The sequence below is a fragment of the Narcine bancroftii genome, chromosome 1 (genome assembly GCF_036971445.1).
Source record: "Narcine bancroftii isolate sNarBan1 chromosome 1, sNarBan1.hap1, whole genome shotgun sequence".
In the NCBI taxonomy this organism is placed as follows: Eukaryota; Metazoa; Chordata; class Chondrichthyes; order Torpediniformes; family Narcinidae; genus Narcine; species Narcine bancroftii.
In genome coordinates this window covers 113,668,415-113,740,503 of record NC_091469.1, presented here as the reverse complement: position 1 = coordinate 113,740,503, position 72,089 = coordinate 113,668,415, and the positions used below count along the sequence as shown (strand labels likewise).

At 42.1% G+C, this 72,089-nt stretch overlaps 1 protein-coding gene across 4 annotated transcripts; it reads right to left on the bottom strand.

The window, feature by feature from the left end:
• Nucleotides 1-26,558: 26,558 nt before the first annotated feature.
• On the bottom strand, nucleotides 26,559-57,009 carry zcchc9 (zinc finger, CCHC domain containing 9). Of its 4 annotated transcripts, none has more exons than XM_069936372.1 (6): nucleotides 56,956-57,009; nucleotides 49,135-49,531; nucleotides 47,256-47,406; nucleotides 43,118-43,210; nucleotides 34,374-34,442; nucleotides 26,559-26,882 (listed from the first exon to the last, which is right to left on the bottom strand). In XM_069936372.1, exons 2-6 carry the CDS (start codon nucleotides 49,516-49,518, stop codon nucleotides 26,761-26,763), a joined length of 819 nt encoding a protein of 272 aa, XP_069792473.1. In that variant the 5' UTR covers nucleotides 49,519-49,531; nucleotides 56,956-57,009; the 3' UTR covers nucleotides 26,559-26,760. The 4 variants fall into 4 exon arrangements, with proteins under 4 accessions (XP_069792473.1, XP_069792477.1, XP_069792474.1 ...); XM_069936376.1 differs by lacking the exon at nucleotides 56,956-57,009 and adding an exon at nucleotides 55,718-55,790; XM_069936373.1 differs by lacking the exon at nucleotides 56,956-57,009 and adding an exon at nucleotides 55,689-55,760.
• Nucleotides 57,010-72,089: the final 15,080 nt, after the last annotated feature.

Below are 72,089 nucleotides of genomic sequence, written 5' to 3'. Positions count from 1 at the left end.
TTTAATTTCTTCAGATTTGTGTTTTAGGTATGGACAAGTAATAGGTACTTTTTTCATTCGACTTGGACTTGTTCTAAGGTTAAAGATTTTTGGTTACAAGTTAATTTGGTTTTGGAGCAAGTATTAAAAGTAAATTTACCATTTGATCCAATGTTGTTTTTATTAGGTGATGTTAAATCGATAATTTTAGGATTGAGATTGATTATGTACCAAATTGAATTTTTGGCTGTTTCTAAAATATATTTGGCTATTACTTGGAAATTTGATTTAGTTTTAGGAATGCAAAGATGGCACGTTAAAATAAAATCCTGTATTCCTCGAGAAAAGATAATGTATAATTTGAGGGATAAATATAATTTTTTTGTAAAAGTATTTAAAAACTCTTGGTATGAACATTTAATCTTTTGGTCACTCCGGTGGATGTCTCGGTCTCTGTGGCCAAAAATTGATTATTTGTTGTTTTTAGTGATCATCTCCTTTCTTCTTTCTTTGTAGGTGGAAGGGGGAGGAGGGAGGGTGTTAGTTGTGAGGTTGGGGAATTTTATTCAATTAGATAATGTTTGTATCAATATGTTATAATTAATGTTCAGTAATTTAAAATTATAAATGAAATATGAAAGAAAAGGCAGGCAATAAAGTGCTACAAAAATTATTAGAGTACATGACACTGGCTGTAATGTACAGGCACGGATGGATTTTGATTAAAAGGACAGAAAACAAAGTAAAACAAGAGGGTTATCATCAGGTTGGGAGCCTGCAACTCGTACTGCTGTGGTCAATGCAGTATGAGTCACGGTGATGTGGATGAGGCGCCCAGTGTAGTAGTACATCAAAGTTATCTTTAAGTTGCGGAGAAGGTAACTTAGTCCGCCACAGATATTCTAGTTGCCCTATCCATTCCTCATCCTTCTCTGCAACCTAAAATTAACTCATCTTTTCTCATTTTTCTACTTCTGACATAAGGTCTTTGACTTGAAGTGTTGGTTATATTATTTCTTTCCACAGATACTAAGTTACTGTTTGCAACAGCTGCAGGTTTAAAAAAAAATCAAGCACCAAATTTGCGGGTGAATAAAATCCAGTCTGATTTGCCCTGTTTCCGTACTGTAATGGTTATGGTTGTGAGAGCAAAGCAGAGAGACTTCAGGGAAGATGCACAGATGAGGTGAATGGGCAAGAATATAGCAGGTGGAATATAATAAGAAAAAATATGAGGTCATCTGGTAAACTCGAACTTGATTCCAGAATAAGGATATAAGAAATAGAACTGGGAGGAGACAAAAAATATGGAAAAATTGGGTATTTATAAAATGGAATTGTACTTGATAAGAAGTTGTTGGCATTTAAAACATCCTGGGCCTCAAGCATAAGACTCTCGAAAAGTTAACAGGCAGATACAATTAGAAATATAAATTCTGCATTGGTCTTTATTTTGAGAGAAATTGATTACAAGAAGAGGGATCCCTTGCACCAATTACATCTGGTTCTGATGAGACTGTCTGGAATACTATGTGCAGACAGCCTACTTAACTAACGTGATTGAGGAAATAAGGCAAAAGCTCATTAGGCCAATTTTCGAGAGGCTTGTCATTTGAGAAATGGCTTAGCAATCTCGGTGAAATGTATAAAATTATGGTGGGGCTTGACAGTGTAGATAAGGGGATGAGACTTCATTAGCCTGGGGTGTCTAATATCAGGTTTCACAATCTAATGATCTAGGGGTGGGATTCATGACAGAAATGACAAGTTCCTTCACTGGAGTGTGGAGAATCTTTTGAATTCTCTACCCAAGAAAATTGAGAAAGTTCAGTCAATAAAATATGAAATGTAAGAATTTTAGATATTAAGGGAAAGAAAGAAAGCAGCATCGAAGTAAGATGTTACTTACCTGGCTTCCACCTCAGTGGGCTCTGTCTTCCTCCAATATCACTGGACAGCAATATTTTTCAAAAGATTTACTTCTTGGAAGAAAATTTGGAATGATGTTGAACAACTCCGAATTGAACTCAAAGATTATTTCAGATGTACTGCATTATGTAAGAAGTTGGAGAAACATTAAATTAACTTTTATTGAATTTAGCCTGTTTAATCGCATAACATTGCATTAGTTCAACTGACTTAAAAATGTCTTTCCATTGATTTTTGTTTGTACTCAGTATCTGATGCCTCTCGTGTTAGTGTCCAACAATAGTAGGCCAGCATTGATAGATGCCAGTTGCCCTGATATCACTTTTCTATGGTCGTGACGTTCATGAAACCTTTCATCATATTCTTCACTGGCTGCACTAGGATCAGCCGGGAAAAAGTCCAAGTGTGAATTCTTAAAAATGAATTTCCAATTATATGTTTCACTTCATGGCTCTGTCGGCTTGAAATAGACTTAAAATATGATAGGAAATCGCAAAAATAGGTTATATCTAAAAAAACAGTACATGATTTTCACGATCAGCAGCCTCAAGTCCATAAAATAAACCCAAAAGTGTTCAGGAAGCAAAATCTCCATTGTCCAATGTAATCAAGGCTGATCATGACCCTCTACTTTTAATCCGTTGCCTATTATGTCTTACTTCAAGACCACTCCTTCACATATTCCCCCTTCACCCCTCTCTGCCTTCCATAGGAGCTGCTCCATCCGTGACTCCTTCGTCCACTCAGTGCTTCCCACTAACCTCCCCCTTGGCACCTTCCTGTGACCGCAGGAAGTGCTACACTTGTGCCCACTCCTCCCCCCTCAGCACCATTCTGGGCCCCAAACAGTCGTTCCATGTCATCTATTGCATGCTGTGCCCTCCCTCGTTTATCTACCTCTTGCCTGTGGGTCTGTGGTCATACCCACCATTTTATTCAAGCACCTGCCTACATTTTGTTCATACCTTGATGGGTTAAGGCCCGAAATGATGGTTATGTATCTTCATCTTTGGTATATAAAGTATGCTGTTTGACCTGCTGAGTTTCTCCAGCATTGTGTTTTTACTCCAAGTTTACTATTATTGGACCTACACTCTTACAGGAAAACAAGGAGTGTGGCTGATAATCCAGCCCAACAATCTCCAATAAAATCTATGGCAGATTCTGCAGCAAGGTGAATTGATGGATTTGGCCTTCGGATTCTGTCAGAGCTTCTGATATTTGTCAGTGAGATTCTTAATTTTCAAATTTCTTTGATATTCTGCCCCCTAAAGCCTCTTCCACTGGTCTGTCTAGTGCATGAATGTGTGCATGGGGTTGCCAATCCCTTCAGACACTGTGTCACCAAAAAATGATGTGTGGCTTTTATCTTCTCTTTTTATTTTTTGAGACAAATAGGATTAAGGTTAGTTATAATGATAATTCCCATTTGAAAAGGAATATGGATTAACTGTTCTGTATTATTTTTCTTAAAGTTTTAATTAATTATGATGTGAGAAGCAAAAATACTGCATTTATATAGCATCTTTCATGCCCTCAGGATTGCCAAGAGAGCACTGAATCAATGTTCAACAGAAATGTCTTTACATTTGTAATGCATATGCAGAAGGCCTGATCTTGCTTCCAATTTATCAGGTTAACCCTAACCCTAATGTTCAATTCTCCTTTTGAAGGTAATGACCAATTCTGTTTTGACCACCCTTACAGGCAGTAAATTCCAGACCACAAATAAGTTCTTATGTCCTCCTTGCACCTTTTCCCCAAAACTTTATATCAGTGCGCCCCCCCCCCCCACCACCAAGCCATTCTCTAACAGCAGCAACTTCCTTACCGAAAACAGACATGGTCTTTTAAACTTCTATTAAGTCTCTTCCCAAACCTCTTTGCTCCAAGGTCCCCAGTCTAATCTCACAACTGAAATCTTCATCCATGGAACAGCTTCAATTCTTTTGCACCTTTCCTTTCAATAGGCACTGGAGATGATGGATAGGACTTCAGTTAAACATCTCTTCTGAAAAAATAGCTACTTTGATCTTAGCAACTACTTCTCAATGCATTGAGGGCCACTTGATGAGTTTCTCAAGACAGATGCGGGTTTGAAGCTAAATCATAAAAAAATGTTCAATTACTGAGATTTTGTAAAGGTTCTGAATCAACTCGAATTGGTGAGAGAATTTTCTTGAATGCTTTATTTAATATGCAAACCACAGCAAACTGTGTCAACTTTAAAATGATAATATGATTCAAAGTTTACAATTACCCGAGCAGATTCGACAGCTTCAACTAGCTCGTTGTTGATTCTTTCCTTTCTCTGAAAATAACTGATTTTTATTGTGCTACCTACAAGAATGTCGGGCCACTGTTCCTCCATTGAATCTCATTATACTTTGAATTAATTTCAGATTCATTTGTCTTTAGAGTTGACTGATATTATAAACTAAACGTATCTTGGCAAAAAAACTAGTATCCTTTATTCCTCTACAAGTTTGCTCCAACGTGTTGACTTTACATTCCAACTGCTATGTAAAAGCGTTTAAATCATCCAGTTACAAACAACACAGCTCTCCTGAAAATCTTCACTGTTGGCACTTTACAATCATTTAATTGCCATCTCTAAGCAACATATTCCAAGCAGTTTGCTCTCAGCAATCCTTCCATTTGGTAACTCATGGATTATTGCTTTCTCTTTTTGACAGATTTTTTAAAAGTTACTATATTGCAAGGAATGTTTTTTTTTGTCTCTTAGATCTTTCTCTTGACGCAGTAGAACAATGTTCTTTCCCTCACCTTTTATCTTGAGGGACAGTTTAAAAACCCAGTTTCATGTGTCCTTGCATTTGAAAACAATTTCTTCTCATGTTTAGCTTGACTTCTTTTTTAATGTGATTTTCTTGGCCTAAATTCAGGTGCATTCAATAATTACACCTCGATCCTTGATGTACTGCACAATATTATTTTCCCAAGAATACCATTACTGCCTTTACTCACTTTCATATGGCCTTAGTTTTTGATGATACAATAGCTGAGAAAATAGATCCAGTGGCATCCCCTTTTTGACCATGACCATCAGACATGAGGTGGGGGGTGGGGGGAGGAAGGGAAATTAGGCCATTTGGCCTACCAAGTCATGGTTGAATTTTTTACACCTCCATTCTCCTGACTTCTCCCCATAACCCTTGTTTCCCTTCCAAATCAAGGACTTGCCTGCATCTATCTTAAATATATGCAATGATTTGGCCTCCTCAGCCATCTGTGGCAACAAATTCCATAGATTCACTACCTTGATATCTGCTACTTAGTCTAATTTCATCATTACCCAGAGTAATCCACATTAGAGATGGTGAAACAGCCCCTGACTGCAAATTGGTCCATCTATCTAACACCCTCTCAGCAGTTCCAAGTTGCAGTAGCATGAGAAAAAGGTAGGGTGTTACAGGTGCCTGACACAGCACCACCCAACACACAGACTGGATGGAAGTTTAAATGAAAATATGGGGGGAACATTCCTGGACTATGAAAGCTATAAACAAACAATATTCCTGCAGTTAGTGCTGAAGCAGGGTATTGGTATAAATGTCAACTATCTCAGTGGCCACAGCCTTGGAAACCCTGAAACTGCAAAGAGATACCAGTGGGGTATGGTATCTCTGAAGACTTTTCACAGATGAAGAAAAGTGCCTCCCTGATCCAACTTAAGTAGCCAGCCAAGGCCATAACAAAACCACCTGTAATGAAAGGCTGTAGATGATATCATTGCTGAGAACATATTGAATGAAAATCCAGATACTGCATTTACTGTTAATTGTAGACCAGGTGTCATCATTAATATGGTCCATTCTGAAGAGCTTATCTCCCGATGCAGGGAGCATCTCTTCAGGTAGACAAACCTTGTACAATCTTGTGGTGTGAAGCCTTCCACTCTAATTCATATCAATATGAAAAGAAACATTCTTTTAACATGCTGCTGTGATCATATAGTCTCTCTCATTAAACTGTCAACACATGGAACATGGCCTGTTTCCACTCCGTAAATGATTATATGGTTATATGGTTATATGGTTATGGAGGAGTTCACTAGGCATTGGCCATGACTGCAATGACTGTGATGGCCAACCCTGAGCTCCAGACTGGCCATAATACCTGCCCCAGACTCATCAGCATAACATCCATGGCTGGCATCAAGCACAGGGGAGAGCATGGGTTCAGACCAAGTTCCCAGCACAGTAGTGTTCAGCAATAGGGAGGGCAGGTGCTCTTTTAAGGTTCCTGGCACAGAGGTACTGTCAGAAAAACGTCTCTTAGAACCTAATTCCCAAATGACCTATTATTAACACTCCACAGGTGTTCTCATTCCTTGGAATGCATTCTGAGTGATAGGGTCACAGAGTCTTAGAGCCATGAAACAGACCTTTCAGATTGTCCATACAAACAAAACCTATCCCATTTGACAACATTTGGCCCATATCCTCCTAAAATGTCCCTATCCATGCACCAGTCTAAATATTTTTTAACCATTGCAATGGCACCCACCTCTACAACTTTATTGGCAGCTTGAATCAATTACCCACCACCTTTTCTGTGAAGAAGGGACCTCTCCGTTTCCTTTTGAATCTTTCTCCTCTCGAGTTAAACATGTGTCCTCTACCTTTACACTCACTTAAACTGTGAGAAAGGACTGCAACCAAAAAACCCTCAGCTTCCAAAATGGCGAGGTCAAAAAGTCTCTTCTTCTAACCCAAGTTCTTTGCTCCCAGTAATATCCTCATAAATCTTTTCTGCAATCTTTCCAGGTTAATGATATCATTCTCATAGCTGGATGACCAGAACCATTCATAATCCTTAAAGAGCATTCTCAATCATAAAAGTCTACAGTCATTATGACTGTAGTAAATACATATCAAAACGCTGGAGGAACGCAGCCGGTCTTTCAGCATCCATAAAAGACAAAGATATATTGCCGATATTTCAAGCCTCAGGCCTCAGGCTGAAAACGTCGACAAAATATCTTTGTCTTTTATGCATGCTGAAAGACCGGCTGAGTCCATCGAGCAGTTCAAAATGCAGACTAATGATTTGTGCAGCAGTAACATGATATGCTAAGTGAGGAACCAGTGTATATTGATTCCAGTTAAAAAAAAAGGTGGCACATTATGCTTGGGGATTTGCCAGCATTTTGGTGTCCCATAAGCACAGACAGTCATTGATTACTCTCAGATGCTCAGAAGTCAGTCAAGGTTGGACTCCAGTCACTAATTAGTGCACACCTTGTCGTTGGCTAATTAAAATCACTCAGCGTCACTATTGGCTAGACACACAGATTAGAGCTGTATTTAGCACCAGCACAGAACATATTACACTCTCTTTGCCTAGTGGTTCGAGCCCCGGACACCGCCCAATGCCAGGTCACTACTGTGGACATCGTTTGGAAGGGTCATGGATAAGGTGTGCACTGCACTGAATCTGAGCCAGAGTATTGTTGTAGATCAATTTGCAACCGATAATACTTGCAGTAGAGCCACAACTCCTGATGATCAGGGGTCTGGGAGTTTGTGTACACCCCTGCGTACAATGTGCACTAGAGCCACCTCCCAATGATCAGGGGTTCAGGTGAGTGTGTAAAACTCCTGCTTATAGTGTGCAAATGTCTGCATCACCTGCGTGAATTAGTAATTGTGCACTATTTAACATTTTCCCATGCTCTTTCAGAAATTGTTGTGTTTTAATAACAGTTATGTGTGATTTTAATCCTTTGTGCCCAGACTCATCTCTCTGTGAACCCACTAAACCTGGTACTCATTCTCAACACAACAATTGGCATTGTGAACAGAGTTCAAAGTGTTATGACTGGGCACCCATGGAGTTTTAACAATGTGGGAGTGGGAGACTGTTTCAACCGTGCGGGAGATTGTATTGATAACTGTGTGTGTTGGTGTCCTATCAGGTGCATGGTTTATTATGTACCTGCTTACCAGCGGGAGGAACAGGAGGTGACCCATAAATAAATAAATAATTAGGAAAAGGACCCTGAGTTCAAAATCCCCAGGTGGACCGATGCCGTCATCCTGCTGGTGACTTATGGAGACGTGCTCACTGGAGGGAGCATTGCAGGGTGAAGCTTCCCATGCGCTGTCCACTCTGACTTCGACTAGCCTCCCCTCTGGTCTTCCCCCACCAGAGGTGACTCCCGACTAATCTTTCTTTTGAGTTCTCCCACTCACCCCTGCCTCCACTCCCATGTACACACAGGAGAAGGGTGCAAACAATTCCTCTTCTCATTGTGAGGGTCTATGAAATGTTCCATTCAACAGACTGCTGTGATCAAATCACTGATTTCAGCTACCAAGTGTGAGACCAAGGCATTGGATGCGTAAGACAAGAGAGGGCTCTGGCATCTAATGGATGAACTTGCACTGTCTGCTCGCATATGTCGGTGGTAAGGGTGCTCACATTTGCCAGCCAAGCCAGGGAAACCAGGCATACAAGACAGTGAGCAGTCTGTGCTCTCCCCTCCCACAGCACCCTGCTCCATCGGTAACACAGTGACCTTGTTTTGTTGAGGGGAGGGGGGGATCTGATGAGGTGCATGTCATTGAATTTGATTAAGTGCCTTATCCAGCGTTCAGAAGGCATTTGTGTGTATAATGATAGCTTGATTCGTATCATAGTTTTTAACATGTCTCTTTGTTTTTTTTATTACATGTATATAAAAGTCATCATAATAATTCCAGAGTGATGTTGCTTCCAAGGGGTGAAATGTTGTGTATGGAGGAAAAGTAACCCCCCCCCCCCCCCACCTGTCTGGAATGTGTGTATTGCAGGTGTTCACGTCTCCTCCCTGTCTGGAACTTATTTGGAAGTCACATCACCAGTCAGTCCAGGTTGGACTCTGGCTACTAATTAGTGTACACCTTACTGTTGGCTAATTCAAATCCCTCAGCTATTTGCTAGACACACAGATTAGCACTCTATTTAGCACCAGCACAGAGAACATTTTACTTTCTGCCTTGTGGTTCAAGTCCCGGGCAATGGACCATGCCAGGTTGCTACTGTGAACGTTGTTTGGAAGGTGTGCACTGCACTGAAGCTGAGCAATAAGGATTGCTATAGACCAATTTGCTATAGATCAATACTTGCAGTCGAGCTACACCTCCCGATGATCAAGCATCCAGGAGTGTGTGTATACCCCTGCATACGGTGCGTACCAGAGCTGCCTCCCAACGATCAGGTATCCAGGAAGGTGTGTAGAACCTTTGCTTATAGTGTGCGAATGTCTGCATCACCTGTATGAATTATTAATTGTGCACTGTTTAACGTTTTCCCTCGCTCTTTTATAAATGGTGTGCGTGTGCTTTATTCCTGTTACGATTTTCCAACGCTCTTCCATAAATTGTTGTGTGTTAATAAAAGTTTTGCATGATTACAAACCCTTGTCTCAAGACTCGTTTCTCTGTGAACCCACCGAATCTGATACTCTTTCTCAACACAACACCACCCTAAGTTTCTTTTCCTATAGGTAAGGAGGAATTACCACTTAATGATAGTGGAAAAAAAAACGGACTCAATGTACATTGTAAACAATTAAAGAAATGTAAACAAGCTGACTGTGCAATACAACGAGGAAAAAAATCATTAAGACACAAAAAAGTAAGACTCATTAAATAAGTCCCTTATTGAGTTTGTTGTTGAGGAGTCTGATGGTGGAGGGGTAGCAGCTGTTCCTGAAGCCTGGTGATATGAGTGTTGTGGCACCAAAACATGTTGTGGCAAGAACAGACCATGTGCTGGGTGATATGGATCCATGATGATTGCTGCTGCTCTCCACTGGAAGCATTTCCTGTAGATGTTTTCGATGGTGAGCAGGGTTTCACCATGATGTCCTGAACCGTGTCCACTACCTTATGCAGGGCTTTATGCTCAGGGATATTGGTGTCCCTATACTAGACTGTAATGCAGCCAGTCAGCACACTTTCCACCACACATCTTTAAAGATTTGTAGGGTTTCCAATATCATATCAAAGCTCTGCAAACTCCTGAGGAAGTAGAGGCATTGACATGCTTTCCTCAAGATGCCATTTGTGTGTGGGGTCGAGGAAAGATCCTCCACAAGTAACTCCTAAGAACTTAAATTTGCTCACCCTCTCCACTTCTGATCCCCCAAAGATCTCTGGATCGTACACCTCTGGTTTTCCCTTCTTGAAGTTAACAATCAGCTCCTTGGTTTTGGTGACTTTGTGTATGAATTTGTTGTTGATGCACCATTCAGCCAAGTTTACAATCTCCTTCCTGTATGCTAACTCATCGCCCCTTCTTTTAAAAATCCACTACCATAGAATCGTCAGCAAATTTGTAGATGGTGTTGTTGTCGTACTGAACAACTCAGTCATAGGTGTATAACGAGTAGAGTTCATCTTATGAACTGGAAAAGCTTGCACTCTGTCCTACCCTCATCTGATTTGACAATATTTTCACCTCTTCTTTACCTACTCCTGGACTTAGTTTTTTCTATCTCTAACTTTTCCCCATCTCCCTTCCTAATGTTTTTTCCCTCCACCTGCCTATCCATCTCCCATGCCTTCTGTCTGTACTCTATCATCTCTGGGTCTCTCTCAGGCTTCTTTCCTTAGTCATGATAAAGCAGGGGTATCAAACTCAAATTCACGGAGGGCCAAAATTAAAAACTTGGACTAAGTTGAGGGCCAAACTAAATATTTATTGAAAATTTTCAACAACATCTGCATGTTTTCTCTTCTTTCAACATATGTAATGTTAAACTTTAGGATATAACTTTAGGAGGATAATGTTACAGGTCAGGAGTAGGTAGCTCAAGTTCACCCTTTGCTTGATCTGAGGGAAACATATTTGGTCCCTGTGGAGATGTAGTCAGCATTCACAGGCTGTGTCCATTTTGGCCTGCATCAGGACTCAGCATTTCCTGCTCACTCCTCAGGCTCCAGGCCTCTATTCACCCTCGACCCACCATCCCCCTACCTGACCAGTCCTTTACCCAACCTCTACTCACCCCTCACTCCACTCGCTCTGCCCCTACCCACCCCATCCTATACACACCCCTCTACTGCCTCTCCCCTCAACCTGTTCCTCCCTCTACCCGTCTCTCACCCTCTAATCACCCCTCCCCTACTCGCCCTGCCCCTCCCCTTTTACCTCTTCCCTATCCACCCCTCCTTCTACTCATCCCTCCCTCTAACTGCCCCTCGCACCACCATAACTTCCCCTGCCCATTACTCCTCACCTACACCCTCTGCCCACCCATGCTTACCCACCCACTCAGGCCCAGCGCGCTGTCGATCAGCCTTTGCGGACAGCCACCATCTCTCTCTTCACGTGCAGGGCCGAACCAGCCATACCTGGGGTCCGCGCGGGTGCAAGCGCTGAAGGCCGTGGCGACCGGGAGAAGTGCGCTCGCGCTGTGGAAGGGCCGTCCGGTGCCAGTCACGTGGGGCTCGCGCTGCCCGGGGGCCGTGCGCAGTCTGCCATGCCCGTCGCGCCGACAGGAAATCACAGGCGCTCGCCAATCCGCCGCACCGCTCGACAGGTGGGAGAAGTGACTGGTTGTGCCGGGAGCCTCCCAACTGGCTTGCTGGCTGATGACATTGACAGACTTCTCGTGTTACAATTTCTCGTGTTACAATGGGGAAGGATGTGCAATGAAGGGGGAGGATGGTGGGGGTGACATTACCAAAAAACAGCATCGGCTCTCGCTGCAGGGCGGGCCACCTCTAATACATTTTTGAAATGATCTTGCGGGCCAAATATATTTATATCACGGGCTAAATTTGGCCCGCGGGCCAGAGTTTGACATGTGTGTGATAAAGGGTTCAATTGGCGTGTCCGCTACGTGGAGTAAGAAAAACACATTCACACACACGCACGCACACACGCACACACACACACGTGCACAGTTGAGTCTAGGTCAAAGATTGATTTATTGCTCTGCCAGCTGTTTATATTCACTCTTTGCCTCCAACGAATGAACTCATCACAGTGCCGGCCTCCGACTGGCTGGTGCTTCTGCCATTGCCTGCTGTTTCCCGCTGTGCGGGAAGTCACGCAGGACAATGACTGTTGGTTCCTGCAGGGCCCTTGCAATCGCCGTGTTGGCTGGCCATTTTGTGAGCTGGGTCACGACTTGGTTTGCGGGGCACTACATCACATCCAAAATGTTTACTGACCATTTCTACCCATAGATGGTGTCTGACTTGCTGAGTTCCTCCAGTAATACTTTGTTTACTGAAAAGAATACTACTCTGGTCAAAGTTATCCATAGCTGATTAATGAAGTCAGTAACACTTAGAGGCATAGAGTCATATAGCATTCAGCAGACCCTTTTCCCAGCTGGTCCATCCTAAGGAGAAAAGTCATGTTCAGTTCTATATATTACATGGAACATGATCAAAGTCTACACATCAAAGAAACCAGCCAGGGACAGGAAGACCTGCTGACATTTCATACATATTTTCAATTGGGTTCATCAATCAAATGGTTAATTTATTTGATTTTATTACATTAGTGGAACCAGATAATGTCTGGAATATTTCTGTACGTCTCACTGCCTGTTCTGAATTAGGGGAACAAATATCATCTTCATGCACCAGAGATTGAGAAAACAGGACTGCAGGCAACTGCAATTAGTTAAGTAGGTTTGAAAAATATCATCAACTTGTGTCTGGTGAATCACAATATTTCATCAACAGGTAATGCTCTCTAAAAATTGTTTAAAATAATTTAAATATTTTGCTTTTTTATGTCAAGGAAACATAAAACATAAGTTCTAATTAGTTGCATTACATTTGAGGATTACAGATGCTTCTACATCTGCTTGAAATGAATACTGTATTTTTTATAAACTAATAGATGCTGTTCATAAATCTGCAACACAAAAAGGTGATAATTAATTGAATTAAAAAGCAAAAATGACAACCAACTAGAACTAATTATCACTTAATGGTCGGCAGTTTGACACACATCTTAAAATGCATTTAAAAGCAATGTATTTGGATGAAATAGAATATTACAATATGAAATATTGTAGTGTCCAGGGTACACACACTAAACTTGAACTCATTGCTATTAATATTTCTTTTAAGCTTGCCTGTTCCAGCATCTGAATGGGGAACATCCCTGATATGTTAGGAGGATGTCAGCAGCTTGCAATGTATTCAAGTTAATGGGAACACGGATGTATGTTTCATCTGGATTTGTAGTACAATTGGAACAGGCAGCTGTAGTTCACATTGGCTTTACGCCCTCTGCACTCTTTCCTGATGCTCATGCCAACATGAATTATTCATAGATGCTCAGGACTGTGCAGTAGAGGTTATTTGTGTAGGGCCTTGAATAGTGCAGGTGAAGTAGGATTTAATCAAGGAAAACTTGGAAGTAAGATCAGTCTTGATCTGCCGCTCATATTAACTGCAAAATGTCTTTCATTCAGTTATCTTCCCATCGTAGAAGGGGCAGATCTCCCACTCTGATGAGAAAGTGGCAGATTTCTGAGGCTCTTGGAGAAGTCTGGGAATGGGGACAGGGAATGGGGAGGAGTTCTTAATCTATGATTAGGGTAGTAGAAGATTGTCTCTTAGGGAACTGGAGGGAATAACTGTCCATTCTTGGAAAGTTGAATAAATTGGGGATCAAACCAGTGGGGCTTTGGTGAACTGGTTGGAGGGAATCGGTTAATCTGGGGAGTCAGACATTGTAAGAGCATCAATGAACAGAGCTGGAGAAGTTGTTGAGAAGCAGTATCAATGAGAAGAAAGATATGGATTTGAAGATAGAGGATATTGGGGGAATATGAAAATATGTGGAGAAGAGGAATCACATAATAGGAAATTAAAGATTTGTCAAAGGTCAGAACTTGGACATGAGAATTTGGTGAGGGAATCAGAAACCAAGGCTGGAGGAGGTAAGAGAACATGTGGGGGATCGATTCTAGGGACACGAGTTTCGCTAGTCACAAGGTGGGAAATGGTAGTGTTCTATTGATTGGTTAATATTATTGGTTCAAAAAACACCCCTGGCAGCCCTGTCCATTAGCAGTGCTGGTAATGTCTGTAACCTGAATCTTAAATGAGAGTGATTTAAGTTTTCAACGGTGCCATATGGAAATGAGGTCCTGTATTCCGCTGGAAAAAATTACATATAATTTAGGTAATAATTATTCTTTTTATGTCAAGGTTTGGACCCCGTATATGAAATCTGTAGTTGTTTTTTTTTCCCACAGATGCCAAACCTTGGCGATTTTGAACCATTGTGATGTGAGTTGATTTCCTCTACTTTTTTACTACTTTCTATTCTTTTTCTTCTTTCAGGATAATTTAGATGGGGGTGGGGAGGGGTGGGGGAGTAGGGTTGGGGGGGATTATAGGGGGAAATTAATATATATATTTGTATTCTGCTTTTGATTATATGATTTATTTTGAGTAATAAATAAAATATTCCCAAAAAAAACTGTTATCTTGTTAACAAGGTTAAAAAAAAAATCAGTTAAATTGAACTCTAAGATTCACTAACTTCTGGGCAAAAAAAACTTTATTCACCTCAGCCCTGAATGGTAGACCTTTAATTTTTAGTTTGTAAGTCCTGGCAACCCATCTAGCGAAACAATATCCTCCTATAAACCCCTTTAAAATATAATATGCTTCAAAGAGATTGCCCTGCTTTCTTCTAAATTCAAAAATACAGGCCTGGTCTGCTTAACCTCACTTTTGATGCTGAATTCCTAACTCAGGCAAGGCTTTGTGGCTCTCCCTCTGTTGCAAGTATATCCATCCTTGAGTAGGCAGAACAAACCTCTGTGGAACATGTCAGCTCCAATCTTGCCAGGGCCCAGTGCATTTTGAACAAGAGGTCTCAAAACCTTGCAATAAAGATTCAACATTTTGTCCCTCATTGGAGATGTTGGAGGACTATAAACTTTATTTTATTGAGATATTCATGATAGTCCATTCCTGTGATATAAACATTCCAATTTCAGTTGGAATGAATCAAAGATGGGACACTAATGATGCAATGTCATTTTGTGGATGTCTGACAGTTGAAATGCTCAGACTAGGTGTGCAGACATGACTCACTCCAGGTAAATTCTATCTTGCATTGCACAGTGCTGAAGGTACAAGTGCTCAGTCGTCCATTTGCTAAAATCTTGGTGTACAAGTTGACATATACACAAAATACATTCCAAACCTGTAACCAAAACTTCAGCTGAAAGCAAAAGCTTTTAAGTAATTTGGAAACATTTTTCGTTATTTTTATGTAACATGCTTATGTTGGATGCAACCAGAAAAAAATCTAATCAGTATCAGATTAATGTTGGGTTAAGATTTTTTTTGCAAGAACAACATTGAATACAAGATGAAAGGTTGTTATCATTTACATACTGTAAGAATAATGGATAGATGCAATGAAATTTTTGCTTGTAACATAGGTATGTTACAATAGATATTAAAGCGTTCAGACTGTTGAATGTTCTGCCTCTCTTTCATCATGTGATAGTTAACACTACATTTACACATGCGCAAACATATAAAACTCTGAGAATCCAATAATCCAGTGGTTCTCAACCTTTTTCTTTCTTACTACTTTAATTAATCCCTATCCCATCAGTGCTCTGTGATTAGTCAGGGATGTGATTGGGAAGGGAAAGTTGAAAATCACTGCTCTAGACCCAATTGTTACTCAAATATTTTGCTTGAGAAAAATTGTCAATGGCCCATTTCCTTTGGTTATGAGACCGTGCACATAACGAGTCAATTAGGTATGATTAAAACAGTGGTTTTCAAACTTTTTCTTTCCACCCACATACCACCTTAAGCAATCCCTTACTAATCACAGAGGACTGATGGCATAGGGAATACTTAAAGTGGGATGTGAGTGGAAAGAAAAAGGCTGAGGACCCCTGCGTTAATCAATTGTTCATAAATCCCAAATGGTTCTGCACCTGGCTTATCCTAATTTTCCCATTCCCTTTAAACTCACCTGAGCCTAATTTCCGACACCACCTTAAAACACACTCTGGTCTTATTGACAGTGATATCATTAAACTCACCAGGTTCACTAGAAAATGTACATCAGATGCTTGATAGGACAGTCAGAATTTTCTTCCCATGGTAAATATATCACATACTAGAAGATGTGCTTACAGTTGGGGTGGAGTGGGGGTGTGTGAGGGGGGTAGTTTAAAGTTGATGTGTGAGACATGTTTTTACATAGAGAGTGGTAGGTCTTTGGAACAGACTGCCAGGAGTAGTGGTGGAAGCACATATGGTAGTAGTGTTTAAGATTTTAGTTTACCTTTACTTGCCACATTATACCTAGCACGGTGAGAAGGGTTGTTCTTTGAGCAGTCTAACAAGTTATCTCTAACAGTTTTACAGCTGTGTAAAGTCCACAATTTATAGAGTATAGCGTTACAAAGAAAAGGAAGATAAATTAGCAACAAACTATGGCAGCAAGACAGCATTGTTGTGCATTACATTCAGGAGCCTGATGGTTGCGGGGAAGAAATTGTCTTTTAGCTTGTTGGTGTCTAATTTTACATTCTTGACCTTTCTCCTTGACAATCCCTGCACATGTTGCAAGCAAAATTACAGCCAAATCAAACGGTTGCATTGATTTTCTTCACAATAAAGCTCACTTTGTCTGCCAAAATTCTATGAGATAATTGTTGCTCATGGGGCTTCATAATCCTTGCAGTGCTAAACAATGCGTTATGGAATATTCTATTTGGAAATTCACTTACTAGTAAAAGAATGCTCATATACACTTCATAGTATTTTGCATTTAATATAATGCATTTTCTAATGCATAACCTCAGATTGCGGAAATAAATTATAATCTTTGTTTTATCTTTGCAATTTATATATGGAGTGTTTTCAACATAAACAATGAATGCAATGACATGTAGTCCTTCTTTAGTTGTTATATCTATGGCCCTGAAGGTTTCTCTGCATACTTATGTATGTAGCCTATTTTAGTTCATTAATAGAAACTACTTATCTGACTAAGCCAAAGTTTCTGCTTATATAAAGCAGAAGACAGGAATTCCATATCTGCCACTTATGAGTATGAGCGGCTGCCAGACACGGGAAACCTCTAGTGAGGGCCTACACCCAGCTCTGTGGAAATGAACAATTACTTCAATAAGGTGGTTTTGGTCACAAGGGTGCAGGAATGAGCAGATGGGATCTGCAAATGTGTAGTCTAATCAACTGCTGGATGCTCCTTCCAGAGAGGCCACACATAGCCTGCAGCCTTCCTGCATAACTAAATGAGAAACAGCATAATGATGCTCTCCAGGAAATATCATATCGCAACTTTATGTCACAAGAAAAAAAATAGTGCAGGAGTAAAGTTACTAAGTTACATAAATTTGTCATCATATAATATTTAGGCTTAACTGCAGCAGGACTATTGGCTGAGTTTTCATAAGCTTGTAATTTGAATATTTCTGTCTAATTTTTGTTAAAGTTAAAAGAAAATCAGTAAATGATGATGCCTTGCACCATTTAACTGTTCTTTTCTCTTTAAACCTATACCCTGCTCTAGTTTTAATATAACATGCCCGACCACTTTTGTTTCTATGCGTACATTACCTGTTGTACTATGTATAAGTTGACTTGCCTTAGTAGCACACACGTGACAATAAACAATTCAATTCAATGTCTCCTTTGGAATGAATAAAATAAAGAAAATGGCTTATTTTAAAATTGAAGCCCTTGAATGTGTGATCCTTTGGAAAATATTCCTGATAAATTCTGGTTCTGAGTGAAGGTCAGGTTTTGAAGGACTGGCAGTTTTCATGGAGACAGAAACTGATCAAGTTCTCAACCTAATAACCTTCATAACCTTGATCTTTTATTTGTTTACATGTTTATCGCTGTGTGCAGTTTATTACCAATTAGTGGTAATTCTGCAATGCCCACAGGAAAAAGGAATCTCAGGGTTGTATGTGATGTAATTTATGTACTCTGACAATAAATCTGAAATCTGAATAATGGCTGCAAAAAAGGCAGAGAGGTTTACTTCAGCACAAAATTAAAACCTGACCTGACTCAAGCCTAAGCACCTATAACTTCTCTAGACTGAACCCAACCTGACCAGACCATCACTGTAAATATGATTGCAAACATGCTATTCATATGTAGTAATATGTAACAAATATTCTGGACTGGATAAATTGGTACAAATTAAAAAAAAAAACACACAGATGCTGAAAATCTGAAATTAAAAAAAAAACAGAAAATGCTGGAAACACTCAACAAGGCAGAATACATCTTTGGAAAATGTTAAACTTTCAGATCCGAGCCCCTTGGCGAAGAGAGGAAACGAGTTAGATTTAAGATAAAGAAAAAGGGGCAGCATCTCAGTTTGGGTGAGGCCATGATTGCCCAAGTGGAAAAGTTAAAATTTCCAGTCTTTCCTCAGAAGTGATGAAGGGTCCTAGTCCTGAAATTTTAATTTTCTTTCTCTTTTCACAGCTGCTGTCTGACATGCATTGTGTTTCTAGCATTTTCTGTTTTTATTTTGGACAAATTAGGCCAACACTGTTTTTTTAAATTTAGACATACAGGACTGCGACAAGCCAATTCAGCCCTATGAGTCCATGCCTCCCATTAACTCACACCCCAGTACATTTTTGACCTGACCAGATCCCAAAAAAAGTATCTCAATATGTACTTGAGCTGACCCATTGGGATTTGATTTGGAAAAATAGGCTTTATCTCCACTTCAGCTTTAACCGAAGCATATTCATCTTGTGATAACAGAAGATTGAAGAATCTTCAGGTTAGAAATTGTGCAGAAGGTGAAACCACATACTGAACTACATTGGCTCATTGCAAATCCAAAGGAAAGTGATTTTGTAACACTGGATATCAGAAAGTGTTGCAAAACCTGAACTTTATACAGTTAAACATTGTAACTGCTTGAAATATCAGGTGTCACCTCACATCCATGATCAACAGCCAAGATGGAAGTGCTTCAAGTGGTTCTTAATGTAAGATGATATTTCAAGATTTGTAGAATAATGCAGCATGGAAACAGGCTATTTGGTCCAACTCCTTCAAGCTGACCCTTCTGTACTAATCCCATTGCCCAGCAGTTGGTCCATAGCCCTAAGCCATTCATGTACTCATTTTGGTCAAATCTGTCAGTAGTGAACCAGAAATGTTGGGACACTATTACTGGTGGGCATCTTGCCTCTTCAGTTACGCTGATAAAAAGTCATCCAAGGAATGTACTAGAGTGGCTGGATTATCTTGTCCTCCTTGGAAAGGCCCTGTCTTGTGGTAAAGATTCATTGCTGGCTTCAATGGAGAATTGCTGGCTTAGCTTTAGGGGTCTGTCTTCACTGATGTTTTGGCTTGCACCTCTCTTCTAGGCCTGCTGCTATCATTAAGGTGAGACAATTTCTTCAGTGCATGATTGCACAGTTTTCCAGTGGAAATGTCAAATTAACAACTCCGCTGTAATACTGAAGACCTGCACTCCATAATGAACTGCACCTCCAACCAAGCTGTTTCAGTGCAGTTACATCACTGAAACTAACCTGGCAATGTGGAAACTTTTACACATCACACAAATCAATAGCTTCCGTTGCAACGCACGTTGCATGATGGCCTGTGCCATTTTATATTTAAACAAATCTGCAGGCAACAGAGACAATCCAGTAGCACTGGTCGGGTAATTTGGAATGAAGAAAAATGATGTTTTTTTTGGCTGACACTAATTTGTAAATTTATAAGTTTCCTAAAACCAATTGTTTGATGGTTAAATAGCTACTGATAATGTGATATGCTATATCTGAGGATACCAAATTATGCTAATGTTGAATAAATGTGGAGTTTAAAATGTCCTATTTCTCCTCTATTGGACTGTATAAAATATGATTTTATCTTGCTACATTGCCCACTGCAATGGAGCCCGATACACAATGGAGCAGATCCAGCTGTATAAATCAGTTTTTTTTTGAGCTGTAAGTTTTGGCAGATCTACCAAAAAACATCAATGTTTTCTTCTTGCCAGAACTCTCAAAGTATCTTTGACAATCCCAACATAAGCAAGTCATCATCAAAAACACTTGTACCATTAACAGCATCCCCTTTCTGGGATGTTGCTTTGACATTGACTTCCTATCTTCAAGCTCTGCCATTTAGGATATCAATATTTAATCCCAGTCAGATTTCAGAATATCATTTCCAAAATAAAAAGCTGCAAACCAATTCCATTTATTTCTCAGCACACAAGCACAAATGGAATAAAATTCACATGGTTTCAAACATTGCTAACATGTGTTTCTTATTTTGATTAACAATTGCTGAACAAAACACAGGAGTGAACCATTTTCTAACATGTCTGTTTCTAATATGTCTGTTCCAGGCATTCAATTTCTTATGTGTAGATTAGCATCCAATTATCTCTACCAGTTATGATTTAAAATTTTTATTCAAACAATTATTAATCACTCTTATTACACAAGAATTTAATAATAGAGATGGAATATCAAATTTTGTCAAAACGCTTAAGAATAATCCAAATTGTGTATCTTTTTGCATGAGTTCAGATCCAAAATGTTAGATTGACATCTTCCCCTGATGAACAACTGAAGTTGATACTCCACGCATACTGAACACAGCTGCCCATACACAATATGATATGAATACATTGGAATGGGAGTGGGACTGAGGAAAGCAACCAAGGACAGGGGCGTAAGAAGGAAAGCATTTAAAAAGGGTTATGTTACTGACAGAACCCAACAGTTTAGTCATATTATTTTGCACATTGCACAGTATTCTTTTCTTTGGCTTGGCTTCGCGGACGAAGATTTATGGAGGGGGTAAAAAGTCCACGTCAGCTGCAGGCTCGTTTGTGGCTGACAAGTCCGATGCGGGACAGGCAGACACGGTTGCAGCGGTTGCAGGGGAAAATTGGTTGGTTGGGGTTGGGTGTTGGGTTTTTCCTCCTTTGCCTTTTGTCAGTGAGGTGGACTCTGCATATTTATATTCAGAAAATTTGAATAATCCAATGTACAGGTAATAAAAAGTAATAAACACATAACATTTCCGGCCAGTCTTGTTTCACCCACTTCAAGCCTTCTTTTAAAGTCGTTTATTATCATCTGATTGTAACAAGTACAACCCAACGAAATAGCCTTCTCCGATCTTCAGCGTAGAACACGCAGACATACACCCTGACACAACACACATGCAGGACAGGTATTCATTTATTAAAATAAATATTATTTCATGAATATGAATGTCTCGGACAGTTAGTGTGAGTATTTCCTTTGGTCGTTGGAAAGAATCTGTTCCTTAGCCTGGATCTGATCCTGTATCTCTTTCCTGACAGGAGCAGCTGAAAGATCCTGAATGCAGGTTGGAAAGGGCCCTCAGCTGATGCAGCTGGTGAGGATGCTCTTATCACTAAAGATTAATATAATGGTGGCTGGTAGCCTTGCCTACTTCAGTCTTTTCAGGAAATGCAGTCGCTGTCATGCCTTCCCTTCAAGTTAGATGTTGAGTGTCCATGATAGGTCACTTGTTAAGTGAACTCCAAGGAACTTGCTGCTTTCCGCTTTCTCTACTACAAAGTTGTTGATGTATAGTGGAGGGCGGTCATGGCTGGTCCTCCTGAAATTCACGATCATCTCCTTTGTGAGACTCAGGTTATTACTCTTACACCATTTTGTGAGATTTTCCATCTCTTCTCTGTCGTGCAACTCATTGTTGCTGTCGATGAGGCCGACGACTGTTGTGTCATCTGCACACTTGATGATACTGTTAGAGCCGGATCTGGTGATGCAGTTGTGATTCAGTCGTGTGAACAGGAGCGAGCTGAGCACACAGCCCTGAGGTGCACCAGTGCTCAGTGTGAGTGTTCCTCCTATTGGACACTTCTGTCCACTCTGGATCTTTTTGTTTATAACTGCCTCTGAGATATCAACTGTCTAAACTTCACCACTCCACTTATTCCAAAGTTGTAATGGGAAGATAGACTTGAGAATGATTCATGGAAATGTACTTGGAGAAATGAAATATTCAAGATTCCAGTTCATTGTCACATGTATTTAAAATACAATGACAGAATTTGTTTTGTAAGCAGACCAGTGGGAACCTCATTCATAGTGCAAGTAAGACACTGAACATATGTACAAAAGAGAGAGTTAACGATCTCTCTTTGTAACTGCAAAGAGTTAGTATGGAACAAAGGCACCAATTTTACTGCTCTGGGTGTTCATTCAGGAGTCTGATAAAGACAAGAAAGACACTGCCCTTGAATCTGGTGGTACATGTTCTTACACTTGTGAATCTTCTTCCTGATTGGGGGGTGGGGATTGAGGAATGTGGCAAGGGTGTGATGCATTTTAATGTTGGTTGCTGGAGTTAGAAAGCATCAATGGATGGGAGGGTTGAGGGTATTATGGACTGAGCCAAGTTCACAACACCTCTGTTGCTTGGAAAAAATGAATAAAAAAGTGAAGCTCAAATTGCAGAAAGGGTTAAGACTTTGTTAAGTTACACTATGCACTGCAAAAATTGACCAAGTTTCCCTCAATAGCACCTTCCAAAACCACGGCATTATGCAATCTAGTAAGGACAGTTAAATCATGGGAACATTGTGGGGGTGGGGGAATGATCTACCAGGGGCAAGCTGTGGTCTTCATGACTCAAGCGCAGAGGATGGCCCCTCGGCTCAGAAGGGGAGAAGAGCTAAGGTAATTGGGGATTCATAGGTTAGCAGAAGAGATAATTATGTTGCCTCTCAGGTGCCAGATTCTGGGACGTCTCTGATTGAGTTCACGGCATTCTGGAGGAGGGTGAGCAGCCAGATGACGTGATCCACGTGGGAACCAATGACATAGATAGGAGTAGGGATGAGGTCCTGAAGAGGGAATACAGGGAGTTAGGAAAGAAGTTAAAAGGCCAAGCGGACTTAGGCAGACGTGTTTTTAATCGAGCTCTCCATGAAGATGGCTAAAACCTCAAAATTAAGATTTCATTAAAAAAATGGACAAAATAAGTACTAAGAAACCAAAGCAGCTGTAAACAAAAATTGATGAAGTTTCTACGTAGCCAGGAACAGCGAGCTAAAGCCCAAATGGGAACCGTGCAAGAGTGGTTTTGGGACCGGCAGAGCTGGGGAGGCGGGCCAAGAACTAAATATTAACCTGGAGAAAATGGAAAACTTGAGCAACCGATTTGTAGGCATCAAAATGTAATGAGTGACGTGACTGAAAGAATAACTGAAATGAATCAGATGTTTGAAAACTTAATGGAAAGAATGGTAAAAACACAAGATAAGCTAAAAAATTTTGAAAAAGATGTGAAGCAATGGGAGTCAGACAGACAAGGTCTGCTGGACAAGATTGACCACATGGAAAATTTTAGCAGATGAAATATTGTTTGAATTATTGGCCTGAAAGAAGAAATCGAGTGAAAAGATCCAGTGAACTTCTTTGAAACATGGATACCACAAATGCTGGGAAAAGCCAAATTTAGAGAAAAATTACATATTGAAAGGGCTCACCAGACCCTAGGACTCAGGAGAGCCAGAGATCAGCGACCACGATTGGTCTTGCTAAGACTTTTGAGTTACTGGGAACAGGAGACAATTCTGGGAGCAGATGAATACTCGAAGCAAAATAATGGCCCATCTGAAATTGACCATGAAAAAGTGCTATTTTTTCCAAGATTTTAGTCCTACTTTGATTAAGCAAAAGGAGGATTTTGAGGATTTAAAGACAATTTCCAAAAAAACTTGAAATATTCGATGATATACTCCACGACTCTGAGGGTTGAAATGGCAGAAGGAAATGGATGATTTTTGCAGACTAATAATGAGGTGGAAGACTTCCTGTGAGATTTTTAAGACTAAGGTTGCCAAGAAGCCTGTGAAGAATGTTTACAATGGGACTGTTGTATTTTTTTAAAATACCATCTTGTATTTATTGTTAAAAAGTAAATTTTATGTTCATGGAGAGCTCAGAAGAGAGAAAACTGAGAAAAGTAGATGCAGGGTGGAGACTCTGGCCTAAGGGGGAGAATAGCACCCAGATGGGAAAATAGGTAGTCCTCGACTTCTGACCCGCATAAACGACCAAAATTTTTAAAAATTATTAAAAGTATTGTATAAGTGCATATTTTATATTAAAAGTAATGAACACAGTGGTCCCCACTCCACGTGATAGCCTAAAGACCCCATTTCCCATTACAGTGGTAAATCGAGGAGTACCTGTATCTATAAAAGATGGCACTAAAGGGAGGGGTTCTTCATCCTTGAGAGATTCTGCAGGCTTTTTTTGTGGGCTTTTAGGGTTTCCTGTTTTCATCACATCCGGGCATGGACATTGTATGTTTTTTTAATATGATCAAAAAGTTTTTATTATTAAACAATATTTGTTTTAAAAAATCAATAGAAAAAATGGGTAGAATGCTAAAATTTATTCGTCTTAATATTAATGGGATAAACTGGCTGGTGAAAATGAGGCAGGTCTTGGCACACCTAAAAATAATTAAAGGCTGATATAGACTTTCTACAAGAAACACATCTTACTAAATTGAAATATGCTAAATTAAAAACAGGATGGGTCAGACAAGTAATATTGTCTTCATTTGGCTCAAAAGCAAGAGGAGTAAATTTGTGGATGACATGAAGTTGAAGGAGTTGTGGACAGAGCTAAAGATTGTCGAAGGTTCCAAGACGATATAGACAGGATGTAGAGATGGGTGGAAGTGGCAGATGGAGTGGGTAAGTGTGAGGTGATGCATTTTGGAAGGACAAACCAGAAGGTTGTGTACTGGGCTAATGGTCAGTTACTTAAGAATGTGGATGAACAGAGGGGTCTTGGGGTTCAAATCTGTATATCCCTCAGGGTTGCTGCACAGGTTGATAGGATAGTTAAGAAGGCCTGTGAGGTGCTGGGATTCATTAATAGAGGGATTAAGTTCAGGAGTAGAAAGGTCATGTTGCAACTCTACAAATCTTTGGTGAGACTACTCTTAAGAGTATTGTGTTCAGTTCTGGTCACTTCATTATAGGAAGGATTTGGAAACTATGGAGATGGTGCAGAGATTTATCAGGATGTTACCTGGATTGGAAAGCAAGTCTTGTCATGCGGGTTAGCAGAGCTGGAACTTTTCTCTTTGGAGCGTCGATAGATGAGAATATGAGATGCATAATTAGGATGGACAGCTCGTGCGTGTTTCCCAGGGCAGGAATAGCAAACACCAATGGACACATGTACAAAGTGAAGGGAGGGATGTTTAGGGGCGATATCATGGGTTTTATTTACACAGAGAGTTGTGGGTGCCTGGAATGCCTTGCCAGGGATGGTGGTGGAGGTGGAAACATTAGGGGCATTTAAGGGACTCAGTCATGCACATGGATAGAGGATAAGTGGAGGGTTATGGGGTAGGGAGGGTTTAGTACTTTTTTTAGGAATATATGGGTCTGCACAACATAAAGGGCTGAAGGGCCTGTACTTTGCTGTAATGTTCTATGTTAACACCATCCCTTAAAAGTTGCCATCTAAGATACACACCATCCTGACTTGGAAATATATCACTGTTCCTCAGTGTTGCTGGGTTAAAATCCTCAAACTACAGTCCTAGCAGTATTATGGGCATGCCTGCACTCCAAGGATTACAGTGATTCAAGAAGGGAGCTCATCACCAGGTTGTCAAGAGCCTTTAGGGATGAGCAATTAAATACGGGTTCAGACTATAAAGCAGTCCTTAAATTAATCAAAAACACCAAATTAATTTGCAAATAGTTTGTTTTCTGCTAAATTTTATTCTGTATATTGTAAATAGATGTCCTTCAGTTTTGTGTCCTTTCACAGGTGTCTACTGTATCTCTGATCTCGACATCTTGAGCACTTGAAAGATGAGTTCATTGGGACTTCAGATTTAAATCTGGATTCCAGTTTGACACTCCAATGTAGTATTAAGGGACTGCCTGATGTTCCATCTTTCAGGTGAACTGTTAAGTTGAGGCTCAACCTGGCTTCTCATTTGGAGATCAAGATCCCACAGGCCAACTTGGAGGAAATGAAAAAATTCCTTCCAGTGTCCCAACAGCTCAGCTAGAATTGCAGCCTCACTGAGCTAGAGGCTGGGTTCAATCCTGACCTCCAGTTTTGTATGTAGTCTACATGTTCTCCCACAGACTTGGCTTTCTCTGAGAGTTTCAGTTTCCTGCCAGGTCCCAAAGTTATATAGATCGGTAGGTTAAATTGCCACTGAAAATTGCTCCTGTTGTGTAGATTGAGGGATATTTTGGAATGTTGGGAGAAAAGCAACAGAGGATTAATGCACATGAAATACTTGAACCTTAACCTATGTTAAAAATGGTCATCTGGTCATGAATCATATTGCTGCATGTACTATCTTCTGCTGGTTGTCTATATTCCACTACAGCTACAACTGTTAACCTTTCCTTTAATATGGTTTGATGCATTAGGGTCAGGCTGCTTGTTAGAATTAGGCAAAGCTACTCTTTAAAAAAAGGACACACACACATAACCATCTTCCAGTGTAGTCAGATAGCTTCTGAATATACAGTTACTTTATAAAAAGCAACTGTTACATTAAAACACAAAACTCCTTCTCTGGTTGAAAATTAAAACTCATGGCAACCTCATATAACTATTTATTACAATCAGGTACAGGAATACACTTTTAGCTGCAATAATCCTGGATTTGACACACAATAGCTCCATCTGCTGGAATTAAATGGATTTTTAGAGTAGCTCTTCCCATCTTAACATTCAGATCTTTTTCTTTCTTGGATGACTTTCAGGGAGATGAATGAAATTCTAGTTTTCAAGTCACTGATTTAAAAATTGACAATCTTTGGAGCTTTATGTTTAGTTTGGCGAGTATCTGCAATGACTTGGGTTTCTTCGTAATCAGCACTCATTCCTTGTATCCATCGGCCAACAGTAAAATTACAATTGCCTGAAAAATAAAATATAGTATTATTAAAAATGGAGCACACAATGTAGTTTAGGAAAAAAAATCAAATGCTTTAATGTTTGAAAAGAAGCACCAGATTCTGTATGTTAACAAGAGGCCGCTTGAGGAATAAAGTACGCGGGCAGAATAATTCTATAGCAGTCGGTAAACTCAATATTCAAATCACAGTGATCCAAAGTAAAAATTAACTCAACTTCATGAATTTGCATGTTCTGCCCTCCTTAACCTGTGAAGTGTTTTGAGCATTTTTTTGCTTTTGATTTCATGAAAGAACCAGTTATATTCAGGTTTGCTTAAGCTAAACAGTGTGGGTTTTCTCTGAAGACACAATGGCACCAATTCTGTTGTATGACATCAGAAGTTAAATTAGATAACATTTCTACAAGCCATTTTAATTATTATGTTAATTTGTTTAACATTTGTTAAAATATGGGATTTCCTTCTTATTTACATTGCCTAATGCAATCGGAATACAAAATGCCATCTGCGCACTTCCTATAGGCTACTACCCCAGTAGGGTTTCATTTTATATTGCTGCAGAAATTATTTAAGATAACCAGCAAGGCAGACAGAACAAAATAACAAAATACAAGGGATTGGAAAGTGTTTATTTTCTTCCTTCTACCTCCACCAATCTCAGCTATAGTGATGCGGAAAGTCTCTGAAAGAATGCTGTCCTTTGTACTTTCTAACAAAGATTTTTTTTTTAAAACCTTGATAATGGTACAGAGTAAGAGTGTGTTTTTAGCAATATTTAATTTGGGGAGACTAAATTCCATCCAATAAAAATATAGAGCAAAGTAATGCAACTAAGTGGACTCCAGTACATATTTCCCTGAAAGTGGTGGCATAGATAGGGTGAAGAGAGCATTCTGGCTGGTTGCATCTCTGTCTGGTATGGAGGGGCCAATGTTCAGGACAAAAAAAAACTCCACAGGCATGTTAACTTGGCCAGCAACATCAGGGGCACCAGTCTTCACTCCACTGAGGACATCTACAGGAGGCCATGTCTTAAGCAAGCAGCCTCTATCCTCAAGGACCTCTACGATTCAGGCATGCCCTCTTCACTCTGCTACCATCGGGAAAAAGGTACAGGAGCCTGAAGAGGAGCACTCAGCAGCACAAGGACAGCTTCTTCCCCTCTGTTATCAGATTCTTGAATGAAAAATGAACCACGGACATTGTCTTTTTCTTTATCTTGCACTTTTAAAAAATTATGTAAGGTGGTTTATATAAATGTTTGCATTGTGTGATACTGCTGCAAAACAACAAATTTTGTGCTATGTTTATGACAATAAATTCTGATTCTGAGAAGAATTCATTGGCCAGGAGCTCCAGGCCTGTACTCGCTAGAGTTCATCAGGAGGATGAGAGAGATCTCATCAACATACTGAATATTGAAAGGCTAAAAAGAATGGAATAGAGAAGACGTCTTTAGTATTGGGAAAGTCTAGCATTAAATGTTCAGTATAAAGAAATGTTCCTTTATGACAGAGGAGAAATTTCTTCGGACAGAGGTTACTCAATTTCTGGTATTCAATGGCACAGATGGATGTGGAGACCAAGTCATTGGGTATATTTGAAGCAGAGGTTGACAGGTTCTTGATTAGTAAGGGTGTCAAAGGTTATGTGGGGAGAAGGCAAGAGAATGTGGTTAAAGAAAAAATACGTCATGATTTGAATGGCAGAGCAGACTCAATGGCCTAATTCTACTCTTACGATCTTATAGTCAAGGCGCTAACAACAGGAGCAGGATGTTGCCGAAATCATACTTGGAGTATTGTTCACAGTTCTGGTTACCCAGGTATAGAAAAAACATCACTAAGTTGGAAAGGGTGCAGAAAAGATTGAATAGGCTGGGATTTTTCTCCTTGGAGTATAGGAGAGACCTCGTAAAATCACGAGGGGAAAAAAATTAACTAACTAGTCATTGTCTTTTTCTCAGTGTAAGGGAATCAAAAACTACAGAGCAGAGATTTAAAAGGAGAGGGTAAAGATCTGAAAGGGTCCTGAGGAGCACCTTTTTCACACAGAGAGCATGGGTGTATTGAACAAACTGCCAGAGGAAGAGGTGGATACAACTGCCATGTTCAAAAAACATTTAGACTAGTATATGGATAGAAAAGATTTAGGGAACATTGGCTAAAAGCAGGCAAATAAGACCAACTTCGGTAACTTGGCCTAAAGGGCTTGTTTCCGTGCTGTAAATAGTATGAGCATGAAATTTATATAATTGAAGAATTTTTCTCAGTTCTTGTTGTCTGGATCCTATCTGCTTTTGCAAGCAAATCTAAGTGAAATAGGCTAAACAAATCAAGCACAACTCAGACCCTGAGTTGCACTTCCAATTCTTTGTTAATCCATCATCAAAATTGTACATTGCTATGTTTGTACCTATCTTATGTCTTGCCAAAACATGCATTTCATGTGTTGGTTTGCCCCAGGCCTGATCGTTCCCGAGTTGCTAGCTGTTGATTTCCCTTGGCAATTCACCTCAACAAACAAATTTCCTAATATTTGTCCTTGCGCATTAATCTCTCCATGGAATAACCTCATCCTTTCTCGGCAAGCTCAAATTCCTAGCTCACATCCAACTCTCCTGGATCTGGTTCACACCCCTGCAACTTGTGACCAAAATTTCCCCCAACTTGCTGCATCTCAGAGAGTTGAAAAATGAATGAGATCCATCTCCCCTCAATCAATCAACTCTCTGTGAATGTGTTATTTTACTGAAGTGCAATTAAATGTTTTATTGGGCATACAGCTTGATAACAGGCCCTTCTGCCCACAAGCCCGTACTACCCAAATACGTCCAATTAACCTGCAACCGCCATACATTTTGAAGGGTGGGAGGAAACTGGAGCAGGTTGTTGTTAATAATCAGAAATGAAATGTGCCAACTGACATACAAACCACAGCATTCAATTCTCCTTTCAATAAACAGCCCATATTTATTTTAAGACAATAAATCATTTCTGTCAGTTGTTCATAGTTCTATGGAATATTTTAAAAGTTATTGTTATTCAATAGTCATTAAACGGATTGGATTTTGAGCACCATGGTTTCACTTTCTTGCTTTCTCATGCGGAACATGTTAATTTCTAAAATCAAAAGGAATTGTTTCAAATTCAATAACATTTGGAAGACTATAGCTAGTTTATCCACAATACTTATGTCTTTTTTAATTTGCCATTAGATCCTAGGGACTTTTCTTTTAAACCCTGATGCCATGAGGCCACATTATGCTGATGGCCTAGTCAATTATGTTATAAGAGTGCAGCCAGCATCAGTGCACATGACAACTCCTTCCATTCATAAATACATGCAAGCTCCTGCTCTGCTCCTGGACGCCCGCAGCACCCATTGCATGCTTCCTCATTTTATTGAGATGAGGCCAGGTATGAGCAAATCTGACCTCTCAACTTTACACCAGCTAAGGCCTCGAACCTGCAGATAAAAGGAAGCGAAGGGGAAAGCAGCTTATTTCTTCATCTTTAATTGATGTGTCAATTGCTTCACACAAGTTAAATATTGCTAATAAATGTATTCCTTATTTTCTCAATTTTTTAAATTGAAAATTAATGTATTTCAATATTTCCATGAAAGGTTTTGACAGTACAAGTAATCAGTAAACATGCATGGCAAGGGTAGATCCACAGGTCTTGACACTCTGTGTCCTCTTCAGCACCCATGCAGTGTATTGCTTTGTGGGCTTGCAGACTCAATTGGCCTGTGAGATATTGGGAGTCACATGACCATAAATGTGAAGTGGACTTGAGTGGGGGTGGTAAGTTGGTTTGCTTTCCTTTGTTGTTGGTTCCATTTGCACACTTTCTATCGACAATCCACTGTAAGTTTCAAGATTCCTGTTGCTCTTTCAGATTTGTGTAAAACTGTTCCAGTCCCAAGTGCCAAATTATATACGACATACACTTTACTCTGACAACATCGTATCATTTATATTAAACTCAAGCCCATCAACATCCTGAACAGAACTATTCACTGTGCTGATCTCAGACAAGCCACATCATTTATGATATATAGATAAGGAATCTCAATGAGACAAAGCCCACCCCCCCCCCCCCCCAAACAGGTTCATTTCCCCAATTATTTCTGCAACATTGGTACTGTATTCTATAACTATGATAAACTCATCAATTTTATCAGCTTTTCCATTAATTTTGACCAGGCCCTCTAATTTACTTGGTCCATCTATGGTATCTCTCTCTACTTCCTCAATTTCTCAGTCTTGATCTAGGGAGACAGATACCAATGTCTTTAAGAAACCCACCGACTCCCACTGTTATCTGGACTAAACTTCTTCCCACCCAGTCTCTCGTAAGGATGCTATTTCCTCTTCCCAGTTCCTCCAGTTCTGCTGTATCTGTTCCCATCTGTTTCCATGACAAGGACATTGAGATGACCTCCTTATTTAGTAAACAGGGTTTCTCTTTCACTGCTATCGATGCAGCTCTCACCCGCATTTCCTCAATCCACACATCTGCCCTCACCCCATCCAATCCCCCCACCCCACAGCACTGCTGGACCCAGGTCCCCTCATCCTCACCTATTACTTTACCAGCCTCTGCATCCAACAAATTATTCTCCACAATTTTTGTCTGCTCCGAGAGAATCTCATCACCTGTCACGTCTTCCCCTCCCCACTCTGTTTTCCATGGAGATTGCTCTCTCCGTGTCTCTCTTCTCCACTCATCCCTCTCCTGGCATTTATTCCTGCGACTGCACAAAGTGCTAAACCTGCACCCACACCACCTCTCTCACTATTAATCAGGGCCCCAAACAAGTGAGGGAATACATCATCTGTGAATCTGTAGGGGTAATTTATTACATCTAATGCAGCCAGTGAAGCATCATCTACATCGGAGAAAATCAGATGCAGATTGGGGCAAATCACTTCGTTGAGCACCTTTGGTCTATCCACTGCAACAGACAGGATCTCCCAGTGGCTAGCCATTTAAATTCCACATCCCTGGCCTTTTTTACTGCCATATTGAGGTCACACGCAAATTAGAAGAACACCACCTTATATAGACTTCATCCAGATGGTATCAACATCAACCTCCAATTTCCAGTAACTTCTTCTGAGTTTTCTCTCCCCCATCTGCCTCCACCCCCACTACTTTCTTTCCTTGATTCCCTCTAGCTCCATTCCTCCTCTTTTCCTTTGCTTTCCCCTCCCTTGGCTTCTCCACCTGCCCATCACCCACACATCTTTCTCATAGATCCTCATCTCCTTCCCTTCATTCCTTGATTTACTGTCCTCCTATCAGAGTGCATCTTCCTTAACGCTCTCTTTGTCCTATCACCTCCTAGCTTCTTACTACCTTTCCCCTACCACCTGTATTCAACTGTCGGCTTGTACTCCTTCTTCACCCTTTTATCTCGGCACCTCCTCTCTTTCTCGCCTTTCATGAAGATCTTGGCTGTAAACATTGACTGTCTATCTCCTTCAATGAATGCTGGCTGACCCACTGAATTTCTCCAGCATTCTGCGTATTGCTCTGACGATCTCAGACTTTGTTTCAAAAAGATCAAGGAATTCATAAAGAAATTTGAATATGACAATAATTTAGTGAGAATTATAAAAATACTGTAAAATATTCTGTACTTATTTTTAAAGTAGCAAAACTTACAGAAAAAAAGATTGGAAAAATTATATTGGGAAATAAGGAAATGAAATAAATTTTTTGACCATCTTCATGGAACTCAAGGAAAAACACTGACAGAAATAGAGGGCCATCAACAGGTCCAAAGAGAATATGCAGCTGAATGAAGTACATTATTGGTAATGGATAAAAATATAGGACCGAAAGCTGATGAACCTCTCGGACCTGATGACTTTCATCCCATGACTTTGAAAGAGTGGCTGTAAACCCAGTTTCCAAAATTCCACATATTTTAAAATGGTGGCTACAAAGTGGAAGGAGGGAGAGCATAGAAAACACAGAAAGTACAGTACTAGAATCTATAATAAAGGAAACAGTAATAAGGCAGTAAGAAGATAATTAGGTTTGGGTAGAGACAAAATGAATTTATGAAAGGGAAATAATCAGGTATGAACAGTTTGAGCTGTAACCACCATAATAAATGAAGCCAGTACACTTGGACTTTTGAAAAGTCTTCAATCTGGTGCCATACTTGAGGTTATAAAAATAAAAATCAGAGCACAAGGTACTGGAGCTAGTATTGTTATGTTTGAGCAACCCCCCCCACCCCCCCACCATTGTAAATAACGACAGCCACAACATCAGTGCAGACTAACTCAATGTTTTACTAATTACATACTACAAGCATTAATACAAAGCGTTCAGTATAAATCAGTTCCCCACGTCAACGTGTACATGTAATGGTGTCATATCCAAGTATAATAGTCAAAAGTGCTGGAGAAACTCAGCAGGTCAAGCAGCATCCATAGGAAGCAAAATTACAGGCCTAACCCCTTTGTCAAGGTATGAGCCAAAAGTAGGCAGGTGCCCGAATTAAAAAGGTGAGAGGAGGAGGAGGGAAGAAGGGGCAGGGGGAGGAGCACAGGCCAACAGGCAAGAAGTCATAGGTGTATACGGGTGGGAGTGCAGGATAAAAAAAGCTGAGAAGTGATAACTTTATTTGATTTATGTACAAGAACATCCATGTATCTCTGATCTTTCACCATTAGCATAGTGGTTAGTACAATCCTGTTCCAGCACCAGTGACTCGGCTTTGAATCCGGCTTGGTCTATAAGGAATTTGTATGTTCTCTCCTTGTTTGAGTGAGTTTCCTCCCATCATTCAAAACCTATTGGGGTTGTAGGCTGATTGGTATATTGGGTGGCATGGGCTCATGGGCTGTATGTCTAATTTTTTTTTTTAAACGGCACCTTTCTGTCAAGGAGGCATAGCTCACATCCTTCCACATTATATTCCATCTGCCATTCCTCTTGCCAATCTTTTGTCCTGTTTTTATTCCCTAAAGCCTGTCTCTGCACTCTCTTCAATTCACACAGCCACCCAGCCTTTCTGTCATCAACAAACATCAGTATCATGCACTAAGCCATCCAGATCCATTTAAATGGTGAAAAATCAGAGGTGTCTGGATATTCTTGTACGTAAATAACTTAAGGTTGAAGTGCATGTATAGCCAGTAATTAAAAAGGTTAAAAGAATGTTTTTTTATTGCATGAGAACATAGAACATAATAGCACATTACAGGCCCTCAACCAATGAGGTTGAGCATACCTATGTAAACTTACTCCACAACTTATCTAACATTTCCCTACCTCATACCTCATCCAGGAGGGTTTGAATAAAAGAATAAAATATCCAATCATATTGAGCTCTGGTGGAACAGGAGTAAATATAATAAAAATAATGGCATGTATTTATGATTAACTCATAACTACATCTATGCTTTAGGTTGGTGCCCTTGTTTATCACCACAAAATTCAGAGAAAATAAATATCATTCATTACTTACTCATGTTCTGATGGTCTGGGCAGTCCTTTTGAAAGTGTTCCACTGAGCCACATAGCTTGCAACATTGTCCTGTAAAACAGCACCATTTAATAGAAGCATTTTCAATGATATTTAATGGAACATAACTAACACCTCTGTTATCACAGGCTTAACATAGTTACTTATTATGGCACAAGAGGCAATGTCCCATTGGGTTCATGCATGCTCCCGGCACAGTAACTTCATCAATCCTATTACCCTATTTTATTTACCTGCTGCCCTGTAATTTATTCCCTTTCATCTGTTTCTCATGTTCCTTTTGAATCTTTCGCTACTTACCTACACAAGGGGTAATTTATATTAGCCAATTAACCTACCAGCATATCTTTGTAATGGAGGTGAAAAAACAGAGCTCAATGGAGTGGCATGGTTAGTGTAGCGATTAGAGCAGCGCTGTCACAGTACGAGCGATCAGGACTCAAATCCCGCATTGTTTGTAAGAAGTTTGTATATTCTCCCCGTGTATGCATTGGTTTCTGTCGGATGCACCAGTTTCCTCCCACTGTTTAAAATGCATTAAAGGTTGTAGGTTAATTGGGCAGTACGGTTAGCAAAACGCTGTTACAGCGCTAGCGATTGGAACAGTGTTTTGAATACCGTGCTGTCTCTAAGGAGTTTGTACATTATCCCTGTGTTGTCCCCAGGAGCTCCGGTTTCCTTCCATCATTCAAAACATTCCAGGGGTTGTAGGTTAATTGGGTATAATTGGGTGGCACTAGCTCGTGGGCCGAAAATGCCTGTTACCATGCTGTATGTCTAAATTTAATTTAAATTTAAAACATTTAAATAGGAAAATCCAGTCAGTGTTTGGGATAATGTACCATTTCCACACATACAACACTTCAAGTTACAAAATCTCAGGTTGTTGATACTGATGTACTACTATGCTACCCTTATAAACATTTCTGGGCATAAAGACGCATATGTTAAGATAAGGTTAATTTACAAACATGAACATTTACATTGCTGGTTTAAAAAGATTGGACCCACAGAAAAATGTAGCATGCATTCTGTTGAGCAATATATAATGAAGTTGTCTCCAACGTTTGATCTTCAATTTATCAACACACAATTAAAATAGTTGCGGATAGCTAGAGGGTTTCTGGATTGGAAGTACATGAGAATGGGGAAATCAATATCGCTGATCCCATTTTTAAATACTGCCCGAGAAGTGGACTAAGTTCAGCCGCAAAAACGTTCATGAGAAAGTTGTGGGATGCTGGAGGGGCTAAATTAATATTAGCAGGGCATAGTTGAAGAACAGGAGTTGGGGGGGCGGGGGTGAATGGAAAGAAAATGGGAAAGCAAACTTTCAGTGTTTTGGATCCAACATAATCTCTTTGACCAATCTTTTCATATCAGAATGTCAAAAGCAAATCAGGATATTGTAAGGTAAAACATCATGAGATGGGAATGTGTAGGGAGTTACCCTGTACAGGGCAGTAACAAGAAGGGGAGGTGTCCTTGTACTCCTGTTAGGTAAAACATCATGAGATGGGAATGTACAGGGTTGTAACAAGATGTAAATGCATCCTTGTACTTACAAGATAAGAGAGACATTGATGGATTGAGAGGCAGGAAGCTAGCAGGGAAAGGATAGCAACAGTTTTAGTCATTGGACAAGTAATGATATGATGATGTTCTAAGCACATATCCAAGGGTATAAAAAATCACCATTTTGCTGATAACGGCAGAATGCATTCTCCGACTAACATGTTTAGTCGCAAGTGTTACAATCCGGTAATAAAGAACAAAGAACCCTGATTTCGACTCAGCCTGGTGTTTGTCTCACTCATTCATGAACAAAGCAGACCTAACAATAGGGAAGGCAGAAAAAGACCACAAGGAAAAGGAAACGGGTAAAGGAACTGGTGGATGAGCAGCATTTGTAGGGATAAAAAGGAACTGTTGATACTTCAAGTTGAGACTCTGCCTCTTGAATACTGAAGAAACTTCTCATGGGAGGCCAGAGGCAACCGGGGCTTATTTCATAAAATAAAAGAGGTCACAAAGGGGAGTTCAGTGTATGGGGTTACTGAAGCCTTTCACACCTGCTTCAACCTCGCTGAAGGCAGAGTGAGCATGAAACCAAGTTCAGTTGTTATATATCAAATTAATGAACACGAAAACAGGAATGAAAATGTGACACTGGGTTTATGTTTGGTTGTAAATGTGCTATAATGCTCCAAGGGGTTTTAGCTAACAGAAAATGACACTGGGCACAGAAATGAATATTCGAACAGGTAAGCAAAGGCTTGCAGATTTTGGGAGGATTTTATACAGGGTCTTAGCAACTGTAATTCAATCCATAGAATTAATCTTCACACAATAACAAGCAGCTATATTGTCTAATATTGCCAGTCAAAAATAAGATAGTTTCTTACAGCTCTGCAGTATCTTAATCTTGCTGCTTCAACAGTATTCAGAGCTTCCTGTTCAACAGACCTAACTACATCTGCAATTTTCCTATTTGAAAATTTTTTACGTGATGTCCTCTGCTATTCTGCACATTTTGCTAAGTAAACCTGACCAATTGCTCTTCAACACTGAGTGTAGACTTATTCATTAAGCTAAACACCAGCTCACAATCTAGTCCATGGGGAAACAATATCAAATATGCTTTTTACACAGCCACTTCATTCCAGGAAATTATTCCCTTTTTTCCGGAACATGTGCTGCGTAAAAAGCACAGAACTGGAATTGGGGTGAACTGCACTGTAGGCATTCTGGGATCAACTTGACTAAGGAGTTCGATGTCGCAGTCGATGTTGACGCAGCCCTGCCCCTCTTTAGACGCCGTCATTAGGTAAATCCTTATGTGGTTGTGTTTAATGGTTAATACATGTGGATTGGCAAGTGGTCACTCATTTCATTTGCTGTGACTGGGTGTCTCAAATGCCACCGCTCATCACCCAGCCAAGGGGAAATGTTAAAAATGGTTAATGTTTAACAGACATTAATTGGGACATCAGACAGACGAGGGTCAGAACCAATGTGTTGGGCAAAGAGGAAAGCAAAGTATGTCCCAATCAAGGAGACACCTCATTAAAACCACAATGAGGTACAAAGAAAGGAAATGTAAAATACGCAATCTTCAGACGAGCAGAGGATCTGAACATTTTGCCAATGACACTGGTCACCGAGGGATCTGAATCATGTCCTTCCTCCTTGCTTCATTGGTGTTCAAAATACTGCTTGCTTGTCTAAAGCCACCTGTTGCCTACTCTCAACATTTCTGGGAAGTCAGGATCCCAAATGTCAGCACTGCATCAGAATTCATGGCCGCGATGGGCAGAAGTTTCTCTATATTTCTATTTAATACATTATTCCCTCAGTGTTGGTCAAGAAGCTACAAATTCTAGGCCTCTGTACCCACCTCCCCACCCCGCAACTGGATCACTGACTTTCTCATCGGAAGACCAGTCAGTACAAATTTGAAACAATGTCTCTTCCTCACTGATTATCAACACAGGCATACCCCAAGGATATGTGCTTAGCCCACTGCTCTACTCATTATACACCTATGACTGTGTGGCCAGGATCAATTCCAATGCTATCTACAAGTTTGTCAATGACACCACAGTGTCAGCAGAATCACAAACGGCAATAAGGAAGTGTACAGGAGGGAGATAGATCAGCTCGTTGAATGGTGTAATGACAAGAACTTTGCGCTCAACGTTAGCAAATCCAAGTAGATGATTGTGGACTCTAGGAGGAAGTTAGAGAACACATCCCGGCCCTCATCAAGGGCTCAATAATGGAGAAGGTCAAGAACTTCAAATTCCTGGGTGTCAACATCTTCAAGGTTCTGTTCTGAAGTCTCCATGTTGATGCAATCATGAAGAAGGCTCTCCAGCAGCTATACTTTGTGAGGTGTCTGAGGAGATTTAGTATCTCACTGAAGACTCTCGTAAACTTTTACAGGTGTAACATGGAGAGCATTCTGGCTGGTGGCATCAGTGGCTGCTATGGAGGTGCCAACTCTCAGGGCAATAATAAACTCCAGAGAGTTATTAACTTGGCCTGCGACGTCACAGGCACCAGACTTCACTCCATCGAGGGCATCTACATGAGGCAGTGACTTAAAAAAGCAGCCTCTATCCTCAAAGGCCCCACCACCTGGGCCATGCCCTCTTTGTTCTGCTACCATCAGGAAAAAGGTATAGGAGCCTAAAGACAAGCACTCAATGGCACAAGGACAGCTACTTCCCAATGCCATCAGATTCCTGATTAATCAATGAACCAAAGACATTGCCTTACTTTTCATGCACATTTTTCATAGTAATTCTGTAAGATGGTTCATAATATGAATGTTTGGACTGTGATGCTGCAGCAAACACTGAATTTCACGACTTGTTCACAACAATAAATTCTGATTCTAATTTAATAATTCTTTGACGAAATAAACCCCAAGAGCTGATAAACGGGGACAGTTCCTCAAGGAAGCTCGCAGAACTGGATGAATCAACGGGTGTGATATTCGATGAACAAAATTTTGTTTCACTGTCTGGGTATTACCAGTCTTGCCAATATCATGAAAGATACCCTGACTTCCGATCCTTCTCAGTGCCGAAATCTTTGAGCTTATTACCCCATTTCTTTGCAAGAAGTGAGCATTTATTCCTAGCACTTCTGTTGTTTCAGTTGGCACAAATAAAAGGACCAGCAGAGGGTGAAAGAAAAAGACGGAGTGTGATAAAAAGATCGGCTAAGTAAAATAGAGTAAACAAGGAAAGGTTTTCAATGTGGAGTTAGAAACTGAAAGGAGCAACTCAAAGGACGTGCATTAGATGAATATCTCTCAGAAGGGCTGGAATGGAGAACGCTGAGGAGAAGGAGGAGGCGGCTAGCGCAGTTGCACTGCACGTCCCATGTATGTTATATGTCACAGTCCACGTGGACGCAGTGGCATTGCACGTCCTGCCTCTTTACATACTGCAATGCCAGTATGCTGTATAAAATGGTGGAGTGAAATGGAGATTTGCAGGTTTTGGTTGTTCCTTTGTGAATGACCAATGCCAGCATTTCGAACGCTGTTACATAAAAATCCCGAGAATACTGTGTAAAAATTATTAAAGACTGCTACTTCCATTTTTAATTAGTGAGTCAGATACTGACAAGCAATTTATATGCAGTGTACATAAAAAATAAATAATGTTAAATAAATAGCAGTTTCAGAGGGTTTTGTATGAGCTCATCAGTCATTCAGCAATCTCAATGTCCGTGGGAAGAAGCTGTTTCTCAGCCTAGTGGTTCTGGCTCTGGAACTCCTGTATCTCTTCCCCAGTGATTAGTTGGAAGATGCTGTGTGTGGGCTGGTAGGAGTCCTTAATGATTTTGTAAGCCCTCTTTACACAATGATCCCAGTAGGCTGGGGGGGAATGGGGGAGGAGGAGGGAGACCCTAGTAATCCTCTTTTGTCCTCTTATAGTCCTATGGAATGACTTCTAATCCTATGCTCTATAGCAATGGTTCTCAACCGTTTTCTTTCCACTCACATACCACTTTAAGTATTCCCTATGCCATCGGTGCTCTGTGATTAGCAAGGGATTGCTTAAGGTGGTATGTGGGTGGGAAGGGAAAGTTGAGAATCACTGCTCTAGACCCAATTGTTACTGAAATATTTTGCTTGAGAAAAATTGTCATTGGCCTATTTTCTTTGGAGTTATGAAACCGTGCACATGACGAGTCGATTAGGTACGATTTAAACAGTGGTTTTCAAATTTTTTCTTTCCAACCACATACCACCTTAAATTATTCCTTACTGATCACAGAGCAGCTAGAACAAAGGGCACACTTAAAAGTGGTATGTGATTGGAAAAAGGTTGAGAACCACTGCTCTACAGCAACTGAACCATACTGTGATGCAGCCAGCCAGGACGTTCGTGATAGAGCTGCTGTAGAAAGCTAACAGGATGGTGGTTGGCAGTCTTGCCTGCCTCAGTCTTCTCAGGAAGTGCAGTTGCACCTTCTTGATCAGTGAGGAGATGCTGTGTGTCCAGGATATGTCACTACTTAAGTGGACTGAGGAACTTGGTGCTCTCTACTTTCTCTACTAGGGATCTATTCATGTGTAGTGGTGGGTGTTTATCCCTGGTCCTCCTGATGTCTACAATCATCTCCTTTGTCTTGTCCAGGTTGAGACTTTGCAGTCATGGGTCAGTAGTATATATAGGAGCCACACAGCCCTGAGGTGTGCCAGTGAATAGTGTGACGGTGTTTGACATTCTGCTGCCAATCTGCATAGACTAGTCTTTCCATTAGGAAGTCCAGAGGGGTATTGAGTTCCAGCGAGGATAGCTTCTTCATCAGCCTTGGGGGGGGGGGGGAAATATGACTTAATTAAATGCAAAGCTGAAGTCAATTAACACAAGTTTGTTTGTATTCATTATCTATTTACAGTTCTTTTATTTGTTTACATGTTTACAATGTGTACAGTTTATTTTTTGAACTACCAATTAGTGGTAATTCGGCTGAGTCCACAGGAAAAAGGAATCTCAAGGTTGTATGTGATGTCTTGTGTTATTCTGACCATAAATCTGAAAACTGAAGACAAATAAACCTTACTGATGAGCTCCATGAGGAATAGTGACACAGATCTTAGGAATCAATGCATCTCAGGGAACAATCATTAAGCACCTAAACAACTTAATCTTACTTCAGAGAAGTGCTCACTCCAGATCACCTCCTGCATCTCAAAATAACAATGAAAAATGTGACTGCTAAATCAGTGGTTTGCTCAATTTAATCTTGAATAAGTCTGACGTTCAAAGTTTTCAACTTTCAATCCAAGGATCATATTTTTCTTTTGCAAAGTATCCAGTCAGGTTTGGATAAGGGGTGAAGCTGAAAAAATAACACCTCTTTGGAATTGCCCCTTTCAAATTATGCCTGAAATCAGCAACTTCAAATAGAGATGTGTTAATTTTTAAAAAATTATTTAGACATACTGCATGGTAACAGTCCACAAGTCTGTGCCACATAATTTACACCCAATTAACCTTACACCCTGGTATGTTTCGAACAGTGGAAGGAAATCAGAGTCCCTAGGGAAAACCCACACAGACATGAGAGGAACATACAAACTCCTTACAGACTGCGCGGGAATCGAACCCTGGTCCGATCGCTGGTGCGACAAAGGCGTTGCACTAAGTGCTACACTAACCATTCCGCCTCATTTATCATTAAACACCTCAACTCTTATAACCAAATTATTTTCTAAACCGTTTTCTTGGGAGTTTCACAATTTTAAATAACTCACAGGAAAGCAAAGCAGATAGAAAGGTAAGGACACACATTGGTGCTGTGTGATCCAAAATTGTTAACAATTTTGTTTGTTTTGACATGATAAAGGAACAGAGGCTTGGGTCCTTTCACTTTCAGGATCTGACATTAAATGTAGTCTAAGATTTGCTGGAGAAACTCTGTAGATCAGACAACATCTATATGGGGAGAAATGGTCAGCCAGTGTTTCAAGTTGAACCCCTTTACCAAGACCAAGATAGAACAAGTAAAATTGCACATATAAAGGGGAAAGAAACTGCAATAGGGGCCTAGAGGTGACAGAACATAGGACACAAGAATCCCTTTTACATAGAGATCCCACTTAACTGTCCTGTGAACAACTCGTGTTTAAAGCCAGGTCGGGTCATTTACACTGAACCAAGAAAAGCTGGGTCAGGAGCTGATGTGAAATGCATCTGCTCTGATACTACCTGCCTTGCTGGGTAATTACTGGGATGAAAATGACCCCCACCTCGTGTTCATTGCATTCACACAGGTAAGTGAAGTGGATAAAAGGAGGTTAATTCTCATCTTTCAATGGCAGTGCAAAAGGTGTGAGAGGTGGAGACTGATAGAGGGAGAATCCACTGGTGGGTTAAGTTTTCTGTGTTTCATCTCTAAGTATCTCCAAACCCCTTTTTGTTGCAGATTACTGCAAGTTTCCTCCATTTTAATAACACCCTGCTTTTTGTTCTTCCAAAATGAACTTCACCTTTTCTCACATTATAACTGCAAAAAGTTGGTAAATGTTTTAACACTAAATATTGCTAATATCCTACTTACAACTTGCCTTCCCATCTGTATTTGCATCCTCTGCAAATCTGTTCATGTTTAAAGAAACAATTCTAACCTTTTTTTCAATAATAGTTATTGGACTAATCAGTCTAACTATCTGCTCTTTGTCTTCCTCCATTTTTGAATAGGTACATTACATTGGTAGTTTTCCAATTTTCTGGCACTGGCCCAGAATCTAAGGATTTTTTTTTTTAAAGATAATAACTTGTGCAACTACTATTCCAGTAGCCACTTTTTTGGATTTTTTTGACTGTTCATGAAAATGCCTCTCGGGCAACAGTCCAAGGACATACATATGGAATTTTTAAAAAAAAAATCAATACTGCAGCAATAAATTCCTGTTCCAACTTTCTTTCAGATGCTGATATGCCTCATCAGTTATTTCTGTGTGGCTCCTCAAGAAGATGCTACTTGAAACTACTGTCCTTAACATTGACTTTGTTAACATTCACAAGGTGGGTTGCATGAAGTACATTTGTTTGCATTGCTGGAACCTTTATCACATTCTAAAGCAACCAACTAAACAAAAATGAATCTGCACGAAAATATCATTTTATGACATTTAAGATATGTTAAACTGAACTGTAGATATGTATCACACTCAGCACTTTAAAAACTATACTTACCCTTTGCATATAGTCCCTTTGGGTTGTCTGGACAGGATCTTGAAAGGTGTCCAGTTTCACCACATATAAAACATTTAGCAAATGGAAATTCTCCTGTAAATTTTTTTAGAAACATAGAAATTATTTCAGCATGGTACAGAATTAGAACAAATTAGCTGGTTTTCAAGTACATAGTCATTAAGCCAGTCTTTAAGTATTCCAATGACTGATGTGACAATTTCTGTTTGGACCAGAGTAGAAGGCACGTCAGAAACAATTCACTCCCTGACTCCAACCCGCTGCTGTGATGTTGATTAACTTTCATTTGCAGGGAGTAGTGGAAGATGGCTACCTACCCTCTCTCTATTGTCATAATTTTATACAGCTCCAGAGAAAATAGATCAGCTTATCCAATCTGTCCATGTAACTTAAGCCCGCCAATCAAGTTAACATCCTTGTAAACCTCTTCTGCACTTTCTATAGCTTAAGCATCCCTTAGTATAGAGTGCTGACCAGAACTGGACAAAATATTCTCAAGTGTAGCCTAACTAACATTTTGTACAACTGTAATATGAAGCCTAACTTCTAGATTTACTGTCTCATCTTATAAAGGCAAACATGCTCTCTGCCTTCTTTATCATGCCTTCCCACTTTTTGGGAACTATTCACTTGAACCCAAGGTAAAGGGATAAGTTCCATTATTGGCACATACTACTACATTTAGAATGTAACATACATGAAATTTAAAAAAAAACTTTTGCCTACCGTAACGCAGACAAAGAGTCGCCAATTTGTCCACACAGAAACCTACAGCACCTGGTATTCCTAGGTGGTCTTCCCTCCAAGTACTGCCTGCTTAGCTTCTGACATCAGACAATCTCAGGTGTATTCAGGCTAGTAGGTCTGTCTGTTCAACAACACTCCCTGGAACCCATCACCAAATGCATTTATCCTATATAAATGCATGTATAATAAAAACATAACAATTACAGCACGGAAACAGGCCATTAGGCCCTTCTAGTCCGCACCGAACCAAACACCCCTCTCTAGTCCCACCTCCCTGCACAATGCCCATAACCCTTCATCTTCTTCTCCTGTCCAACCTTTTCTTAAATAATACAATTGACTCCGCCGCCACTATTTCTCCCGGAAGCTCATTCCACACGGCTACCACTCTCTGAGTAAAGAAGTTCCCCCTCATGTTACCTCTAAACCTCTGCCCCTTAATTCTTAACTCATGTCCTCTTGTTTTAATCTTTCCTCCTCTTAACGGAAATAGTCTATCCACATCCACTCTGTCTATCCCTTTCATAATCTTAAATACTTCTATCAAATCCCCTCTCAACCTTCTACGCTCTAAAGAATAAAGACCTAATCTGTCCAATCTCTCCCTATACTCTAGATGCTTAAACCCAGGTAACATTCTGGTAAACCTTCTCTGCACTCTCTCCACTCTGTTTATATCCTTCCTATAATTAGGTGACCAGAACTGCACACAGAACTCCAAATTAGGCCGCACCAACGTCTTATACAGTCTCGACATCACCTCCCAACTCCTATATTCCATCACTTTCCACTTGTCTGAGTTAAATTCTGCCATTCCCTAGTACACTCTTCCTGGTTGATCTATATCTTTCTGTAACTTTAGTTAACATTCTTCACTGTCTACCATAGTACTAATTTTCCTGTTTTCTAGAAATTTAAGAATCAAAACACCCACATTCTCCTGCAAATCATTAGAATATGATACAGGGCTGGACAAGATTTACTCCAGATTGCTGTGAGAAGGGAGGAAAGAGATAGGAGGGGCATTGGCAATGATCTTCGTGTCCTTCTTGGCTACAAGGGAGATGCCAGAGGATTGGAGAATGGCAAATATGGGACTTACAGGTCAGTGAGACTCGGCAATTTAAAGGAGAGGATTCTTAAGTGCAGGCTCTGAGCACTTGCAGAAGTACAGCCATGGTTTTGTGAGGCGAAGGTGTTGTGTCTCACGAGCCTAAATGAGTTTTTTGAGAAATTAACAAAGGAAACTGATGAAGAGAGAGCACTAGATATGGTGTACATAGATTTTAGTAAGGCAATTGACAAGGTCCCCCATGAAAGACTCGTTCAGAAAGTCATGAGGCAAGGGATCCATGGAACTTGGACCGTGTAGATTCAGAATTGACACCTGTAGAAAGCAGAGAGAGTAGTCGTGGATGGAGTAGATCCTGCTTAGAGGTCAGTAACTAGTGGAGTTCCACAAAAATCAATTCTGGGGCCCCTGCTCTTTGCGTTTATAAATAACCTAAATGAAGAAGCGGAAAGATGGGATTTTGCATTCATTTTGCTAACTGGGCAGCACCCTTAACATAGTGGTTAGTGCAATGTTGCTACAGCGCCAGCAATCAGAGCCAGATTTAGAATCCTGCACTGTCTGTGTAGGTTTCCTCCCACAATTCAAAACATACTAGGGGTTGTAGGTCAATTGGATGAACCGTAAATATTCGAGTATAATGCAAAAAAATTTTCCCCCCCTTTCCCCTCAAAACTAGGGCGGGGGGGGGGGGTGCGGTTGCATCATACACAGGAGTTAAATTTTATTTTATTTTTCTGCAACTCGTGACTCAGGCCGGAGAGACGCCAGCGCGACTCAGGTGGGTGAGGGGGTAGTGAGAGACGCCAGCGCAACTCAGGCGGGTGAGGGGAGGGGGTAGTGAGAGACGCCAGCGTGACTCAGGCGGGTGGGGGTAGCGGGTAGTGAGAGACGCCAGCACGACTCAGGCGGGTGAGGGGAGGGGGTAGTGAGAGACGCCAGCGTGACAGGCGGGTGAGGGGAGGGGGGGTCGTATTATACACAGGGGTAAAATTTTTCCCCCTTTTCCCCTCAAAAATGGGGGGGGGGTTGCATGATACATGGAATGCATTATATACGAATATTTATGATAATTGGGCAGCAGGGACTCATGAACCAAAAGGTCCTGTCACTGTGCTAATGTCTAAAAACTCATCCTGGATCCAACATGTTCTCATCTTCCATGTAGGACTTTATCAAAAGCCTTACTAAGGTTTACGCAAACAATGTCTACTCCCCTACCTTTGTCAATCCTCTTGATCACCTCATCAAAAAACTGGTTGTTGACAGCATTCTATGTGGATATCTGAGGCAATGACAGAAGCTCTAATCCTGCAGCTGTTGGGTTAGCAAAACAATGGGTAGTATAAAATGAAATTAATTTCCACACTCCAGGGAAAGGCAGATTTCAATGGGAAAGATATCTGAAATAGCTACTTGCAGGATATGGATGCATTTGAGAAATAGTGAAAGTTTGAGGCCAACATGTTCCTACTCTGGGGCAAGAACAACATGTCAACATAACCTTGAATGTCAAGACATATTATCAAAGGTTCCATAAAGAAAAATAAAGGAAGTATATAGTAGAACTGAGAATAAGGGAAGACCTTCAGAAGTAGAGAGTGTGCAGGGAAGGTGATTAAAAAAGAAATTAGGAGAGCAAAGAAATAACGCAGGCAAATAAGATCAATTGAATTTTGCAATTTACATGTCTGTTCGACAATAATCCACAAGGCCTCACTATTCACTGTGTACATCCGGTCCTGGTTTAACTTTGAGTGTGGGATCAATCTATACTTGAAAGGGCAGAAATTGATTTAGAGCAGTCAGCTTGGATTTATTGGTGTGACATGTAATGTAGCTGATATTTTTTAAAAAAGAGATAACCAAGTATATCAAAGAGGGCAGTATGGTTTACATGAACTTCTGTCATGCCTTTGACAAGGTGTCCTACATAGAAAACTGGTCCAAAAGATTAGAACTCACAGAATTGAAGGCAAAGTGGATGCAAAATTGATTTGGTAATGGAAGACAGAGAGTGATGGTGGTGAATCGCTATTGGGATTGGAAATCTATGCCTAGTAGTGTGCATTAGGATTACTTCTGGGACCACTGCTATTTGTTACAGAACTGACTACACAATATTTGTTATTCCTATCCAAGTGGAAAACTTTGGATACATAACCATGAAAAATCAAGAAATAATTCTCGGGATAGGCTATGAATTAATTACCCTTTTAAACTGGTGGTGCACAACAAGCAATTTTTAATACTCTTTTAAATTTGAATGCAAATGTATAAAAATTTTAAAATTTGATTTACCTAATGCAGGATCAACCTTCGCTCTGCATTTCTGGATCTCATGTTCTGTGGATCCACACCGGTAACAGATACCACTTCCCATCTCTTCATCTTTGTCCATCTCAGGGCATTCTTCCATTCCGTGCCCAGCTTTTCTGCAGTGGAAACATATCTTACCAAGCAAATGAAGAAAAAAATCATTTTTTTTTTTAAAAACAAAATTTCATGGAGTTTTGCATAATTATTAAGCCTTTCTGGGATGAATATTTTCTGAATCAAAGCAGCAGCCCTCAACTCCCACCCAAAATTTCACAGAGCAATAACTTGTACACCACTACAAATCAAAGATTTAGTTAACTTTGGTATCCTAATTATTCAAAATGTTGCTAAAGTAAACTCTTTCCCCCTTCTATAGTTAAAAAAAGACTATTGGATTGACTGTTGGATTGACTGAATTAGTCAGTCAGGACAAAAACACAGATATTAATGGACAACTTTAGAAATAACTGCAATTAAGCAAAAGAGCAGACTACCAGACAAGAGCCTGACAGGCTCCAAAAAATATTTGTCAAGCTGAATGTGCATTCTGATTAAATATTTGGGTTCAAGCATAGTGGAGCTGCAATATTGAAGGCTTGATCAGGAAAGAAAATGCATGACATTGGTAAAGGGGATTGAGGGAGTTAATTGAAGAATATAAAATGCATAAAAGAGAACTTGTTAACAACAAAACTTGGCCAAAAAATATACTTGCGATGTAAATTAATCCCACAACATTCTATTAGCATATCAGGAGCAGGAGGGCAGCTAGGGAAGGAGTAGGTCCTCTTACAGACCAAAGGAAGTATTCACAAAGGATGTATTTAATGTTTGGAGCTAAGAACAAACAGCTGGAGAAACAGTGGGTCAGGTAACATTTATGGAGAGAGAGGAAATGCTGAGATTTCGAGTGAAGACCTTGGATCGGGACTGAGATTTGAGAAGGGAGATAACTCATACAAGCAAGAGGGATGAGAGGGTCAATGAAATTAGTGATGTGAAGAAAGGTGAAGGATGATGGGCAGATAAAGTTAGTCGGGGAGTGGGGTGGGGAAACAGACAGCTTGGTAATTGTTGGAAGCAGAGGAGAAGGCAGGCTTATCATCTACTTGCTCTAGTCTCACCCCTTTCACTCTCCTATTTATACTGGTTACCTTTCTTCTCCAATCACAGGATGGCAATGCAGGGTCAGTCAAGTCTATGCTGGCTCAGACAACAATCCCATTCCTCTACTAATTTTGTGCAAGGGAAACTATTGGAGGTTATTCATTTGATGTGCATGGACATCAGTCCTTACTTTCACACTTGAAGTGTTGCCTGAATGTAAAGGACAATCACCTCAATTTCCCCTTTAATCCAACTCTATGGAAACTTTGAGGAAAAGTCGATAGTATTTTGCCTTGGAAATATATTCCTTCAATAAGTTTCACACCTTTCAACCTAACAACCTAGTGGCAGTGCTTTCACCACATGCAATGCCATGGTTCAAGAAGGCATCTCATGTCTACCCTCCAGGAAGCTCCGCACTTCCTTGGATGAACAGAAACACTTCAATTTTTAATCTGATGTGGGAATAACTATTCTGTGAATGCTGTATTTACATTCTGAGTGCTTTTGTGTGTGCACACAGAGGTCTTGTTTGCAATGGGACATACCAATAAAGATCAGAATAAAAAGTCAATTGAATCATATTTATGAAATGTTAATTTTCCATCTTAATTCTTAAGTTGGAAGAAAATTTAGCCAGATTTGCACATTCACACATCATTTCGCTCATTGTTGTACAGGAGTGAATGACAATTCGGACAATATTCTTACTGCAGTCTTTAACCTTATTTTATGTTAACACTTAAAACATTACCATGGCATTTTTTTTCTGTGTTTGCCTTTTCAATCTTCTAGTCTCCCTTCTCTGGTCCTTTCTCACGTGATCTGTATCACTACTTATCTTTTCATTATCCACTGACAACAATTTTCCATTGTGGAGAATTTGACCCTTTTTTTCCAAGTAGTCCATAAATCCATTAACATCCTCATTCTGATATTCTTTTTTCTTGTTGTACCAGTCACTTTCCTTCATTTTACATTTTTGTGGCCTGTTTCCATGCTTGGATAACTTGCTTTTAACCCTTTTGTTGTTTCGTTGTGCCATACTTGGGCCACCATACTGCTTCATCTGACTCCATGGTGTTGCTTCTGAGAGTTTCTTTCCATGGATGTTATTAGCACGAGCCCAACGGGTCATTTTTTCTTTCTTTCTGTAATTTACAACATTTATATGAATCAAGTATACAACAAAAATCAATATTGTCTTAGTAATCATTAATGGTTTTGGGGAAAGTGAAACAAACACCTGAAATATACTGATTAAAATATAATGGAAACATCTACAAGACTGAGTACTCCTTTAATGCCTATTTGCTTGCTGACAAGAAATAATGGGAAGATTCAACAGGTTTGGCAGCAACTACAGTGAGAAACAAAGTTAATATTTCTATAAGTCTGGGAGTATAGAATGGTAATTTGGAGGAGATACGGAATTATTGGCATTTATTTCAGGCAAGCCAAGAAAACTGGATCTCAGGATTGAAACAAGATTATTTAACAAGTACTCATTCACCCAGAAATGAGTTTACGTACTTCTGTTTACTGATCAGTATCAACGACTTCCAGCTCCAGGATTAAAGACTTGAGATTTGCAATAGAAACTTTTACCAAACCGTGAGGATGGGTGGGCAAAGGAATGGGACAGATTGGAATGTCGATGTGATTTCAATGGTAGTTTCTTTCAAGGCAATATGCAAAACATATTTTGAATAAGTCTTCAAAGCAATCGGTTTCTGCAACATATCAAAGTGCAAAAGGCTATCATAGAATAAAATTTTGAGACCACTTAAAGTAGATAAAGTGAGAATGCTTTTGAGGGGGAATAAAGAAAACCAGGAGCCTGGGAGTTTCCTGGGAACTAATGACGCAAAGGCTTCTGGAAGCCGCATCATTTCCAGGAGTCACGTGACACAGGGATTGCGTGAATCTGGGATATTTTAAACGAATGTAAGAATGCCATTAAACTGTCAGCTCATCAACTTATAGTGTCCCTGGTGTTCTTTGTTGCTTCACCACTCACTACAGTGGTGATTCACCACATTGGTGACCTCAATATTTTGGACCTCACTATGGATGCACAGAATGCTATTATGCTCAAACTTCCAGTATTTTGGACCTGACAGCTGCAGATCTGGTTCAAGCAGACTAAGGCTGCGCCAGATCACTGCTATGTTGCAGTTCAGCTGGACCTTCACCATTGCTGATGTATCACAGCTACTCCTGGGAGCTGATTTTTTGCAACCACTCTGCCTTCTAGATCTCAAAAGTCGTTGCCTAGATAATTCAAAGACTTTTCTGTTCCTCGCCCTGCACCCCGCGGCGTTGCCCGCACCTCATCTTGACTCTGTGATGCTCTCAGACAATGAATACACCAGAATCCTCGTGGAATTCCCCAGCATTATTACTCCACAGTTCACAACAGCCCAACCAAAGCATGGAGTGCAGCACCACATCCTGACTCATGGATGTCCCCTGCATGCACGAGTACGCAGGCTGCCCTCTGGATAAACTATAGTTGGCTCAAGACAAATTCTGATGCATGGAGGAAATGGGGATTGTTCGCTGCTCCGACAGCCCTTGGGCATCACCATTGCATATGGTACCTAAGGCTTCTGGAGGGTGGAGACCTTGTGGGGACTATCGGTGTCTGAACAACATCACTACGGCAGATTGCTACCCGGATCTCCATAAACAAGATTTCTCTGCGATCCTTCACAGTGCTAAGATTTTCTCCAAAATCGACCTGGTGCATGGGTACCATCAGATCTCAGTTCACCCAGATGACATTCCTCAGACTTTTGAGTTATTTGAATTCTTCTGTATGCCCTTTGGTTTAACAAGCAGAGCCCAGACATTTCAACGCGTAATGGACAGAGTGACCCAGGGCATGGATTTCGTATTTGTTTATTTGGACGACATCCTTATCACCAGCCACTCACGGCAGCAGCACCGGCCCCATCTCCATCAACTATGTCAGCGGGATAGCGATTAACCTGGCCAAAAGCCAGTTTGGCCTCGCATCTATCAATTTCCTCGGTCACTGCATCAATCAGCATGGAGTGTTCCACTACCTTCTAAGGTCGAGGCCATCTGCAAATTTCCAAGACCCTCTATCATCAAGGGTCTGCAAGAGTTTGTTAGTATAATTAACTTTTACCATCATTTTGTGCCGGCTGCAGCCAAAGTTATGCAGCCGCTTTTAAAACTCTTGTCTGGATATGCCAAGGAAGTGAAGTGGGATGAAGATGCTGCAGCTGCATTCAGAATGCCAAAGGAGCGCTAGCAAGAGCCACTGTGCTGTGCACCCGAGGGATGACGTGCCAACGGCTCTGACAGTGGATGGGTCGGGCACTGCAGTAGGTAAGGTCTTGGAGCAGCTCATCAACAGCACCTGGAAGCCCCTAGCTTTCTTTTGTCATCATTTGAAACCACAGGAGCAGAAGAACAGTACTTTTGAAAGGGATACAGGATTTTTGCTATTTCCTAGAGGCCAGAGAGTTTGTGGTCTACACAGATCACAAGCCATTGACTTTCACCAAGACGCCAGATCAGTGGTCGTCACGACAACACTCCTACATTTCAGAGTTTTACAGCTACAATAAAGCACATCACGGGGAAGAGCAATCTATTCGCTGACACGTTATCCTGCTCTGCCATCGCTTTCCTCCTTTCGCCTGTTGCCAGATAGACTACACAGCTTTGGCAGAGCTCAGCAGGAAGATGAAGAGAAGCTGTGTATTACACGGCCATCTTGGGACTGAAATACCCTTTGGTCCAGCAAATGCCTCGCTACTTTGTGATGTATCCAACGGCCAATTGAGGCCCATTGTACCTGCTGCATGGCAACGTTCGGTTTCTGACGCTATACGCGGTTTGTCTCACCTTTTGCTTAGGATGGCAGCAAGTGTTATACTAATAGAGGGCTTTTATTAACAGACTCTCGGCCACCACTATACTGGTCAGTGGGAAAGCATCTCCATCTGTTATATCAGTAGGGTACATCATCTCTACAGCCATAGTCAATAGCAACCAACTCCATACATGAGAAGCAGTCAGTATAATACACCCCCCCATTACATCATCACATTCACCCCCCACAAAAATTGACCAATTTTAATAAAATATTATACTGACCAAAGCAAAACTGGAAAAGCAAGCAGGTTAAAAATTCCAGAGGTAAAGAGTTACAGTGGGATAATACAAAACCAGAATTAATTGGAACACATACCAGAAAACAGGTAACAGAGATAACAGTAAGTAGCCTTGGTAATTATGTCTATGACTAGAAATGGTCATAACATAGTCTCTGGGGAGGTTTAGAAATAGGAGTAGATCTGCTCAAAGGCACAGGTGGGAGCGGAGGTTTATCTCCTAACGAAGGACTTTTCGCACCAGCTGTGGAAGGGAGTGGAGAGCAGGAGGCAACATTCTCACGTGGAGAGTATTGTTCCTTGGGCAATGAATCAAGTAATTGATTTTCTCGTAGTGGGGAGGGCAGTGAGGGTGTCAGAATAGTGGAAGGGCTAGCAGGCTGCAGACCAGGTGAAGCCTGGTCTCTAAGGGAAACGGTGTCCTTTCTCCCATCAGGAAAAGCAACATGAGCATACTGCGGGTTAGCATGAAGCAGTTGAACACTGCTTTGTTGTCTAATTTGGTCAGATTTGTTGTCTAACATGTTTTCTTCACAAGACTTCTCCAGGCTCAGATAGCCAAGTCGATCCAATCTTCGATTTTTCTCGGACAAGTAAAAATACGTTGGTGAGTACTTTAATTGGTAGCTGCAAAAAGCAGTGTACAAATAGAGTGTAATGCCCCTGGCAGTATATCTTGCCAGCAGCTGGTGGGGAAACCTTTCGACTTCAGTGCAAAAGTGATAACTTTCCAGATTGTACCATTACCTGACCATTACCCTGCAAATTATAGCTTGTAGTACGACTAGTGGCGATTCCCCCTTCAAGAAAGTATTGCCTAAGTTCTGTACTCATGAAAGCTGACCCTCTGTCACTATGAATGAAGTTTGGATAACTGAAAATCATATCAATACATTTAATAACAGTACTAGCAGAAACATCAGGACATGGTATAGCGAAGGGAAAACAAAAGAATTCATCAATGATGTTAAGGAAGACATTCTTATTGTTTGAGGGTAGTGGTTCTTTAAAATCCAAGCTGGCGCGTTTGAAGGCTCTAGACGCCTTAATCAGTATAAAAGTGGGAGGTTTGTAATAGCGTGGTTTACACTCCGCACAGACTGGACACTTGCTAGTCAATTTTTTGATGTCTTCTAGTGAGTACAGCAAATTGTGGGACTTAATATAATGATAAAATCTAGTGACCCCTGGGTGATATAATTCATCATGAAGGCCTTTCAAATGGTCCTGCTGCAGACTTGCACAGGTCATGCGAGAAAGAGCATCTTGGGGGGGGGGGGGGTGTCATTGAATTTTCCAGGGCGATAGAGTATATCGTAATCATAAGTAGAAAGCTCAATTCATCAACGCATGATCTTATTGTTTTTAACCCTGCTCTTCAAGTTAGTGTTGAACATGCAGGCAACAGCTTTTTGATCAGTCAGTAACGTGAATTTCTTTCCAGCTAAAAAGTGACACCAATAGCAAATGGATTCTACAATGGCTCATGCTTCCTTTTCAATAGAGCATTGCCTGACCTCCAGCCCACGTAATGTCCGAGAGAAAAGGCTACAGGTCTACAATCGTGATCATTGAAGTCCTTGCCACATATAGTGACATTGTTCAGTTAAGGGTAGGTGGCTTGCAAGTTGTGAGCATCTACTAGCTTATCCATTTCTCTTCAGCCTCTACTCACAACGTAGCCCAGTATAGTCAGGCGTTTAGTGCAGTGTACACACCACAGCTGGTGTGGGGTGGGGTGTATTATACTGACAGCTTCTCATGTACAAAGTGGCTTGCTATTGGCTATGGCTGTAGAGATGCTCCATCCTGCTGGTGTAACAAATGGAGATGCTTTCCCACTGGCCAGTATAGTGGTGGCTAAGAGTCTGTTAATAAAAGCCCTGAATTAGTATAACACTTGCCTGGTCCATGTCTATGTCATATCAATTTTATTAAAGATCTGGGTCTCTGATTGCCAAAAAACAGAATCGCCACAAACCTCACCTAGAACAATGGAGTGGGCGAGAGAGTTCTGGTACAAGATTATAGAAAATATAAAGACCCTTGGGTGGTAGATGTAATCTTACAAAAATTGAGCCCCTGCTTATACTCTGTTCTCATGGGGGACAGATTGTGGAAGCAACACATTGACCAATTACGAGTATTAACTGAAGCTAAAGTCCATGAATTGCCTCATGGAGGAGGTGGAACCAGACGTGTCGTGGCCTGCCCCAACCATACCACCACTCAAGCCAAGTGGGGGTGGGGGGTTGCAGAGCCAAGGAGTCCAGTAACTGTGACACGCAGCCCAGAGGGCAGCAAAGACAGGCAGTCGCTGCCATCTCGACTGCCGACTATCTACGAGTCCCAAAGACCAGCACAGCAAACCATGCTAAGGTGGTCCGAAAGTGAAAGAAGACCACCTGACTGCTTTAAGGACTATGTGCCTTGATTATTATTAAAATACTTTCCCTTTTATAATTACTCATGAGATGTATTCTAATTCTCACTTGAAGCCCTGGAACTGATGTAATCTTATTAGTTCGAAGGGGCCCAGTCAGCATTTACTGTGGGTGGTGGGGAAGTGTTGGGTATAAGCCCAACCTCTGCTGGACATCATGACGCCCACACCATGATGTCACCCTTCCATATATAACCCTGTGTGTCAGTAGTCATGTTAGTCTAATAGAAGTAAAGGATGAGAAAGCATCATGTCTCCAAGTCTTAATTGTGTGAGTGCATACACAACAGTTAGTGTAATGGTTAGTGCAACACTATTACAGCATCAGCGACACTAATTTAAATCTGGTGCTGTCTGTTCTTCCCCCTGACCAATTTTACTTTGCTATTGGGACTCAGGTTTCCTCCCACCCTTTAAAACATTTGACGTTGGTAGATTAATCAGGTATAATTTGGTGGCAGGGATTTCATGAGCTGAAAAGGCCCTCTGCTGTGCTGTCTCTTTAAAATAAAATTAAAAATATATATTTATGATATGAGGATACTAAAAAGCATAGAAAAATTGGGAGGTCTTGGCAATTCACAAAATAAAGTTCCTGATGATAGTGGGATGCAAGTTGGTGAAGGCGAGCATGCAGGTACAGCAGGCAGTTAAAAAATCAAATGGTATGTTGACCTTCATATCAAGAGGGTTTGAGTATAGGAACAAGGATACCTTACTGCAGCTGTACAGTGAGACCCCACCTGGAGTATTGTGTGCAGTTTTGGTCACCTTATCTAAGGAAGGATGTTCTTGCAATGGAGGGAGTGCAGAGGCGATTCACCAGACTGATACCTGGAATGGCAGGAATGACTTATGAGGAAAGATTGCGCAAATTGGGATTGTACTCACTGGAGTTTAGAAGATTGAGAGGGGATCTCATAGAGACATATAAAATTCTGGCAGGACTGGACAGAATGGATGCAGATGGGATGTTTCCAATGATGGGAAAATCTAGAACCCGGGGCCATGGTTTGAGGATAATAGGCAAACCAATTAGGACCGAGATGAGGGGGAATTTCTTGACCCAGAGGGTGGTGAATCTGTGGAATTCATTGCCACAGAGGGCAGTGGAGGCAGGTTCATTAAATCTATTTAAGAGGGAATTAGATCTATTTCTTCAGTATAAGGGTATTAAAGGTTACGGAGAGAAGGTGGGGACAGGGTACTGAACTTTAAGATCAGCCATGATCTCGTTGAATGGCGGAGCAGGCTCGAAGGGTCGAAACATCTTCTATGTTTCTATGTTTAAAACAATATTCAACTTTAATGCATGTAGTAGAGAATATTGGAGCGAGAATCTCATGTGGAAGTGTTAGGTTGCAATGAACAGAGTCTGGAATTCTGCTCACTCCATCAGACAGGATGAGAAACCACTTTAAAGGGTGCAGGAGATTTACAAGGAAGCTGTCAGTTAGTGAATTGTGGACCGCCTGGTTAAAATGGTGATGTTTTCTTTGAAACAAAGGAGAGTAAGTGAACAGCAACATTAATTTCTCTTGGCACTGGCTTTGATAAACAGCACATAACAATAGCAACAGGTCAGTGGACATTTAACAACTGCTGTTCAAAGAGCTGAAGAATCAGAATCACCAAGGAAACAGTCCGAGTTCTAAGGAGGAGAATCGGTCCATTTTAGGCCTTCAATTACACCGTAACTTTTCCCATTGTTAATATTCTCGACTCGGATTCGGAGATAATTAGGAGAAAATGCTCTGAAGACATTATTCCGGCGGACCCTTTCAGCACCACAACCTCAATGCAACATGTGTCAGGGCACGACGTTCGGGGGAAGCGTGGAGGGACGGATCGACTTGGCCGGCAGTGGAAGATTCTCAACCTCCAAGATGTACGCGGTTGGGAGGTTAATTTAGTGCCATTGGACGGAGTTTCGTGAGTTAGGATGGCCTGATACCGTGCAAATGAACGAGCCGCGCCATACCTCTTCCAGTTGCCTCCTTACTTCCGGTGTTGCATTCTAGAGGGTCCGGCCGCTTCCTGGGCAGCAGATGGGTTCCGAGCTCGGGAAGAATGAAAGCGCTGCAATGGCTGGGAATGATCCCAAGTTTAAAAACTTTAAAAAAAAACTTTGGGCTCTAAAAGGCAATTGTACCAAGTCCAGAGAATAATGTCAACAAAAAAAAAGCCAGTAGATAAAGGACAGGGAATAATTCCCCACCCCACCTACCCCACCACACTCCTCATCAACCCACCACCACCCTACTTGACCCCCAACTCTTCACCAACCCACCCCCTCGCCAACCCACCCCCTCGCCAACCCACCCCCTCGCCAACCCACCCCCTCGCCAACCCACCCCCTCGCCAACCCACCCCCTCGCCAACCCACCCCCTCGCCAACCCACCCCCTCGCCAACCCACCCCCTCGCCAACCCACCCCCTCGCCAACCCACCCCCTCGCCAACCCACCCCCTCGCCAACCCACCCCCTCGCCAACCCACCCCCTCGCCAACCCACCCCCTCGCCAACCCACCCCCTCGCCAACCCACCCCCTCGCCAACCCACCCCCTCGCCAACCCACCCCCTCGCCAACCCACCCCCTCGCCAACCCACCCCCTCGCCAACCCACCCCCTCGCCAACCCACCCCCCTCGCCACCCTCCACACCACCCTCCACCCCCTCACCAACCCACTCCACCACTCTCCCCACCAGCCCACTCCCTCACTAGCCCACCTCCCACCACCCCCTCACCACCCCACTCTCCCTCCACCCCCTCACCAACCCTCCACCCCCTCACCAACCCTCCACCCCCTCACCAACCCTCCACCCCCTCACCAACCCTCCACCCCCTCACCAACCCTCCACCCCCTCACCAACCCTCCACCCCCTCACCAACCCTCCACCCCCTCACCAACCCTCCACCCCCTCACCAACCCTCCACCCCCTCACCAACCCTCCACCCCCTCACCAACCCTCCACCCCCTCACCAACCCTCCACCCCCTCACCAACCCTCCACCCCCTCACCAACCCTCCACCCCCTCACCAACCCTCCACCCCCTCACCAACCCTCCACCCCCTCACCAACCCTCCACCCCCTCACCAACCCTCCACCCCCTCACCAACCCTCCACCCCCTCACCAACCCTCCACCCCCTCACCAACCCTCCACCCCCTCACCAACCCTCCACCCCCTCACCAACCCTCCACCCCCTCACCAACCCTCCACCCCCTCACCAACCCTCCACCCCCTCACCAACCCTCCACCCCCTCACCAACCCTCCACCCCCTCACCAACCCTCCACCCCAACTCTTCACTGACTCACCATCCTCCACACCAACCCACTCCCTCACCAACCCTCCACTACCATGGTACCTGTCGTGCACAGGAGTTTGAATGAGGTGGATGAGCATTGTGTGAGGTCTTCACATCCCAGTTCTGTTAGTTTCTACAGTCCATAATATACATTGTTATAAATGATTAATTACACAGGACTTGCAAAATGGTGGGATAGTGAAAAAACATACCACCTTTCATAATGAAGTCGTTGATGTAGTGCGCTGTTAGCCAGAATCAGATACACGCAAGCTTTCATCCACAGAGCCAGGCTGGCTGTAGCAGCTACAACTCTTCAGGAGGCCGGCGCAGGCTTATATCCCAGAGGGTGATTGACACCCGACTGGGTGGGGCTTGATCCATTCAGGCTGACTGATTGACAGCCGGCCAGGTGTTGTCCTGTCCCCTTACACTCCTGCAGGTACAGAGGTTTCCCCCTGCATTAGGCCGGCGGTACATTCCTGCAGGTACAGGGGTTGCCCCCTGCAGTAGGGTGGTGGTACACTCCTGCAGTTACAGAGGTTCCCCCCTGCAGTAGGCCGGCGGTGTACCACCACAGTTGGGAACATAAACTGACGACATGCTTTGTTGGAACCTCTCCGTTGATTTTGAGATGGAAGATTGAATAGTTGTTCAATCCCAGACTTTCTTTGGCTTGGCTTCGCAGACGAAGATTTATGGAGGGGTAAATGTCCACGTCAGCTGCAGGCTCGTTTGTGGCTGACAAGTCCAATGCGGGACAGGCAGACATGGTTGCAGCGGTTGCAGGGGAAAATTGGTTGGTTGGGGTTGGGTGTTGGGTTTTTCCTCCTTTATCTTTTGTCAGTGAGGTGGGCTCTGTGGTCTTCTTCAAAGGAGGTTGCTGCCCACCGAACTGTGAGGCACCAAGATGCACGGTTTGAGGCGACATCAGTCCACTGGCGGTGGTCAATGTGGCAAGCACCAAGAGATTTCTTTAGGCAGTCCTTGTACCTTTTCTTTGGTGCACCTCTGTCACAGTGGCCAGTGGAGAGCTTGCCACATAACACGATCTTGGGAAGGCGATGGACCTCCATTCTGGACACATGACCTGCCCAGCGCAGTTGGATCTTCAGCAGCGTGGATTCGATGCTGTCGACCTCTGCCATCTCGAGTACTTCAATGTTAGGGATGAAGTCGCTCCAATGAATGTTGAGGATGGAGCGGAGACAACGCTGGTGGAAGCATTCTAGGAGCCGTAGGTGAGGCCGGTAGAGGACCCATGATTGTGCTGCTTTGGATACCTACCTCCCATCCATCCATCCATGGCCCATCCCTTCGCAAGCGAAGTTTAACACGGTGCCTTGTAGCCTTTCAGCTTTAGGCACTGTGTGCCGGGACAAGGACTTGGAAGCGAGTGCTTGCCCAGGACAAACTCCTCCGTCTGGATCCCATGCCACTGAGCCTGGTGGAGTGCGAGGCACGACAGCCAGAGTGATGCGAGATTCCCCCACAGTGGTCTGTTTCAAGGCCATGCTCGCTGGCCGTTGTCCTTACGGATCCTTTGCCCAGTGAGTTTGCTGCTGCAGACCGCTATGGAAACTGTTTCCCATCCTCTGTCTCAGCTGCCAGCCCCTGATGCCAGGCTGACATGTGTTATTTGCCCATAGCTGGTGCCCTTTCCAGGTACTGACAGCTGGGTGAGCTGAGGCCGGGTATTTAAAGTCAGAGTTACCTTCTCCTAGCCTTTCCTTGAAGATGCAAAACCTGCAAGGCAGCAGGTGATTTGAATTCAGAGTTTACAGTCTCTTAACCTTTGCCTAAAGAGGCTTTGCCACAAGGCAACATGTGGACACCTACCTAGAGGACAAATATCAAGGATGAAAGAGTGCAGAGAAGATTTACAAGAATGTTGATGGAACTCGAGGAGTTATAAGGAAAAGTTGAATAGTTTAGAACTTTATTACCTGGAGTATTAGAGAATGAGAGGAGATTTGGTAGAAGGGTATAGATAGAGTAAATGCAAGCAGGCTTTTTCTACTGAGGTTTGGTGAGATGTGAACTAGAAGGCTGGGTTAAGGATGAAAGGTGAAATGTTTAAGGGGTACATTATGGGGAACCTTCACTCAGGGTGGTGAGAGTGTTGAATGAACTGCAGTGGAGTTGGTGGGTGCAGGTTTCATTTCAACATTTAAGAGAAATTTGGAGAGGTACATGGATAGGAGAGGTAAAGAAGGCCATAGCCTTAATCTAGACAGATTAATAGTTTGGCATGGACAAGATGGGTGGAAAGTCACTCTCTATCACCATCCTCCTCTCTCTGACTGGTAGAACTTGTCTTCACTTTAAACAAATTCTCCTTTAACTTGTCTCACTTCCTCCAAATCAAAGGACCCGGCTGCCTGTTTTTAGACTTTGTGGAGCAATTCCAGCCACAAGCTTACACAATTACTACACTGAGCTGCCTCATGCTTGCCAATTTCATTCGCTTCACAGCAAACTTCCACCTTGATCTCAAACTCACCTGGTCCATCTCTGACCACACCCTCCCCTTCCTGGATCTCTCTGTCTCCATCTCGAGAGACAAAGTTTCCACTGACATATATTACAAACCCACTAACTCCCATAACTGCCTTGACTATACTTCTCACACCCTGTCCCCTACAAGGATTCTATCCCCTTCTCTCAATTTCTCCATCTCCGCCGCATCTTTTCCCAAGATGAGGTCTTCCAGTTTGTAGTGTGAATAAAAGCTTTCATGACTGGAGGGAGAACAAATGCTTTTATTAGTTTATAACAATGGGTAGGGACTCACAGTAGTCTTCAGAAGGGTTCTGGGTTTAGGCGGAAAACCAGGGTTATATGTGAGCAGATGGAGACGGGGCCGGGAGGCAGGGCCAGCCATCAGCACAAAACACTACCAGTGAATCCCAGTTCACTGTATTCACCCCTTCCAATAGAATTTAGGGTCTGTGAATGAAGACAGAGAACATGGGTTCAGAAAAAAAAGGTTGAAAAATATACAGTTATTTACAAATTTACAGATTTAAGTAGTCCGAGGGTCTGGAGATCCTGGTGGAGTGCCTTAGCACTAGGGGGCTTTGGTCTCCTGGTCCCCTTTTGAGGGAGGAGAGGCAGGCTGGGTCTCCAGTTCAAAGGTGGAGGTGGATGCACTTTCCTCCTGAACTGGATACCCCGAGGCTCTAACTGGGGCTGGTGAGAATGAGCTCCATGGCTCGCAGGGCACCTGAGGCAATGGACCCTCTGTTCTGGCGGGTTCCAGGTCCCTGATGAAGTTTGTGTCCTCCCTGCCATCCGGGTACTCCACATAGGTGTAAGTAGGATTGGCATGGAGCAGTTACACCCTTTCCACCAGGGGGTTGACCTTGCTACCTTGCTTCTCCTCATGTGCTTCCTGAGAAGTACTGGGTCAGGAGTGGTGAGCCTTTTTGAGAGTGTAGTTTCTGATGCTGACCTTCTTTCAAAATTGAATAGGAGCTCATGAGAAATCATGTTGGTTGAGGTACATAGTAGTGACCAGATGGAATGGAGTGCCATAGTGAGGACTTCCTGCCAGCATGAGTCTGTAAGGCCTCTTGACTTCAGGGCCAGCTTGACATTCTTCCAGACCATGGCATTCTCACTTTCAACCAGCCCATTCCCCCAGGGGTTGTAGATAGTAGTTCTGCTGGATGTGATGCCCCTTGTCAGCAGGTACTGACGTAGCTCATAAAGGATGAGCCCTGGTTGCTATGAATATAGCTGGGATACCCAAAAGGGGCAAAAATGGAGTTTAGGTCCTTTATGACTGACAAAGTGGATGTGTCTGGACATGGAATTATGAACGGGAAGCAGGAGTACTCGTCAATGATAGAGAGAACAAGGTGTTCCCATTCGTGAAGGGGAGAGGTTCCTTAAAATCTACACTGAGCCATTAGAAGGGCCTGGATGACTTGATCAGGTGTGCCTTTGCGGAGCAGTAGAAGTGAGGCTTGCACTCCGTGCAAACCTGGCAAGATTTGGCCATTTCTCTGACGTCTTCCATGGAGTAGGGCAGATTGCGTGCCTTGACAAAATGAGTCATGCGGGTGACCCCTGAATGGCAGAGCTGTTGGCCGGTGTGTGCAGAGGCACAGCTTCCTCTGGATAAGATATCTGGAGGGTCATTAAGGGCTCTTGGCTGATAGGCAATGTTATAATTGTAGGCGGAGAGCTCGATCCTCCACCTAGCAATCTTGTCATTCTTGATTTTTCCTCTCTTGACATTATTGAACATGAATGCAACTGAGTGCTGGTCAATGAGGAGTGTAAATCTTCTACCAGCCAGGTAGTGTCTCCAGTGCCTTGAGCTTCCTTTTTAACCAATGGGTTCCGGAGTTCGTGGCCTTGTAATGTCCTTGGAAAAAAATGCAACTGGCCTTCCCACCTGGTTGAGGGTTGTGACCAGGGCTACATCCAAACCGTTGCTTTCCACTTGGAAGGGTACATTCTTGTCCACTCTGTGCATGGCTGCTTTCGTAGTGTGGTTCTGGAGGTAGTTAAAAGCCGTTTGGGCTTCAGCTGAGATGGGGAAAAGGTTGGCTTTTTTAAGAGAGAGCGAACCTTATCAACGTACTGAGGGATCTACTGGGCGTAATATGAGAAAAACCCCAGGCATCTCCTTAAAGCCTTCGTGGTTCTGGGAATGGGGAACTCTAACAGGGAGCGCATCCTATCGGGATCAGGGCCATTCTCCAAAGATAGCCAGCCATTTAGTCCTGAATGCGCACTTGTCAGAGTTATGTGAGATTCAGGGCCTTAGCCATGTGGAGAAAACTCTGAAGTTGGCGTCATGGTCTTCCAAGGTGTGGCTATAGAGGGTGATGTTATCAAGGTAGGGGAAGGTAGCCTTCAACCCATACTCGTCCACCATTCTGTCCATCTGCCTCTGGAAGATAGAAACCCTATTAGTGATACCAAAAGGTACCCTCTGGAATTAATAGACGACAGTTAGCCTCAAATGCCGTATATGGATGGTCCTTGGAATGGATTGGCAGCTGGTGATAAGCAGCTTTTAGGTCGACGGTTGAATGGACCCGATACTGCCCAATATCACTCACTCACCATGTCCGAAATTCGAGGGAGGGGTATGCGTCCAAGAGTGTAAACTGATTAATAGTTTGGGTATAGTCAATTACTAGCCTGGACTTGTTTTCTCTTTTTTACCACTACCACTTGCGCTCTCCACTGACTGGTGTTAGGTTCGACGATACCTTCGTTGAGCAGACATGTCTCAGACTTTATAAAATCTTGGTCTGCTGTACTGTACCTCCTGCTCTTGGTAGCAATAGTTTTGCAGTCTGAGGATAGATTCGGGAAGGGGGAGGGGGGTCGATATTCATTGTGGAGAGGCTGCATGTGGGTTCTGATTTTTAGGAGACCTCCGTTCTGAACCGTAAAAAGGGGGATGGGGACCAAAATACTCCAAGGGCAAGCTTTTAAGGTGACAAAGTAAGTCCAGACCCAACAACACCGGAGCACACAATTCATCAAAATTTACAGAATTTACCCCCACCCCCTTCAAACAGCAGATGTACTATACAATGCTGTTGAACACATGTAGAATGAGAATGAGACATGAGAAATATGCGATAATTGGAAGGATACATCTTCAGGTTGTATTTTTGTACAGTCTGTGAGTCTACGAAGATTTCAGTAGAGCCCGTGTCAATTAAGCAATTAGTGGAATGTCCAATTACCTTCACAGTCACTATGTAGTTGCTGAGCTGGTGAAGTCTGTCCTGATTGAGGCTAGGCCCCTGGAGACTCAATGCTCCTCACTTGAGTGGTCCCCACTCTCCTGGGCTGCCCTGCTTGGGTAAGATGGCATCGACCTTGTGGTGTGGCAAGATGGCCGCCCTCCTTCCTCCTCCGATGATGATGGCCCAGAGTTTGAATTCAGGTTACGGCAAGATGGTCGCTGAGGCTTTTTGTGCCATTTCCTCACTGCCACCCAACCCCCCCCCACCCCCCACCCCGTCGGCATATCGAGCAGCAAGTGGGTTTGGGTAAATTCAGGGCAGACAGTTTCAGGCTGGAATCGGATCCAGGAATGGTGCAGACCATGGACTTCCCCTCGCGCAGCAACCCCTCACCCAATGCCCCTTCTTGCCACAGCTGGAACGCAGTCTTTTAAAGGGCAACGAGATCAAAGATGCTGGCGCTTTCTGGAGGGAAAGCACTCCCTAGCATGGAAAGCGGCAGCCATTAGGGTAGGGGTAACGGAAGCAGCTGGTCCGTGGAAAGTGTCATCTGGGTGAGTGAGCTCGCTGGCTTTGAGGTCGCTGTTCTTGAGTTTGGCCTGTTCCAGCAATTTGGCCAGCTCGATGTGGCTAGCCAGGTCCTACTTTTTTGACTTGAGCAGTTGCTACCTCATGTACCTCAAACGGACCCCCGCGACCAGATGTCCCTGATCTGTTCTTCCTCACGAATGCGGCCTGTAGCCACTTTGTACCTACACTTCTTGGCAAGCGTCCACAGATCCAACAGATAGTCATTGATGGTCTCTCCTGGCCGCTGGAGACATAGTGCGAATTGGTGCCTCGCTAGGACGTTGTTTTGCGACTTCAGGTACCTAGCCTTCAACACCTCGATAGCAGCATCATACATAGAGCAGTCCCTTGATGACTGCATACCCCTTCGTTCCTACCCTCGAAACAAGTGCGGACCTCCTGAGTTCATTGGTGTGGAAGACATCTCTGGACGCATTCAGGTTGGTCTGGAAGCAATCTAGCCAGTATTTGAACTCCTCAGCCGTGTTGGGGACAGAGAGTCGATCAGAGGCATGCCTGGCTTGAATAGCGCTTGCATTGTTGGGGAATAAGCTAATAAAATTGTAGCGTGAATAAAAGCTCTCACGACTGGAGGGAGAACAAACGGTTTTATTTATAACAATGGGTAGTTTCACCGTAGTCTTCAGAAGGGTTCTAGGGTTAGGCAGGAAACTAGGGTTATAGGTGAACAGATGGGGTGGAGCCAAGAGGCGAGGCCAGCCATCAGCACAACACATGGCCAGTGAATCCTGGTTCACTGCACAGTCTAGATCTTCAGCAATAGCTGCCTTTTTCCACTAATGTGGCTTCCCTTCCACCACTATCAACTCAGCCCTCACCCACATCTCCTCTATTTCCTGCTCATCTGCCCTGGCCTCCTCTGCCCTCAGATGCAACAAACATAGAATCCCCCTTGTCCTCACCTACCAGCCCACCAGCCTCCACATCCAACACATTATCCTCTAAAATTTCTGCCACTTATAACAGGGTCCTACTACCAGACACATCTTCCCCTTCCCCTCTCTGCCTTCTGTAGGGACCGTTCCCTCTGTGACTCCCTCGTGCATTCATCCCTCCAGACCAATCACCCCTGGAACCTTTCCCTGTGGCTCACTTGCACCAAAACCTCCTCCCTCACCTTGGTCCAGGGCCCCAAAAAGGCCTTTCAAGTGAAGCAACACTTCATTTGTGTATCCGCAGAACTGATTTTCTGCATCCGGTGCTCCCTTTGTGTCCTTCTCTACATCGGAGAAATTGGGTGCAGATTGGGAGATCACTTCACTGAGTACCTTCGCTCTGTCCCCATTAGTGACAGCAACCTCTCAATAGCCAAACATTTCAGTTCTGTGTCACACTCCCATACTCCTGTCTATCCAAGGCCTTATGTACTGTCCCACCAAGACCACCTGCAAATTGAAGGAACAGCAGCTGATTTTTTTGTCTGGACACTCTCCAGCCAGATGGTATTAACAACAACTTGTCTGGTTTCTGCTTATCTGCTCGCCTCTTCCCCTTTCCAGTTTTCCTCTCTCCCTTCCTCCTCCCTTCACCTAGCTATCCCTCTTCCCCTAGCTATCCCTCTTCCCCTCGATCACTGCTGTCCCCTCCCTCCTTTCTCTACCTATCCCCTCCTGCTTTTGCGACCACGCCTCCCCTTCCTTTTGATCGGATGCCTGTCCTTGTTGAAGGGCTCAAGCCCGAAACATCGGCTATGTATTTTTATCTTTGCTATATAAAGGACACTGTTTGACCAGCTGAGTTTCTCCAGCATTTTATTTTTACTTCAACCAAGGTGTCTACAGATTTTCATGCTTTAGTTCTGCTTCTATGCTGTAGTGTTTGATGATTCATTAATTTAACGGATGGAGATTTATTTTAGAATGAATAACATAATTTAAGTCAAAGGTGATTGGCAAAAATGCTCAGAATAATGTAAAATATAAGAAATATCTTTGGCTGCAAAACCTTTTCAACTTAGTTTTATTGAAGATTGCAGAACTCCACAAAACCAATAAAGATTATAGAGTCATCTGATAAACCTACCAAAGTAGTGCAACAACAGCACCTCTTGAAGTGTGTGTGGAAAAAATGTTTGTGGCCAGACAGTGAGAATAGCATTGCCAGTCCAAGCTCAAACTATGTTTGAACCAAATGCAAAATAATAACACATATGGAATTGAGGTGTAAAAATATGAAGGAATTTCAGCCAATGCAGAATATTTGTGTAAACATATTAAACAAACTAATAGCAGAAATTATAATTGGAGTTTTGATGTCATTAGTTTTTCTTTCCCGGTCAACATTTTAAAACTTGCTTTCTCAAAAAATCAGAGTCTACAACACAGATTCGCCCCTTTGGCCCGATTTATCCATGGTTTCGCACTCTTCCCATTTAGGTATCTGTCTAAATGACTGTTGAACATTACAATTGTCCCCACTTCTATCTCCTCCTCTGACAGTTCATTCTATATACCCATCATCATCTAATAAAAAGTAAAACACAGGATTCTGTCGACACCATGGTTAAGTGAAAAAACACAAATGCTGGAGAAACTCAGCAGGTCATTCAGCGCCTTTATGCCGCAAAGGTAAAGATACAGAACTAATGTGCCGGGCTGAGCCCTTCATCCAGGTGTGGCATCACCAACATGTCGGGCTGAGCCCTTCACCTTGATGAAAGGCTCAGCCTGACACGTTGGTGATGTATCTTTACTTTTGCGACATAAAGGCGCTGTTTGACCTCCTGAGTTTCTCCAGCATTTGTGTGTGTGTGTGTGTTTTTTAAAATCAAATAATAAAAGGTTGCATCTCCAATCCCCTTTAAATTTTTCCCCTGTCATCTTAAATCTATGCCCTCTAGATTTAGATTTGTCTGTCTTGGGGGAAAAAATTCCTTATGTCTATTTATCTTATCTATGCCCCTCATGATTTAATTAACTTCTAAGGTCCCCCAGTAGTCTCTTGTGGTTCAGGGTGAAAAATCCCAGCCTATCTACACTCCCTTGAATGAAAGTCTACCAATCTTGGTAACATTCTTGTGAATATTCCACGAGAGCCAACATTCAGTCACTCTGACAAAAGTTAAAATGAGACAGATGGGTCCAATGGTGTATGATATTCTCACAATATCTGGTGAATCTACTTTCAGTGCAAGTGGCATCAATACAACAAGATCAGAGCATCTTGGTTGCATGATTTAACATTTTCATTTTCTCTGGAAAGGTTATCAGTGCAAGGAATGCAAATAAATGCAACGTCAAGCATGTGTTTTACATTTGTCAGGTGAGTATTACTATGATCGGAGCAGACTGGGTATAATATTTGAATCAACTCGATACGCCTTGTTTAGAAATCTTTGCATAGAGGAACAACACCTTATATTCCATCTGGACACCCTCTAGCCAGATGGCATTAACATATACTTCTTCGATTTCTGTTAGCACCCCCTCCCTTTCCTTTTCCTAGATCTCCTCTCTCTCTTTCTTTCTCCTCCCTCTCTCTCCCTACCACTTACCCTGATCGGTTCTCAGCTTTCCTCTGAAGTAGTGAAACATGAAAGTCTGCAGATGATGTGATTGCAGTAAAAACACAGATGCTGGAGGAACTCAGCCGGTCTCGCAGCATCCATAGGTGGAACCCATTTGGGCCCCAGACAGATCTTCTAAGAGAAGCAACACTTCACTTGAAGCTGCAGATGTCATCTACTGTATCCGGTGCTCCTGTGTGGTCTCCTCTATATCGGATAGACTGCGAGATAATTTTGTTGAGCAACTTGGTTCTGTCAGCCTCAATAGTGTGGATCTCCAGTGGCAACTCATTTCATTTACCCACCCCATTGCCAACATGGCTGTCCATGGTGGTCTCATGCACAGCCAGACTGATACCACCCATAAATTGAAGGAACAACACCTCAAATTCAGACTGGGCAGTCTCCAACCAGATGGCATTAACGTCGGCTTCTTTGATTTCTGTTAGCCACACTTCCCTCCTTGCCTCCTCCCCTCCCTCTTCACAGAACCAAACAATCTACCCCCTTCCTCCTATCAATTCTCACCTTTCCTCATCATATCCAATGAATACCTTTTTTTCTGTTGTTCTACACCTGTCCCCCTCCCATTCTTCACTTTTCACCAGCTTTTTAATACAGGCCCCATGCCTCATGAGGATGTGCTCAGGTCTGAAGTGTCAGTAATATATGTTTACTTCGTATGGATGCTGTGAAGTTTTTACTGGAGTTGTTTGGCTGTGTTTTTAACTGTTTTTACTCAGCTTTTCTCTTCTGCCCTCCTATCCATGTCCACCACTGGTTTGACCTGTGTTCTACCTCCTGCCCTTTCTTCCCTCCTCTCCTGCCTTTTTATTCAGATGTCTGCCTGCATTTTGCTCATACCTTGACAAAAGTCTCAGACCATAAAAATTTGGTTATATATCTTTGCCTCCTGTCAATGCAGTGCAGACGGGACCTGCTGAGTTTCTCCACTGTTTTAACTACAATCCACAGTGTCTGCAGACTTTCTGGTTTCACTTCATTCTTAAGTTTTAGTTTTACTCTCTGCAGTGTAGTTTGTTTGAGCAGTTCATGTCATTGGGTTTAAAGATGTCCATGGGGAATATGATAGATAGATTGCTCCTCAAATTTACATTTAGCCTCATCCTAACAATGGATGAAGCCAAAGACAGACATAATTGTGCAGGGATGGTGAAGGGAATTGAAATGGTTTGCATCAGGGAATTCAAACTTGGACCTAAAAACAGAGCCCCAGTATTCAACAAACAATAGCATGAGCATCTCTCTCTGTTTCCACTGTTTCTGTCTCTTCTTTAACTTCTCCCATTCTTAGTTTTCTTTCTAATGCCCACCACCCCAAGATGATTTCTCTCTCTCTCTCTCTCTCTCTCTCTCTCTCTCTCTCTCTCTCTCTCTATGCATCTCCAATATTATTTCACTTGTTAGTCCCTCCACCCCCTTGAAAAAGCTGATGTCTCAACTTCCCACTTAATAGAGAGCCCTGAGCTGAAATGTTGACTGGCCATTTCTACCCCTGGACGATGCTTGATCCACTGAGTTCCTCCAGCAGTTCATTATTACGATGACAGCATCTGCAATTTTTGTGTTTCTCCACACATTAAATTCACTCTTTTTCGATGTTACACAGTAGAATAATGCATTTGTCATTAAGCCTCATGGGAAACAAGGCCCTGGTAAGTTTCAAGGGAGAGAGGACCAATTGTGCTTCAAGGCAATGCAGGGAACCAGGGCTTGGAGAGTAAATAGGAATATGAGAACCAGTGGATATCAACAAGCAATGTGTGATGGGAAGTGTAGGAACTGGTGTCTGAAAGGGAGAGCACTCAGTAAGTTCAAAAGGAGTGCAGGAATTGAGGCATCAGTGAGTGAAGAGGAGCACAGGAACCAGAGGCCTAGAGAGGTAAAGGGATTGTTGGTATTAGCAACACAGATTTCATATTTATTGTCATCATGTATCACCCTGAGATTCTTTATCTGTAGGCAAGGCATAATTACCACTTATGGGTAGCGCAAAAAAAAAACTGTACACAGCGTATACAGCAGTCTTTCCCTTCCTGAAGTCAACAATTAGTTCCTTAGTTTTTGTGACATTGACTGCAAGCTGCACCATTCAGTCAAGTTTTCAATTTCCCTCCTGTGTGCTGACTCATCACCTTTCTTTATACAACCCTCTACAGTGGTATCATCGGCAAATTTGTAGATGGTGTTATTGTTGTACCGAGCCCCACAAAGCTGAACCAAAGGAATTTCTGAAAAATGGAATGGTGAGCTATGAGTTTTACTGTGCATTTTTGAAGGTTCTGTTACTTGATCAATTAGCAATTCACCCCGTTTACATTGGAGGTTCCACCTCATCAGATGGTATTCAACCTGACCAAAATCTGGAATCATGGCATTAATCTATCATTGTTCCCGAGAGTAACAAGAACAGAACAGAATAGAAACACAAGTATATTAGATGCAGAGAAAAATGTAAAAATCTAAAGTAAACACTAGCTGTATTCTTCTTTGGCTTGGCTTCGCGGACGAAGATTTATGGAGGGCTGTATTAGGGATATGATAATCCCATTAGTAAACATTATCTGCAGCAGAAATCAATATGAAATCAATTGGAACCAATTAATGTTCCTCACAAACAGTGAAATCATTAAATGTAGCAAGAACAGAGAATTTAAAAGGGGCTGTATATCAGAAACAAGGATCAAGCTCAGAGGACAAACATAGCATTGGGAGAAACCTTCACAAAATGAGGATATTTTAAATCTCCTTTCAGTTAGTTAATTCCAAAAGTAAAATCGAAAGTAGTTCCTCCCACAATTAAAATGCAAAATCCGGATAGTTTATTGCTCCATTGCAATAAGTTAACTTTCAGCTGGTTTTGTGCTGCATTTTGAAAAACAGAGGGAGACAGCAATTTAGTCCATTTCACTGCCCTGACTGAAGAATTCTATGCCAAAACAATGCAGGAATAAGAAGCCCAAAAATCAGGATTAACTTTTTATTTTATTTCATTTTAACTGTACTGTGTGGCAGAGACCCTTCTGGCCCGTAAAACACATACTGCCTAACTACATCCAAATAAGCCACCAACTCCATATGTGTTGGAGAGTGAGAGGAAACTGGAGCACCTGTATGAAGTGCCAGTTAATGAAGAAACTGAAGGCTGTGTAGTTAACCAGAAATCATGGCTTTTATTAGTAGAAACTTAGTAATACAATAATGAATGCTAATGGGTGCATACACAGTTATACCCAAAACTTTAGTGGTAGAGATAATACACGTCCAATGTCAGGAGAGCAGACTAAGCACAGTGAAAGACTGACAGCATGACACAGATTCATCACAGTCTCCCCTTGGCAGAAGTTGGGTTAATATTAAAAGAACAGCTTCTAAGGTAACAATGAAGCGAACAAGCTGTAAGCATAACATAAAATGGTCAAATAAATGGCATTGAGAATTTACTGATGTAGCCAAAACAAGGTTAGCAACTATCAGCGTAATCAGAAAATAATGAGATGTTTATGAATAGTGGAGCCTCTCAGGTTGTTTTCAAATGCGAGAAGACCCCCTTATCGGAGCAGGTAGTGGCTTTGCAGGAGTGACAACCTTGGGAATTGGTGGTGTTGATACAGTTCCCTGGTCTGTAGTGTGAGATGGCAGGACTTCTGGACCCGCTCCAGAATCACCTGCATGAGGTTGTGGGGCCTCAGCATGGCCATCTGAATGCCTACTAGGGGTCACAGGCTGGGGTGGTGCGTCCAACTTCTCAGGATCACTCTGAGCAGGGGCGTGGGGAAGGGGTGAGTCAGGCGGGGCTAGTTCTCTTAGAGGGACTGTGTCCGTGCTCCCATCTGGGAATTTAATGTGGGCATAATTGGGATTAGTGTGCAGTAGCTGAACTGGCTGGACTAGAAGATCCGTTTTACATATCCGAGCATGTCTCTTCAGCAGTACGGTTCAAGGCTCAGATAGACAGGCTGGCCAGT

What these genes read in the sequence shown, in the direction of transcription:
- zcchc9 (XM_069936372.1), bottom strand. Translation starts at nt 49,518, where the DNA reads ATGACCCGTTGGGCTCGTGCTAATAACATCCATGGAAAGAAACTCTCA. An exon ending in GAAGGTTGATCCTGCATTAG is followed by an intron (nt 43,211 to 47,255) that starts GTAAATCAAATT and finishes AAAAATTTACAG; the next exon opens with GAGAATTTCCATTTGCTAAA. An exon ending in AAAGGGACTATATGCAAAGG is followed by an intron (nt 34,443 to 43,117) that starts GTAAGTATAGTT and finishes GCTGTTTTACAG; the next exon opens with GACAATGTTGCAAGCTATGT.